The sequence below is a fragment of the Haliotis rufescens genome, unplaced genomic scaffold (genome assembly GCF_023055435.1).
Source record: "Haliotis rufescens isolate VD_foot unplaced genomic scaffold, xgHalRufe1.0.p SCAF_20, whole genome shotgun sequence".
NCBI lineage: Eukaryota > Metazoa > Mollusca > Gastropoda > Lepetellida > Haliotidae > Haliotis > Haliotis rufescens.
This window is the reverse complement of record NW_025963891.1, coordinates 12403613-12462517: the sequence shown is the minus strand read 5'-3', so window position 1 is coordinate 12462517 and position 58905 is coordinate 12403613. Positions and strand designations below refer to the sequence as shown.

The 58905-nt window shown below is 40.7% G+C and overlaps 1 protein-coding gene and 1 long non-coding RNA gene across 2 annotated transcripts; both read right to left on the bottom strand.

The window, feature by feature from the left end:
- Positions 1 to 13539: 13539 nt before the first annotated feature.
- LOC124131655 lies at positions 13540 to 18812 on the bottom strand. The gene is made up of 2 exons (XR_006860689.2): positions 14915 to 18812; positions 13540 to 14671 (listed from the first exon to the last, which is right to left on the bottom strand). It is a non-coding gene; the product is annotated as an uncharacterized LOC124131655 (long non-coding RNA).
- Positions 18813 to 24988: 6176 nt separating this feature from the next.
- LOC124131647 lies at positions 24989 to 57151 on the bottom strand. Its single transcript, XM_046495072.2, has 3 exons — positions 56517 to 57151; positions 28064 to 28240; positions 24989 to 27392 (listed from the first exon to the last, which is right to left on the bottom strand). The coding sequence occupies exons 1-3, from the start codon at positions 56713 to 56715 to the stop codon at positions 26629 to 26631; spliced, it is 1140 nt and encodes a 379-aa protein (XP_046351028.1). The 5' UTR covers positions 56716 to 57151; the 3' UTR covers positions 24989 to 26628.
- Positions 57152 to 58905: the final 1754 nt, after the last annotated feature.

Sequence of the window (58905 nt, the reverse complement as noted above, 5' to 3'; positions counted from 1 at the left end):
GGCTCCATATATGCATATATGATGATATTCGTTGCCTAACCTGTATATACTTTCTGTTAGACAATGTATTCTAAGTTTCTGTAGGAGATAAACAGTATTTTGTCCTAACACCGCTGTTTGTGGGTTCCTGAGGTCACGTGACTTTCCACCATTTCCCGTACACGCTTTGGGCGTAGTACTAGATCTAGTAGACATTGAAGCTTGTAGAATCAAAATATAAACTACTTCCCTGGTTGTTGCATACATGTTTTTAGTTATCACCTCAATATCATCAGGTATATCAATTTAACTAGTCACAGTCATTGTAATGGAATCTGTCCCAGGGGTATGGGAGACAACTCTGATTGTCTTGTTTAAATAGTGATTTGCAGGGCGCTTCAATTGTTCTCTAATTTCTTGATATCCATAATTGATCATAGTACATTTTGGTAGAGTATTATTCTGCAGGAAATTTCCACGTAAAACATTTGCTATTTCAAGTAGAGTTTCTGTTTGCAAGTACATGCTGCTTGAAGTATAGTTGCTATTCTTGTACTGTAAATAATGAATAATATATTTTAATGATAGGAAGTATGGTTCTCATGTTTATTGAAAGTTAATATTGATCCTGTTAACCATTCTGTTGATCAATATCTATTGTAAAAGAGATTCATGTCATCAAGACTAGTGTTGACATAAACTAAGTAGGTACATAGATACTTTATTGTAACTATGGCAGCCTGCAATAGTCAATGAGCACCATGCCGAGTTGTAAACTTGATGACAATACAAGTTTTGTCAGCCATGTTCTTATGAATACAAAGATACTGACCCAAATTCCTTCATTGTTTGCAGTCAATCTGAGTGATTGTGAGCTGGGTAACATTTGTAAAGCGTGCCAGGATCAGAAGATTTATGAGTTACAAGCCAAAGTTGCAGCACTTAAGATGAACAATACTACTCATTCAAGAATGGCACAGAGAAGACTCAGGAGGATGTGTGACAGTTGTACTAGTAAGAGTAGAAACTATTGTGATCATTGTTTCACTTGTGGTTCAAGTGAACATTTCCAGATTAGCTGCATGAAACATAGACAGTATCAGTCTTTGTGAAACGGAGGCGAGTAAGTGATGAACGGGGCCCCTTTGGGCATTGTGTTCAGTGCAGGAAGTAACTTGAAGGACCTAGTCATCAGAAATGTTCTAAGTGCCATTCTGGTCCCTATTGTACTTACAGTTGTCAGGCTGTTCATTGGGACAAACATAGGAAAACGTGTTGTGCCATCAGTGAACTTGAAGGTAGAGTAAATAAGATAGACCTTGGTAATACATTGTGTACAGCTTCACTAACTCCTAATCAGAAACAAGAACTAGTATGTCTAGTTAGAAAGCAGTGTAAAGTGCTCTGTTCATTAAATGGTGACAAAACAGAGGTTTTATGGGACACAGGTGCACAAGTGTCAATAGTTTCAGAGAAGTTTCAAATCCAGCATTCCAGACAGAAATCAAGGACATTCATGAACTCTTAGATGAAGGCCTCACCATAAAGGCTGCCCATGGTGAAAGTATGCCTTTCCTTGGATGGACAAAAGTGCAATGTCAGTTGTTAAGGGGTAACTCTAACAGTTGTTTAAATGTGCCATTTTTAGTTACTAATCTGCCAGATTTTGATTGTCCAATTATTGGTTCCAATGTGATAGCACAATACCTTAATGATACTTGCAGTGACACAGATAGTGCTCATGTAATCCAGTTTGGTCTTCCTTTCTCTAGCCAAATCTAAACTTAATGCTGTTGTAAATCTCTTGAAAGAGGAGAAATCTGATATTTCGTTTGAATTGGTTCACCACAGTTAAAGCTGGACAGTGTATGCGTGTGAAATGCCAGGTCAAATCAAACCTCAAAGAACCTATCACAGCCATGTTCGAGCCATGTGGAGATGACAACATGCATGAAGACTTGACAGTATCAGGATCCCTTCTTCGCATCAAGGCAGGTATCAAGACAAGCATCCCAGTTACACTGTCAAACCATTCTAATTGAGACATACAGGTAACAAGCAGGACACTTCTTGGAATAATACAGCAAGTACAGTAAGTCCCACCTCTGAGACCATCAGACAACCTTGAATATCCACAACCGGAATCCTAATCTCCTGATCATCCCACAAAACAGACCAAGGATGGAGAACTCTGCTATCCACCAGTGGACCTTGACAATACAGATAACAGAAGAGCAGAAAAAACATTTACGCCAAATCTTGTACGAAGAATGTCATGTGTTTGGTTGGAATGATGATGATATTGGCACTATTCCTGAACATTCAACCAACTGACAGCATACCAGTACAGAAAACTGTGCGTGTAAAAAAACACAACTCATCTCTGAGACTATGTGTGGACTTCAGAGGATAAAAACATAAATGTGTTTCCGACAGATATCCAATAATTTGTGTAGAAGATGCACTGAACAGTCTAGGTGGAAACAGATGGTTTACTCTCCTTGATCAAGGTAAAGCCTATCACCAAGGATTCGTTAGAGAGGAGTGTCGGCCCTACACAGCATTCACTAGTCCTTGTGGGCTATATGAATGGACACGCATACCGTTCGGACTCAGTGGGGTGCTCCAGGTACGTTTCAGAGGCTCATGGACCAGTGTTTGCATGGACTTAGAGACAACATATGCATACGATATCTAGATGACATCATTTACTACAGCAAAGATTTCTCACGGTACATTGAAGATGTGAGGACTGTGTTACATATCTTACATGTGCACGGTGTGAAACTCAAACCTTGGAAATGTAAGCTTTTCCAGAAGCAAGTACGGTACTTCGGGCATTTGGTATCTGAACAAGGTGTGCAAATTGACCCAGAAGACCAAGCAGCAGTGGTCAAGCTGAAAACAGGTCACCCATCAACAGTTGGTGAAGTACGCACGTTGGTGGGATTCATAGGCTATTACCGTAAGTACATTCCAGACTTTGATAGAAGAGCTCATTGCCAATTTGAACTGTTAAGAAAAGAGGAATCACAGCCAAGACAACCTTCAAGGAACAAGAACAGCAACAGGAAAGGATGTGCACAGGTGTCATCGATTTACAAGGTTGAATGGACAGGTAGACATCAAGTTGCTGTAAATGACCTTATTGATGAACTGTTGAGTGACAGTCAAGTGTTATCCCGAGTGGGATCAAGAATACATCCTTCATGTCAGGAAGGCCTGGATGCTATTATATACCAACAGAAGGCAGATGGACAGTTAGGTGTTATCGCATATGGCTCAAGATTATTATCTCTCACACTGAGGGAAATTAGAGTTCTTAGCTCTTAAATGGGCCATCACTGAGAAATTCTGGGATTATCTCTACTATGCACTAAACTTCACTGTCTACAGCGACAACAATCCCCTAACATATGTACTCTCAACAGCCAAACTTGATGGAACAAGACGTAGATGGGTAGCTGAACAAGCAGACTACAATTTCACTATAAAGTACAAGCCTGGGAAACAACAGCGACGCTGATGGCCTAAGTAGGATGCCACTAGACTTTCATGAATATATGTCACATTGCACAGAAGTAAGTCAAGACATTATAGGAGCTTCCATTCAGACAGTTCAAGCAAGAGATTCTAATGAGATAGTATGGATATCTGCAATCACAGACAATTGCAGTAGCCTGACAGAAATTGATCTACCAACTGACAAGTCTAGATCCTTCCAGCGTTTCACTCCAAGAGACATTCGACAAGCTCAGAAAAACGATTGAGCTATCTACCCGATCCTACAACTACTGCGACGGAAAGAGAGTAAGAGAAAGGTGCATGATTTGGTATTTGACAAAAAGAAACCTGGCCTGAGCTAAACTGTTTATTCAGAGAATTCAGCAAATTGTTCTTTATCAGGGAAGGTATACTGTGTCGCAAACATTTCATCTTTGGTCTACAAGAAAGAATTCAGATAGTGTTGCCAAAAGTGTAAAGATCAGTGGTGTTGAAAGAACTCCATAGTGACATGGGTCATCTAGGGACAGAAAGAGTGACTGATCTTGACACAGAGAGATTTTTTCTCGCCATTCATGCAGCGTGATGTGGAAACATGTGACTAAGGAGTGCAGTTGCTTAAAAGACAAACCACAGGCTAATATGCAAAGGGCCCCATTGGTACCAATCAAGACTGTATGTCCATTTGAAATGGTATCCATTAATTTTGTACATCTTGACAAGTTCTGGTGGATTTGAATACTTATTGGAAATATCTGACCATTTTACAAGATTTGTTCAAGCTTACCCTACACGGAATATATTTTGGAAAATTGCAGCTGAGACTTTGACTTTGTACTACATTTTGGCTTTCAAGAGAAACTGCAACATGACCAAGGCAAAGAATTTGAAAATAATTGTTTCATCATCTTCAGAAATACTGTAGAATGGCCCGGTCACGCTCCACTCCATATCATCCTCAGGGAAATGGTCAAGTTGAGAGACTGAACAGAACATTGTTAGGAATGCTTTGGACACTACCTCAGGAAATGAAGAGCAACTGGAAAGATCATGTGAATAAAGTAGTACATTCTAACAACTGCACCCGCCACCATTCCACTGGCTACTCACGATTCTGTCTCCTATTTGGCAGATCACCTAGATTGCCTGTAGACCTTATGTTTGGTCTGGATAGAGGGGAAAGAAAGTGTGATCCAAGAAAGTATGTGGAAATCATGTATGCAGGAGGCTTATGAGATAGCAAACAAGAATGCAGTGAAGTCAGCTGTCAAAGGAAAGTATCACTACTTTTCACAGACCAGTGATTTACCCTGTGTGGTACAAAACAGTAGCACAAAGTGTGATCTTAATTTTGTAGGGACAGAGCTCTCTTATCATCAATTACTTACTGTTTCAAATACTTGCAGGTAAAATTGAATATATAGGATTTGTGGTGCATTAGATGGTGTTAATATCTAGTAGAAATGTGTGTAATCCTAGTAATCTAATGAGCATTTGTATGTATGTGTTAAGACACCTTTACCTCTATAATAGTTATAAACTATATACTGAGGATATCTTTTATTGCCTATTGGCCATGTGGCAATGTCAGTGTATCTATCAGATTGAGTCTCTTATGACGTTACTAGTACTACTGTAGAACTTAAAATAGGTGTTTTTTCCATACACATGTTGAGAGCTAATGAATTCATTCCTACTCCAAATGTAAATATAACAGTGTAGCATGTTGAATTTCATGTATGAACATCAATGGTAGAATAGGAATTTGAGGTCAGTTTTTATATGGGGGGAGGGAGTTCAACTGTTGTATAAAGTACTTTTGCCCTGTTGGAAATGTATTTGCTCAATGCCCTAACCCACATTCAAACTAATACTGGTGTCTCATTGCTGGAAATCTGGCCGAGAGTAAATCTTTAAGCATGTATCATGACCAAATGTGTTTACCTCATTGGCTGATGCAGCTTTGTCAGCCATGTTCTTACGAATACAAAGATACTGACCCAATTTATGGTCAAAATAAGGCCGCTGTATAAGTAATAATATCAAAGGTAACCTAGATTTGAAAATACTATATTTGTAAACGCTGGTAAATAATAAGATTGAGTATTTTGCTTATTTCATGTTCGCGCTACCCGCACACATGGTAGAGAAGGTTGTTCATGGTAAATTAACTAGTTTGTGGCTCCACATGTGCATATATTAAGATATTCGTTGCCTAGCCTGTATTTACTTTCTGTTAGGCAATATATTCTAAGTCAGTGCAGTATGCAGTATTTTGTTCAAACACCGTTCGTGGGTGACTGAGGTCATGTGACCCTCCACCATTTCACGTACACACTTTGGGTGTATTACTAGATCTAGTAGGTATTGAAGCTTGTAGAATCAAAATTTAAACTACTTCTTAGGTAGTTGTACACATTCTTAGTTTTCCCCTCCATATCAGGTATATCAATTTAACTTGTCACAGTCATTGTATGGGGTATGGCAGACAATTCTGATTGTCGTGTTTGAACAGTGATTTGCAGGGCACTTCAATTGTACTGAAGTGAGCTATCATCTCACCACCAAAACACAGCATTCTCATTAAAGGTTAAATGTATTTACAACAAAATGCAAAGCATTGTGTATTATCCTAATAATCTCAACAGGTTAAAAATATCAACATGTTTAAATATACAGCACATATTGCGCAGTAAAGCAAATATGGATACGTGTCTTTCCCACATTTAGAACCTAAATACTTTCAGCTGTTAAAACACTCCTTAACATGTATTGACCCTAAACGCATCAAAATTATGGGACAAGGAGCGTGTTTGTGTTTGTGCTTAGGATCTAAACACATTTTGTACACAGTGTGATCCAGAAGATATAACAGCAGAACTATGGGCTTTATGACATCTGTTACATTGAGCAACGTACTCGTCGGGCGACGGCATATATACAAAGGGAAACCGCTCCCAACTAGAGTATGAGCTAAGATTAGATGCCCCTGAGTTATCAAAAAGCTCACGGTTATTCCTTTAACCTGCTGACACCTTCTGTTTTCATCATTCCCAAATTAACTAAAAGGACTTACCGTGTACTTAGGTATTAAAGTGGTTTCACACTTATTCCAGAGTTGACACTGATCATTAGCAGGGTTAGAAACTAACAGTTTTTGTCCACTAGTTCTTATAATGATAACATATAGCAAAACCCTTAAAATGGGCCAATTTCTACTAGTCCTTAGGATACCTTTACCATTGGGCAGTTTGGTAAGGACTACAAGACTAGTGCCAATTTCTAACGCTGATTAGATTTGGTTCCATAGTTACATGGATCGCTATCGCGAGTGATAACATTTCTGATGTGAAATCTTTGGTCTGTTCTTGTTTTCAAAGGGTCAATCGCACAATTAACTAAATGAAAATAATTATTTGTTTGAAAATGCAGTCCTCTTGGAAGATGACAAAATCAACCTCCGAGCTATCTTAGATTTACAACATTCTTACGATGACTTTGGGCTACGATATTTTCAAAAATAGGCTACAGCAGTCTTCAATTTCCCGTCCGTTTTACTGAGTCAATACTGACTAAGACTTTATGTAAATAAAATGACAACAATACAAAAAATTCTATAACAACTGTAAACCACCATCAAGGTTATAAAATAATAACAAATAAAATAAACAAATAATTTGATGTGTCCATGATTATTTAGTTTCAAGAAAAGTCTGTCCATTTTTTCATCCTGAAAGCTCATGGGTGGCTGGAGCAGCGAGAGCGGCGAAAGAATCCTCGAATAAGATATAAAGTAATGTTCATGGGCGGCTTGAGCGTCGGAAGAAGTTCCGCACACCTCTTATGATTTGGCTGATCAGTGACACCTTTTTCGATTTGCGACTTCTTTTCACCCAGTGAATATCAAAAACAATGTCACTTGATAAAGATGTGGAGGAGGGGATTGAAATCACGCTGCAGCTGCTATGGGTCCAGGGGTCATCATCATCACCATATGTCACTGTAGCAATGCTTCCATCCTGGAGCATTGAGTCCTGAAGGTGAAATGAAAACATTGCATTTACTCAACTCTTACAATAACTATTAGCAAAAAGTACAACTAAAAAGAAATACGCATGTTTCCATTCATTATTCAAGAAAAGTTAATTGGTGGCTGGAGCGTCAAAGTTTGTCTTGTCCATATGAAGGAAATTCTTTAGTGATCTGCGATCTTTGTCAATCTCATTTAAATCAGACCTTAGTTCTCGCTACCGCTAAACGAAGATCTGAAGACATCCCATTAGGGGTCACGTCAGAACGACCTTTCATTCGACCAATCTGAGCGTCGCTTACCAGATTAGTGACAGTCAGAATGTGATTTCTAATCATGCAACCTCGAAAACTTTTACACGGGGCATTCCAAACAATAGTTATGTGTTTAACGACTGAATCCATACCATCCAGACCATCTATTAGCCATTCCAGAATATTCTTTTGTTCAGGTTTCAAATGTGTAATCGAGAAATTGTCAAAATATGTTTCAAAGCGTAGTTGCCAATTTGAAATTTGTGCCATTAGTGAGAAAGCTGCCTTTTGATTGGTCATTCCATTAGTCGGTCAACGTTCGCGCAAAGTTGGTCTGACATGACCCGTGACCCGTAATGAGATGTCTTCAGGTCTTTGTTCAGCGGGAGCGAGAACTAAGATCTGATTTCAATGAGATTGGGATCTTCGAGTTCCAAGCTCTCGAAGCAGTGTACCCACCAGCCGTGTTTCGTCTAAGAATCCAGTTGCGAACCCACACTGATTTAGGCTTTCTTTTCTTCTTTTTGAGTGACTGTGTTAGATAGACTGTTATTAACGCTAGCGTCTCTTCATCACTTGATGAATCCATGTTGCCGAGAAATGCATGAGAATCTCGTGAGATAAAAGTTGTATGCGACTCAAAAATCAACACAAAAAAACAAAGTTGTTACGATCTTCAGTTGTCACTACGAATCGTATGCTACAAGTTGTCACTGCAAAACGCACCGTGAGAACGCACCTTTACGGTAATCTGAAATGACCGTTTTAATCAGGCGGGTAACCTGTGCCTTCCTTTTTTCAAATTCGTCAAACATTACCACTTATACATAGTTTGATTAGCATTAATAACGTCCTTTGAAATGGTGTTAACCTGTTAGGATAATTGTATACATAACAGGCTACCACATCGCCATGGAAATCTATCGTCAAAATGTTCCTGACAGAAGGATTATAGAGTTCAATTTCGATTATACTTTGAACATTTCATGTCAAAAATCACATATAAATCTACCTGACTAAAAAGTGTTAGCTAATACAGTTCCTTTGGGTTTGTGTTTGGTGGTTTCCTGTCTTGAATACTACGTGACCCGCAGTGGCTAATGATGTAAACAGGGACGGAAATGGAAATCGGGAAAATATGACCAGATCGCAACGTCGGAATCTTTGAAATCAATGCACATGACAACAGATTACACACTATCACTAGAACATTTACAGAATGATGTTCAAATGTACCTACTTTCTTGGTTACTGTCAAAGATATAGTAAATCCAAAATCCCCCAAACCGCTGAACACGATCGACGACATTTTGAAATATTCAAAATTAAAGCTGTCGACAACATAAAAGACATTTTCGTATTATTTCTGCTTCATGTGCATTTTTTACTGTTCTGTGTTTGTATAATCGTTATTAGAAATAAATGAAAATAAAACAATGTTGATTAGGATTCATAAAGATACGAGACTTATAACGCTGCACATTAAGCTGACACGCCGTGATATAACTGGAATACAGTTAAAAGCGGCGTTAAACCCGACTCACTCACTCACTCACGACTTTCAACATGAAAGGTTGTTTTCAAATCATGAGAAGAGAGTTACCTCACAGAAATCTTCGCATGAAGCAACATATGTTTGTACACCAATTTATGACTCCTTGCGACCCAAAGAAAACACTGTCCACTCAGTCTGAATAAGGTCATTTTCAGAATAGAGAACTGTTCACAATTTGTTTGGTGTTGGCAGAACAACAGATATATAGTAATTAGATCATCATCTGACGCTGGCATAAACATTCACATTACAACATTTACATACAGTGCAAATTTACATTAACATTTGCACCTGGTCCAGACATGTAAATTTGCTCCTGGTGCTAATATACATATGTGAGTAAATGCGTTCACATGACAAGTATACTTACGTATGTATATTAACACACGTACAAATATACACACACGTATAGAGGTGCATGTGTTCGGGGTATATGTCGTTCATTCGTCTGTATGCAAATTTCGTCGACGTTCAAATGGACATGCCCGCCATCGCCCAGTAGGAGTGTTTTCAGTGAATTGTTTACCCATGAGCCATGAGGAATACCTTTGGTGCCAGAGACGTAAAAATATGCCATGCACACTGACAGGGGCATTTTCTTTGCAGATTACCTGAGATGATTTTAATTAAGCACGGCTTATAACTTTTATTATGAAATACGGTTTCGTTCATTTCTTTCTAAAAGTACATAATTTTAAATTTCATAGTTAAAGTTACACATTACAATTGATACAAGTATGTAGGCAATAAACCACAGATTTCAGAGATAAGATTTCATTCGTTTATTATAAATAGTTTTTTCATAAATATGCATTTACCGACATGATGCGCAAACGATAACGTTACAATTTCACTAATTTATGGACAAAATGGCGTCACACAAATTTGAACCACAGGACCATGTAACTACTACTAATAATAAACAACCTCACAAAAAACTCGTAGACGATGCCTCGTCTGCGAGGGTTGTTTTTGTTACTACTTGTTACATGGTCCTGTGTTTGAACAAATTTGTAACGATTTCACTGACTTATTCAAGGGAGATGTTTCATTTTCACCACGGTAATCGGGAAACAAACAAGCTTTCACATGTTTTTGCTTTTTACATTCATTGAGATTTTACAACCTGACGACGCACACTAAGTATCCAGTGCGCAATGTAAACAAAATAGCTCACAAGGACTTTTTGTAAAAGTTCGCATATTCAATATGTTTGCCAAGCTATTAGCCTTTGAAAATCACGTTAATACTTTACAATATGTACAGAGCCAGTTAGGGAAATAATAAACTTTAATAGAGCGAAATTTGAAAATTGTGGGTTTTACGTAGAAGGTAACACGGGTTTTCTCCCTTTACATGAAGAAATGCTAGCGTGCTTTCAAGCGTAATATGAGTCGTAAGGAATCAATATAATGTCAAAGTGGCAGATTTTGAATACTTAAGACAACCTTTTGTCGTTTAGATATTTAATTTAAACCTGTTGTTGGTGAAAATGGCTTTCCTCTGGCCATTTTAAGTCATTCATGTTTACGATGTTGTGAATTAATATATTTTCATGCACTCGACTTTCAAATTATATTCTGTTTATTCAGAGAAGATACAGTTTTGAAATGTTGAGTTGCTGAAAAGAACTGCATGGGTGTTACAGCTGGCTATCGTGAGTGAGTGAGTTGGGTTTAATGCCGCTTTGAACATCTTTGAAAGCCGATGTGCCCACGAACCCGGATACGGTGCAGACAAACCTGGGAACATTATCAGGGCGAACTGGGATTCGAACCTACAATCATAGGTTTCTGACCCGCCCAACGGATGCAACTCTGCACACCATATTGCTACATACGCCACGGCATTCGTGACTCATTCATGACAAAACTTGTGTCATTCCGGGACAAGACGTGCCCCTCTCGAAGGTTCCCTTATTGGCATATGAACTCGAGAACTACTTCAAACAAAAATAATATACGAGGGGCGTTCAATAAGTTTTGCAACTTCAATATAAGACCAAGTCGTAGAATATCTTTTGCACTTTTAATTTTCAATATAAAATCCATCCACCTCAAAACACTTATTCCATTTGTCCTTCAAGCTTTTAGTACCACTTTTCTAGAAATCCACAGATTGCTGCTCTAACCACGCCTGTGTGGCAGCCTTTATGTCCTCGTCATCCTGGAAGCGTCTTCCATGTTGAGCAGATTTCATTTGCCTGAACAGGAAAACGTCACTGGGGCTTAGTCAGGACCGTACAGTTAAATCACACCCGCTACAGCCCAGACTTAGCCCCCAGTGACTATTTCCTGTTCCGGCAAATGAAATCTGCCCTACGTGGAAGACGGTTTGACTATCTAGTTTCCCGTTCATTTAATTGACTAAGATTCTGTCAAAATTTCAAAATTTTATAACAACCTTCATAAAACAATCAATAAGAACATATTTTTAATACAAATGATAAAATAAACAAATACTTTAATGAGTCATATTTTTTAGTTTTTTTAGAAAAGTTCATGGGCGGCTGGAACAGTTGAAAAGTCCACGCACTCCTCTAATTATTCTGCTGAATAATGATGTCTTCTTAAGTTTTCGGTTTCTTTTGACCCAGTGTATGTCAAAAAGGTCTTCACTGGATAGTGAGGGGATGGAAATGACTCTGTGGCATCTATCGAGGTCCCCTTCCTCATCATCATCATCACAACTTGCCGTTGTAACAATGGCATGTTGGAGCATGGAGTCCTGAAGGAGAAATGAAAACATTCTATTTACTCGACTCTTGAAATAACTATTATCAAACAGTACAGCTAAAAGGAAATACACGTTTCCATTCACTATAACATTATTAGAGGGTTTGCTAAACACAAATATCTATGCTTTAAAATAGTTGACTTTCATTGTTTATTTCTTATCAAGAAGTAACTAGTATATACCTTGTATGTTTTAATGCGATTTCGGGGTCAAGGTCACTGTTGAGGACATGGTCCCATAAATCAATTAGATCGTCCCAGTCTGACGACTCTGTTGTGAACATGACTTCTTTCTTTGACAATGGCGTGACGTAGTCGATCAGATGACGATTACAATGACTTTACGCCTGACTGCAGCTGCCTTTGTGCAAGCAGTGTGGACGTTCGGGGAGACACCTAGAAATTATCTCTAGGTCCATTGTCTCATGTCGGAATGTTCAACCCTCTCGGTTATTTCTGTGAATTTTTACTGACAGCCTAGACTCACCCTAGGCACACACCCATAGCATCACCAAATATATCAATTTACAAAAAATAATAACTATAACTTTATCCACGGAGATATCCGAACGATATTGCGAATGCTTTGATAAACGGTGACATGTATCTGAATCACTGCCTATGCAAACCATCTTTCTTTCTTGTGATCGAATGTAAAACGAATGTGCAATTCTGCTCAAATTACAAGATTTTTGGCCATGATACCAGATGGAGTTATCCCCCCTTCAATTGTCTCGACGTCACTGACTCGTGAGGTGGATGTCACAGCAAAAAAGTTATCATGTTGCCGACGCTAAATAATTACAGCAATCCGTAGCAGAAAAATGAACAGTTCATAGCATCTTTAAATGGGTTAACTTGGAACTATTTTATAATTAAAGCAAAAACATGTTACAGATGAGTAAACGTCATTTTTAACAGGCATCTTTAAAATATATTTGATGTAGAACTTAACTTCTTTTGAGTAGTATATTCCGAAATATCTTGAGAAATAATGATAACATAAAGAGAACCACAATACTCCACGCCTTCAGTGGATGTCAGACCCGTTGATGAATTCTGAGATCGATGTATTGATTTAGATATGTTGAGCGTAAAATAGCTGCTTTTGTAATTTCGTGTAATTTCTGTGTGGGTTGTATTGAAAATAGTAGAAGTTAACTGAAATGGGATTTAAACCACGACTAATAAACGGGGGACATATGTGATTTTTCATCTAGTTACCGTATACGACGTAATAAGCGCCCACGGTGATATTTGCTAATATATTGGCTAGTGAACAATCTCCATTAGCACCCCTTCCGATCAATGTACACAAGACTTATTTTTTCGTGTATAATACGCACTCGTGTGTTATATGCACCCTAAATTATGGACCATTAAATCCTGGAAAAATATATTTGTCATATATAAACATTTCAGGTTGTGAGCATAAACCACAACATTTACGAACTTTCAACTCTTTTTTTTTTCTTCACCAAAATAATATTCCAATAAGAGCCCCCTATTTCTAATTTTGAGAGCGCCCTGGGCGTTTATTACGTCGAATACGGTAAGTGTAATCGTTGAGATACTTTGTACACTGTTCATCTGTGAGGGATATTACTTATTATGATTTTGACTTGAGGATATACTACATTTGGACAAATGGTATTTTTAAAGTAACGTTGTAGGCTCAATGACACCGAATATTATATTTATATTAAAGGATAAAGCGGTGGCAACAATTGGAATTAATATGTATGTTTTCTGGTACATCTTCGTCTAAAAACGACGTTACGTAACAACGGTAAAACCCACAATTGTCAAATTTCACACTATAACAGTACAACCCTTTCCCTAACTGTCTATGTAAATATTATAAAGCATTAACGTGATTACCAGTAGTTTATAGCTCAGCAAACGTTTTGAATATGCGACGTTTTGGTATAGATCCTTATAGCTTATTTTTTACTTAAGAAGTTTAAAATAAAAAATCGTTTTACAAATGTACATGTAACAAATCTGTAATTTTTGGTATATGTAATTTTCATATTGTTATTTACCATGTTTAATTCATTAGAACCTCCCATCAGTACAACATGAAATAAGTGCCATAATGAATGGTGTTCAAATACTTTTCATATGATATATCAGAATGGAGAAAGTAAAAAGGTAACATACCCATGAGAGTTTGCGAATGATCCATTCACAAGATCAAGAACCGGCCTGATCTTGTGGAGGGGGTCGTGATCTGGCTGCCCTCGGGGCACTGCAACAGAGTTGTCGTTGCAGTGGAGGAACCGCATGATTACTAAGAAGCGATTCCTCGGCATGATCCCCCAGAAGGAAGGTGTTGACGCCAGCCAGTTCTTGTCCCCCTCATTCAAGTAGGAAGCGATGGTTGGCTTCTTGACGACACCCATGGCCAACAAGAGTCCAAGAAATGCCTGCATTTCTACCCGGTCTACGGGTCTCCACGCCCGAGCCCTGCTCTGTGGTGATAGAGTGCGGCCCTGCAGGTACTGCTCAGCATACCTGTTTGTCTCCCTGACCAGCAGGTCGAACAAATCAACACCTCAATCCCCTCCTCTGAGTTGCTGGTCAAAATAGCATATGGGAGGGGCATGGTAATCTGAAACATATATCATAATTTATGACCACATGAATTATTATAAATCACGCTGACATATATCATTGTATTTGATACATGTACATGTAATGATAATCTTTATCATACAACTTATATCCACATTTATACCTAAACGAGACACCAAATATGAAACAATTCCTTACTTAGTTTTGGATGACAGGCGTTGTCTATGTTGATTATGAATTCATGCACTTAATGATATTTGTATTTATCAATTCTTGTTACCTGGAGGGTTGACATGGCCGCACTCCTCGGCAAAGTCAATGCTGTTGCCGAGGTCAAAGCTGTCCGTGTCCAGCACAGGCAGCCAGGGGCCACAGACCATTGGTTTGGCACCTGCCTCTTCTTCCCTCTCTTCCGGGTTATTTTCCTCGTGATCTGAAATTTGAAATAATGCTTCTTATTAATAATGTCCTTTTCAATCACATATAAAAGTGCTAAGGGAAAGGATTCCTTGTTAAAAGATAGATATGTGTAGTGTGTCCATGCATTCAAATAACAAAGGAGCATGGAAAAAGCATGTATGAATCATTCCACTTCACAGACCATATCCTGGACAGAGTATAACTGTATTATCAAAATTCAAATATCATGAAATTTAAAAGCTTTTCAAATAATTTTGAATAATGACATGGTTGAAAATTAAAGCATAAGAATTAAGAGGTTGCAGATAAATTAATGCAATCACAATAGTGAGGACATGGTTAGCTTTGTTTATTTGTTTGCCTCTTTAGTATTTTTTTATGTGATGCTTAACACCGAAATCAAAATGAAGGGTTGGGACTAAAATACTTTACAAGACAGGGTAAAATTCCATTGTACTGTTAAAACAATGGGAAGATTTGGAAATTTGTCTACGGATAAGTGAGCTGGTATTAATTTCCATGTCATTTTCCTGATTATATATTTGCAAAACAGTCTAATAGTTAAGGTATCATAAGGACTAGTAGACATTTGCCAATTTTATAGGGTTTTGTTATACTCATCATTATAATATATGGACTAGTGGACTAAAATGTTAGTTTCTATCGCTGAATTTGCAAATTTTCATGGATGTTTCTTATCATAATTGGAACTAAGCAACTGCTGACTCATGTTTTATTAGTGATCAAGGGGAGATAATGTGATTTGTTTATGTCCTATAATAACTCCCTTGGATACATACTTTTTGCAAATTGCTTCATGGAAGTTTGTCATTTCTCCAATGTATTTTATGTTTGTTATCAATCTTAAATTTTAATAAAGATAAAATATATCATATATATATATATATATATATATATACATATAGACCTATAGACATATATTTAGTTTATTGAAGGAACTGTTTCAGACCCTGTAGATCTAGTGAATATTTTACAACACAGTATCAATATTCATGTGGCAACTTTATTTTCGTCAAGACTAATATTTTGCTTGTAATTAATATGTATAACCTGTGACCTTTTTAGTTGGGTACAGATTAAACATGTTGAAAGACTTATTCTTCATTACTACTATATAAAGATAAGATTAGGATATATGTGCTCCACATGAATGTATTAATGAAAACTGAAGGGCTTCCTTGAGTAGTCACAGGGAAACAATTGTGTACTCATGATGCAAACATTTCCAGGGTGAGAATTAAAATCAAAAGCTTTACAATGATGCTAAATTTTCAACAAAAAATTGGCCATAGCTTCCGCGTCTCCGGGCTGCCTGCCCGGTGAGGGAACATTTGTTCAGTGCACTGACCCCCAAACCCATTGGCGCAAGGACAACAGTCACTTGGTGCAATGCAGCACCCCTTTCCCCTTAGTAAGTTATAGTAAATGTTAATCTACATCATTTAGATATATTTATAACATTTAACATTTAGAATTATGAAACATATTCATTTATTTTTAAAATTTCAAAATAAGTTAGACATTTTAGATTTTTTAGGAATGACTCATTATACTCATTTAAAATATGGCTTCATGTCCAAAGTGTGAACTAGTGTGTCCTTCAAGATAATTTTAATTTTTAACAAAGACATTTTTCCATTAATATTACTGAGCTTTACCAAAAGCATGTGTAGGCCACATGTAGACATGTTAAAACTTCACTACCATGAGAGCCTTTCTTTCAAATCAATTCTAAGTTTCATATTTCATGAAATACTCAACAAGGTAGTTTGCTGTTTCTACTATGACTATCATGGTATGGTAGATATTTTTAACATTTGAAACATCACAACTATCACGAGTAGATCTAGATCTAGCCTACAATTTCGAAAATTGCAAAAACATAACAAATTCTTATTCCCGCCATTGCTTTGACACTGACAGTACACCTACTCAATTTACTGAAAATGAATTAATGTTACTTACCGCTTATCTCTTCCTGGGAGTCGGAATCTAGAGAATCGACGGATATGTCCGACTCGAAGTCCGACTCCCCCAAATCATCGTCGTCGCCAACTCCCACCGCTGACATGATTCTTTTTTGGTGGACAGCTTCGATCGCAATGTTGTCGTCTGTCACATGGGGCTATTTTTATCCCTATGAATATTCATGCTCTCGGCGGGAGGCGAACGTTTTTATATATTTGATTTGTGTTCATCGCGCTGATTCGATAAACAAAGCACGAAGATAAAGATTAAAGCATATAATGTATAAATATTTACATTGGATGTCATATTTAATTAACACTGTTGGTGATTTCAACATCGAACTTTGTTTTGTTTTAATCGGGCACCTGTAACCTCTGTGACGTGGCATGTCAAAGATCGCGGGTCACGGTATTTCGTTCCAGACGAACAATCGGAAATTTGCCGCTCTTGCCAAACCCGTTATGGTGGATGATTGAAACCAAACTGTCGATAACCGTAACAGCTTCATTTGTATTCGTGAAATAAAAAAAAAATAGTCTTGCAATAATAATAATAAGGTATTTATCAATAACAAACCGTATGAATACAAAATTTACAAACTGAAATTAAACGATAGATCTTTAATAATTTAGTAATGAATTCTACTGTCAAAGAGCTAGCTATTTATATTTAGACATACGAACTCGTTCAGACCGAGGCAATAAATAGCTTCATCGGGGACCGGTATTCAAGTAATTTTAACTGACATTTACACGTTCAAACTTCAACATCATATAGTTCTTGTTTATATACTTATATAACCAATAAATTATAAATATATTCGACACTGCATAATATCCTATATGCCGTTGCTACCAACCTACTTTTCAACGTCTTTCAATAAATTGGCACGCCTCATTAAACATACGAAAACGTGACTTACATATAATCAGTCACAAAACATGAACAACACAGACCCAAAAGGGTGTGTCAACGTTTACCATGTGCGTTTTCGTTTCTTCTGGGAGACATGCTTTCGACTTTTTTTCTCTCATGAAAAGTACCGCTAAGCGACCTTCAACTTCGGTCGCCATTTTGTTTAAGTTTCGGCTAAAAAGTTGCGGTACCTTTTCTGTGTTTTTGCAGAATTTGAGGTTTAGAAAGCATGAATGGAATTTCTAAGTATACGCATGAATATGAGAAGTGGCACATTTTCACACAGACTGTTTTTTACAGATGTCAGTAGGTATGTATAACTGTATGAATGTTTTTGAATACGCTTTGATATGAATGTGATGAACGAGGCCTTGAACAAATACTGTAAAAAAAATATACACTCCATTCACCATCGATAAACTGGACATTTAGTTGGTTTCATTAGCTAATTAATACATATATGCGTAGATATTTGACCATTTTCAATCTTTTAACCAAAATATTTATGAAGGTTTCAAACATTCCTTCGCATGTGGATTTTCAATCAGTCGGTGCAAATTGTTCGAAATGAAAAATTATTTCAATGGCGGCAAATTTGAACGAAAGTGTAAACAAGGGGAATTTGACTAACTCCATATGCGTTATTTATTGACAGTAGAGTTGTGAAAATGAAACAGATGTGTTGGAAATTTACTGCTTTTTGCGATGTTGCAATTGCTATGGGCTTGGGGTAATCAAAAAATATTTTATTTCAATTCTTTTAACATGATGTTTCAGAAGGACATATATGTCCCTCTGGCACAGCACCTGCGTTTTGTGTAGGGACATATATGCCCAAATGGCATCCAGAGGGTTAACACTAACTGTGTATGAAATTGACGAGTATGTGACCTCATGAGACAGTCAGACAAAAAGCATCTGTACAGAAAAATGGTCATGTTTCTTACGACCTGGATGCCATAAGTCCCTCCTCTACAACCCTCACTTTGAAGTTGAATAAAATTCAAAATACATCACACACACATCATCACACACACAAATACACTTCACAGTTTTGAATAAGGTGGGAAATTCCCTGTTCTGTGATACACTGGAATTTTAGGCCAAGCAAAAGTACTCAAAATGACCCCTGAAAATGAGGTACATCGTTAAATGGCGACATTTTTTACACATTACTAAAACACCACTCACGGCGTTATTTTTACAGCATGTTTTGAAATCTAAATTTCGGATATTTACTCGGAGAAATGAATTTCAAAAATACCATATTAGTGATCCCGGGTATCTGACTTTTATCAGATCACCAATGATCATTCCAAAACGTCTGCGATAACCCTAGAATAGTTTCGAATGTTTTGGAAAATACGCAAACACGAACGCCGAAGTGAACTTTCCGCCATATTGAATAGTGTTCACAAAATCACGTTTCAGGTACACCGGTTTTTAGTCGCCTGTAACGTCAGGTATATTTCGAACTTAGCTGCAATACATACATCCTTGAATTCCTCATACATTTTAGAATCAAATGACCAATGGTCTTTGTCATCAAGACAAAGTGGCTAGATGAAATCAAGCAAGTTAGGTTTGAAAATGAACGCTGTGCTCGAAAAACTGCACTTGTTTGAAATGATAAACAAAGTAGCATTTTCTCCTATTTTGAGCAATCCATTCGTCTATTCGTTCAAGATATTGGCTCAACAATTTCAGAATATGCATGGGAAGGGAATCGTAGGAAGAATTAGGGATTTTAAAAAAAGATACATTGCAATGATTTGATATTTTCAACAGAAATTGTCAAAATTACCGTCCTGTGTGACGCCATGACTGACGCAAAATCACGCTCAACGACAACGGCATTTATCAGAATTTCTGACTATTTCCGTTGGTTTCAATGAAGAATCTAACAATAAATAAGAGTACATAGATTGTCAGAATGTTTCTGATTACTTACATGCCACATTTATGTATATACGATCCCTGAATCAACAAAAGTCCCCTCGTAAAATCCCGCGTACTGTTGACAGCGAACACGCCCTTTTGTAAAAGTCGGTCACCGATAGTGATGTCATACGTCAACATTGTTGTATATATTTGGTAATTTCTTTAAGGTGAAGGTCCTTGAGTGAGAGTGCACACGATCATTGTATCATGCTGTTTAAAGTTTCATTTATGATGTCGATTTTGCATTTCCTTTATACATTTTGTCACACAATTAATTTCACTTTGGATATTTGTCAATGTTCAAAATGATATACGTAAATATAGGCCACAACGTATGAACGAACCTTTGATCATCTCCTGTTTGTTTGAACATGGTTTACATAACAATTGATAGATTTATAGTGTCAAATACGATATTTCTTTCCTTTGGACAAGTGTTACTAGATGAAGTGTAAATGTAACTGCAGCATGTACATATTTCTTGGGATGTGTAATAGTCAATATTATATGTTCATATAATCAATGTCCATCAATAGCCGTTTCATTTTATTTTATAACTAAAACTGAATATATTACTTTAACAAAATGGATAATATTTTATGCTTTGGACAAGGTGTTATATTAGTCAGAGCATAAATATAATGCATATATATACATAACTGGCAAATATTTTTTATGAAAGTATTTCAATAATTGTTTTGGCCATGATTTTTCCTCAAACTTTGCAATACAGATGTTCATTCTAGCAATGTTTTGTTTTGTTTGTTTGTTTGTTGTTTAACGCCTCACTCAGCAATATTCCAGCTATATGACGGCAGTCTGTTAATAATCGAGTCTGGACCAGACAATCCATTGATTGACATCATGAGCATCGATCCACGCAATGGGGATCGATGACATGCATGAACCAAGTCAGCGAGCCTGACTACCCGATCCCTTTAGTCGCCTCTTACAAGTATAGTCACCTTTTACGGCAAGCATGGGTTGCTGAAGACCTATTCTAGCCCGGATCTTCACGGATACATTCAGCAATGAAGTTCACTGGAACGCTGTCTTAAATCCTTAAAAATACACCCAAGGTCAGTTTATTGTGTTTGATACTGTATATATATAAACTTCTTGACATGCATACAGGAAAAAAAGAGGTGTTTTCTATTCTCCGGTTTATTCTCACAGTAAGTACACAGAAATGAGAAACACATTTTAAAAAAATACGGATGGCCTAAATGTCATAGCCGGCCGAATTCAGCCAATCAATTAATATATTAAAGTCGTTTCTCAGCCACCCTAAGATTAGAACTATTATAATCTGACAAATGATACGGAAAGTAATCTGGCGTTTATGCAAGTAAGGGGACATAACTTGTGCTGTCTTAATTTGCATTGCGTGTATCTTATGAAGATGCCGACCACAACACGGAAAGTTCCTGCCTGTGACGAAAACAACATTCACTCACTCACTCACTGATGTAAACATAGATATTTTATGTGTGTTTGTTTAACTCCACCCATCACTTTCGATGAAATATGGAACACATATCTGGAGGAAATAATTTATGATGTGTACAATTCACATTGAAACACGTAATCTAATGATCGCCCTGTAGCCCCTAGTTGTGATATAAAGACATTAGTTCTTCCAGTAAGCGCAGTTAGTGTGTGCTGTGTGAATGAATGTTATGTTACGCCACACTCAGCAATATTCAAGTTGTATTACGGCGGTCTGTAAATAATCGAGTTTGGACCAGACAATCCATTGATAATAATGAGCAACGATCATGATACGCAAATCACCGGGCCTGACCATCCGATCCATTTAGTCGCTTCTTAGACCAACATAGGCGTGTAATTTAGATGAGCTGATCAATGACATATATTGTGTGTCAATTCAACAGTATCCAAATCAAGGTGAATCCGATCGACGCCGTCAAACAAATAGCATGACGTTTGGATGATTGTTGGCCTCCCCTACACATGGATCTGTTTTCAGTGAGTGAGTTGTGTTAAACGCCGCTTTTAACAGTATTCCAGTTATATCACGGCGTGTCAGTATAATGTGGGAGGAAAGCCCCAAGTGATGCAGGTCCTAGACGTTTACCGCTTCGGTGACACCCACGAGCAGGGGTATGGTGCTGACAAACTTAGAAACATTATCGGGGCGAACCCGGAATCGAATTCACATTCATAGGTTTCTGGCGTGCCCAAGGGAAGCAACTCTGCACAGCAAATTGCGGCGCCTAAGACGACTGGGCCACCCGTGCCCCCGGATCTGTTTTCACTATCCATTAAGGAAATGTGTACAGTTTGAATCAAATGGAATTTGATGTTCCCATACTTCGCTATAATGTATTGACATTGAAAGGGCCATGCTATATAAGTTTCGAAAAGTTTAAAGGCTTTAGATTAAAGTGAGGAAGTAAAGTTTAACGCCGCTTTTAACAGTATTCCAGTTATATCACGGCGTGTCAGTATAATGTGGGAGGAAAGCCCGAAGTGATGCAGATCTTAGATGTTTGCCACTTTGGTGAAACCCACGAGCACAGGTATGGCACTGACAACCTAGAAATATAACAGGGGCGAACCGGGATCAGCATCAACCCGGACTAGTACAAGCAGCCACACACACACATGCACGTCTCTATATGAGTGCAATAATATTGGACGCGAAGTTTTACTCCATTTCACCTCACCTCACCTTACTATAGCTTTTAGATGAACTTTCCAAATTTGGCATAAAATTTGGTCTGGTTGTACATGATTATATTTTGTCAACTAAGATATTTAACTAATTGCTTTTGTGTCCATTTATAGTTGTAAAATGTTCATTGCTTGTACTGCTCTACATCTTCCCGAGGCTAACCGACTTTCAAAAGTCCAGTTCCCACTTTTATAGTGAGTTAACTCCCTTGCCTCGGGAAGATGACTGATACACAAATCATCCTGTACTTTTTAAAAGGAAAGGATCTATTAAGCCCCTAGAGCTCTTTTTCCCAATCCTCTCGATTATCAATCAAATAAGTTTAGAACAATTGTTATGGTATTTGTTACACTGACTTCAACTACAATTCACTCTGGCAGAAACTATGAAAGTCAACAGCATGTTTCTCACGTCCTGCATTAATAGTGAATGAAGCGTCTCAAATATGTCATAATAGAAACGTGTACGACCACAGTAATTCGCGTTAGGTTGATTCATTCGCAGTCACACAGCTGTCATGGATACATACGCGCGGACAGACCATCTATTCACATCACGTACTTTTGTATATAGACATCACATATTCATTATATACCAGACACCGTATCACACATGGGTACCCACTGAACCCAACTCAACATATTGAAAGATTGCATGGCTGACAAAACGTTTCAAATAATAAACAAATGTTGGATTAACCCCTTGAGTTGCCGGTAGCTCTAGACGTGTCTCCGCTCGGTAAATATATTTGCTGTATGTTCGTTTCTTTCTCACTATAGCTGGATTTTTGTTATCTCTGATCGCAGGTCATATCTGGGCTAGTCGCAAGGCCCACGTCTACATTACTTGGGCACTATAGCTGTTTTTTTGTTATCTCTGATCGCAGGTCATATCTGGGCTAGTCGCAAGGCCCACGTCTACATTACTTGGGCACTATAGCTGGGTTTTTGTTATCTCTGATCGCAGGTCATATCTGGGCTAGTCGCAAGGCCCACGTCTACATTACTTGGGCACTATAGCTGGGTTTTTGTTATCTCTGATCGCAGGCCATATCTGGGCTAGTCGCAAGGCCCATGTCTACATTAATCGGGCATGTCTAGATGTCTTCAGTATCAGGATGCCTGAAAAGCCTCTACTCCTTTCTACTATGTATTTTAAAACTATTTGATAAAAGAAATCTTAAATATTTTCATTTCAACGAGTTTATGTTTTTCTAATAACTTACTTAGCGGAACACAAACAACGGGGCGGGTGTCTGTGTACATATGGGGTTAATCTACATGGGGCCGGCCACATCTCGTTCCCCTTGAATAAATGGTGTATTGACTGTATAGACAAGCTTTCTGAACCCTTTAAGTTTTCAAAATATACCGTCGACACACTGAAGAGTGAGAGGATGTTTCGTGACTAATATCAATACTCCAGCACGGCGAGGCACACCAAGAAACGGCAAATAAAATAGAAAGATCACAGGAGTTGACTTGGCGCCAAAAACGTAGCTTGCGGAGAGTACCTTATGGATATATTCTGTTGATATGTGGCCTGCAAACTCCTGACAACTTTTCTTCCGGCCTACTTTAGGTTCTACACAAAATTTAAGGACTTATTGCAGTATGACGGAACTGCAAACTCCCCACAGCAATCGCTGTTCCTTTTGTATACTAGACGTTTTATTAAGTTTTGAAATCTCTTCCATTCTTTGCCATGCGTCACGTTAAAGATCGCCTGTGTGGTCTAGAGGACGGAGCGTCTGCCCGGAGAGCGGAAGGTAGGTGGTTCGATTCCCCGCCTACGTGATACGAAAATACGTTAAAACATGGCATTTGTTGTTACCCTGACTGACGTTTGAAATCAAGAGGATAAAACAAGGATAAATCGTCTTTGAGTCAATATACTGTGTCGGAGTGTGGTGTTCATGTTAAACCAAGGCGTTTCCGCTCTCAGGGCAGACGCTCTATCCACTTGACCACGGAGGCGAACCGTGACGATCCAGGGAAGAATAGGTCTTCAGCAACCCATGCATGGCGTAAAAGGCGACTGTGGTTGTTGACCACAGGCTCGCTGACTTGGTTGAAGCATGTCATCGTATCCCAACTGTGTGGATCGATGTTCATGATGTCAATCACTGGATTGTCTGTTCAGACTCGATTATTTACAGACCGCCGTCATATTGCTGAGTGCGGCGATAAACAAACAAACAAACATTAACGGGATATGATATGTAGATCCAGGGCACCGAGCCTGGCCCCTGATTCTCTTTTGAAAAAGCCCTTACGCTAAGTAAGGCATACTGGGGATCTATTCTTCCGGGGACTCCTACGGGCCAACGCCTAAACCACTCTGCTACTTCACCAACCTTCCTTTGTCGTAAACTACAACAACACACATACATCTATATAAAATATGACTTTATTAAAAAAAGATGAAAGGTATATTCAATATTTAAGTATATATAAAAGACAATATCGTTTTATTCTATTTATCTGACAAGTACAAATGACAAACAACAAGAACATATTCTACAACATGGACACTCTGATCTCTACGACATATATACATAGGACATATTTGGTTTCAGTCTAGGCCTCGTATAGTATATAGTATATATACCACAATATAATGTACACCTCATACGATAAATACTGGAAGTGAATAGAATGTGAATATATTGTAGTGTTCGTTCTTCAAAACAGAACTTCACTTTGCATGTATGGTGTTTTGTGTATTGTGACATCCCTTGTCCATGAGAGTTCGTGTATGTTTTAGATGGAACCTCGGCCTGCAGGGAATTCACTGGGTACACGCGCCACCAATCTAGCTAAACAACAGTGTGAACATAGCTTGGAATCCATTTGTTATCCAAAGACTATGACGCCTACATCTACAGTGAACAAAAACGTTGGGGATCAGGAATATTTTCTGGGATATTTTCTGTAGCACAGACTGAGCAGACAATTTCATAGAAAAATATCCCTTTATTGTTTTTCAGTATACATGTATATGAAACACTGAATGGGGAGACGCAAACGTATCGGAAAATGAGATAGCAACATTGATCAAATCCAAATCATAGAACCTCCTCGACTTTATCGTGCCTCTCTCGTTCGATTTGTCAAGAATATATAATACACGGAACAAACGAGAGTTGAAGCATGCTGCTACACATGGTCATCGCCGTGATGATTACACATACTCGTTTCGAAAACGTAATTAATGACAACTGAAAACAATTTGCTAAAGTTACATTTAAATATTCTGTGAATGTCGAGTATGGTTTGGTTTACTAGCGTCTTGGTTATATTCCTCATGCATAAGATGATTGACTACAGAGGCTGATGAAGGGGTCGACACAAGGAAACACAACGAGGTCCATTGTACTGTAAACCAGTGTGCAAATTAACGATTAATTCACCATGAAAACCGTGGGCAACACATCAATAACTAGCATGGATCTACAATAGAAAAAACAAACATGAAAAGGTGCCATACAGGATTTCAGCATGGAAGCGCCATTACATTCAGCAACAACATTTTAGAATCTTCTTTCAGTTCCCTATCCACCCTTTGACTACAGCTCGATCCGCTTCCTGTAGAGTCTCCGTCTGTTGGTGTCTTAGAGGAGGGCCAGCGAGTACGGGGACGCTGACGCTGACGTTACAAACATATATAAACCTTACAAAAATTGGTAAAAAAACCCGCATTAAAGAAATGACGAAAACGTGGTAACGTCCCTTTCATTACAATTATGTATATACCTTACAAATAATATTGGTCCGAAAACGGGGTCCGGAATGTTACCGGATCCGCATTAACGAGGTTTCACTGTAAATGTTGTATTTCCTACCAGCATTAGTGCTTTAGTTGTGGTTCTGTCAACATCAACGTTCTCCATCCCATTATGTAACTTAAAATCTCTCTCAGTTACGTTCTTGTGTCTGATTTTATCCCACGAAAATGGATATTTTGAATGATATGTCCAGGAGACATGCCACCGTGCCATCCGTTCACTGCTACCCGCATGTTTGAGGTCGTCAGTACTGGTGCGGTCTGTATACGTATGCATTGGGATTGGACGGCAGGACTCGGCTTCCTCCAATCGGTGGCCGACCAATTCTTGAAGACTCATAGTAGTCGTCGTGACCGCGGTTTGTGGAATGGCTGTAGTCAGCTAGCGCCATCGGGCGGCCGTATCGGGAATCATCACGATCACCCCTGTTTACCTCCCCTTTCAAGTACGAAAATCCAGTTCCGGTGTAAATCGTGTGTCCCAGTTCCCTGTCTCGGTTGTCCTTGAATTGACTAGACGCAGGCTTGTAGAGGACAGCTGGTTCGGGCTCTGGTTGGTACCCTCTGTTCTCGTAATGACCGTTGTGCCTGGTTTCGTAGGGGTTCCGTGCTTCAGGGTAATATTGGCTGTTGTTTCTCCGGTCATCGAAATCCTCATAGCCTCTGATCATACCCCCATTGTGTATGGGTCGGTTGTCTTCGTTGTATCTCGACCTGTCGTCCATATACGGTGTCTGGTTGTAGTAGCGGTGGCCACCGGTGCCATTCTGCACGTGGGGGTGAAGGTTCATCTTAGATACATCACGTGATACGGGAAGAGACGCCCCGTCTACGTGTTCCGGTTTACACTTTAGTTTGATGAAGAGGCAGACTATGATGAGAATGAGGCAGGCAAGGAAACTCATCAACGCCGACCAAGGAATACTACTAGAGTCGAAAGATTCAACGAACAGGAAGAAATTGTAGTATTTGACGCCAAACAGTATTGCGCTGGCTAAGAGATCCAGAACTGTAACAGAAAGAATATACGTTAAAGTGATAGTTGGACATCATACATTCTAAACGCAACAACATTCTTGTCGCCATCTTTAACCAACGAATGGCGATGGCCTGGTTCCAGCAAGAGGGAAACCAACTTGTACCAATCAGCGCTCAGTTTACATAGGACAAAATAGCAAGGTTTCCCGCTCAGCATCGTGTGGCATAGCACTATTTGTTTGTTGTTTAACGCCGCACTCAGCAATATTCCAGTTATATAACGGCGGTCTGTAAATAATCGAGTCTGGATCAGACAATCCAGTGACTGACATCATGAACGTCCATCCACGCAATTGTGACACGAAGACATGCATGAACCAAATCAGCGAGCCTGACCACCCGATCCCGTTAGTCGCCTCTTACGACAGGCAGGGGCGGTCGGGTAGCCTAGTTGTTAGAGCGTTCGCTCGTCACGCCGAAAACCCGGGTTTAATTCCCGACATGGGTACAATGTGTGAAGCCCATTTCTGGTGTCCCCCGCCGTGATATTGCAGGAATATTGCTCAAACCGGCGTAAAACCATACTTACTCACTCACTCGTTCTTACGCCTTTTACAGCAAGCATGGGTTGCTGAAGACCAATTCTAACCCGGATTTTCACGGGGGCCAACATACTTGTACAAACGGTGAACGCGTACTCACTTGTAAAGATGCACAGGATGAAGGAGGCGAGGTTGGCGGTCTTCATGCTGCCCCACCTGCCGCTGTAGCCGATCTTGTAGACGATGAGGAAGACGGTAAGGGCCAGGATGCCGGCCAGGCCGACCGACTGCAGCACCCGCAGCACCAGGAACTCCACGTGACTGTCCTGGATTCCGTCTGCAACAACACCAACAACACATGTTATATATGTCGAACTGTATCATCTAAAATATACTACTCAACGTTAGTTCGGAACATGCCATTTACGCCACTATACACAGAATGCATTTGTCTGTTATTTTCTGCTTAACTCCGCACGTACGACGCACGTGAGTAGAATAGGTCTTCAGCAACCCATGCTTGCCGTAAAAGGCGACTATGCTTGTCGTAAAAGGCGACTTACGGGATCGGATGGTCAGGCTCGCTGACTTGGTTGATACATGTCATCGATTCCAATTGCGTGGATCGATGCTCATGATATTAATCACTGGACTGTCTGGTCCAAACTCGATTATTTACAGCTGGTATATTGTTGAGCGCGTCGTTAAACAACAAACAACCAACCAAACCAACGTACATGAACGATCATATTCAAAACTGACAAAAGCTTCATGCTACTGCTTGAATACTGATAGTTTCACACCTAGGAAACTTATGACCGATTCTCCGAATGATACAACTATATTCTACCGTTCTTTCCTGGAGATATATCCTGTCTTGAGTATCAAATATGTATGTATCACGATAATGCAACCAAACCTCTAGCAATACCTGTGTCACCATCCATATGGGCTCTGGTGTCCGGGTCCGTTAACTACGGATGGCTCTGGTTACCGGTTCGATGCGACAGAGATAGAACGACCGACACGTATACAACTTTAAAAAGGTCAGACTTGTGTATTATTTAAGTGATATGTCTGGAACGCCTAGCGTCTGTCATAGCGATGAATTACTTTGCATTTAGCATGTTTTTTCTTCAAATGTGTAGAATCTCGCTTAGGAATTTACCCATAAATTTATTATGGTCCAAATATTCCCCTAAATGTTGGACACAAAGTTCACCGGAACTACACAAAGATTATTATTTTTCTCAAGATTTTAAAACTTGGAAGAGCATGTCGTTCAGATATTCAGCTTACTACTACTACCGTTTTCCGTATGAGAGAGTAAATAGTCATTATCATTTATCATTACTCAGTCTCTGTATGTGTGTTAGTGTTAGAGTGTGTGTGTGTGTGGGGGGGGGGGGGGGGTAGTTAACGATTGCCCCAAGCCTCTAAGCTTCATGCATGATCCTAACCGCATAGTCTAAATCTTGACTGGAAATTGGCGCCAGGCTATATAGAGAGGATGGTGCCCCTTTACATGATGTAATACAGAGTACGGAGATTCGTTAAGGTGAAACGGGCGGTGGGGTACTTAGTGGTAAAGGCGTTCGCTCTCCAAATCGAAGGTTCCGGAAATATTACTGGAATTGCTAAAAACTTATTCATTTACTCACTCACTCGCTCAATAACGTAAAGGTGAAATGAAATGTGAAGACTGAAACGGCATATAACGGCCAATGTCACTTTTCATTTATTGACGTTATAGGCGAGTCATGTACATCTACATTTAATATCTGACTGAGCCCTGGAGCACAGGCTATGTTGCAGCTCACTGCACACCGGGGGCTAATGAGCCCAGTACCCCGTGGCACGGGATGGTGCCCCGCAACGTGACAGCTGGAGCAATCGCGCAGATCAGCACTGAGAAAGAGACATTACCCCCTTTCACCGTTACCATATTTTTTCAGACTCTCCTTTGTTAACTAATATGTATACAAGGGATTAAAGTTACAACATTCCACATAAACATCCAAATCATTGTTATAGCGACTTTATTATAGCAAACAGATATAATCTCTCCTTGGTTTTAATCCGGCAACATTCCGACGACGAAGCTAATCCTGTGCGGCCAGTCAAGCTGCGGAGATGGCTAACTCGCACATAGCTTATTTTGCGGTTCTGTGGAGCAAGCAGAGGCTTAGACATTATGTCATTTGTCAGGTAGGACATGACAACTATGTTTTTAATGTGTAACGATCCGATTACCTTATCAAATACATGGTACATGCTTATCTACACCGTACGCGCTTACCCACAACACAGACTGTAATAGGAAAATCATATTAAAAACTAAAGGAGCCATGCATTCAATAGAAAGGACCAGTCTTCTGAGGCACAGCCATTCGAGTGTGCAGTGTTGAGTCCCTTGGACACGTCCATGTAACACGAGACCTATTTCAATGAACATTGGTCAATTATTTTCCCCCTCAATATCAAATGGTCGACCCCTTCAGGCCTCATCAAAAGTTACATTTTTAACATATGCCATGATATGGGCTTTGACAAGGACCCTTAATTTCGAATTCTGTGAGTGAGTGAGTGAGTTGGGTTTAACGCCGCTTTTAACAGTATTACAGTAATATAGAAACATAATCGGGGCGAACCGGGATTCGAATCCACAATCATTGGTTTCTGGTGTGCCCAAGGGACGCAACTCTGTACAGTGAATCGCGGCGCCTTAGACGACTGGGCCACCCGTGCCCCCTCGAATTCTGTATTTAATCATATCGATGTAATCTGTGTGAAGTACCGACCCCATACTGTCAGGCACAAAGGCAGGTTATTGTCAGCAGATGGTGTACAGTTGTGGTCTTCAATTACTAATAAGAACAGTTAACACGGCTGTGATTTATGTTCAGTCTGTCATCCTGCACTTTTCACCTCCACAGATCATATCGGAAACCGATGAATAATTTATCATCACTCCACGGAATAACGAATAACATGTTTTATGAAGAATTCGCCTTTTCCCGAGATTTTTCATCTGTACTGTTTGTTGTTTTACGCCGCACTCAGCAATATTCCAGCTATATCACGGCGGTCTGTAAATAATCGAGTCTGGACCACACTATCCAGTGATTTATCATGAGCATCGATCCAAGCAATGAGATACGATGACATGTGTCTGCCAAGTCAGCGAGCCTGACCTCCCGATCCCGTTATTCGCCTCACTGTACTGACAGAGTTGTATTTGCGCCGTTTTTAGTAACACTATTATTTCAGCCTTATCACGATGGGGGACGAAATAAATGTAATGTAGGTCTTGAATTTATAGTCTTAGGCGTGACGAGCTAACCACTTAACCAGTGATGAAGATAAACTGATTCAATATTTACCTACATCAGAGATGTGACAATTCAAGGCATACTGTGTGTGCAATGAATAACCCTTGTTTCAACACAGCGTGTCCTAAACTGAACAGCATCGATTTGGGAGGATTTTCACACACATATAGCCATTGGTAAACCAACTCACTCCATAAGCTCGTATTTACAACATATTTATAGCACACTGTTTACAAAGTTCAAACCATCAACAATTATATCGTAATGGCGTTTCGTCTTACGTCAACACCGCCATAACAGAACATGTGACAGGATGGCCGCCATGTTTGACCGGAAGTGGCAGCGATCAGACACGGCAAGTATGTGTGGCAACACCTGAAGGCTGGACGACAAGAAGTGGGAATGATTTAAAGAACGCAAGACAGGTGTGCAACACAAACGGTCAAACAGATAGACAAACAGACGGACACAATGTAATCAATGACGAAGCCATCTTGTCAACAAAGGGAGCCACCAATAGCACAATTGTTAATTGTAGTTGAGCGTATTTGTTGACATGTGTCGCTTCGAGTCAACCTTATTTTAGTGGCGACACGTCTTCATATTCTTAGTTTATTTGGGATTTGACAACATTTGAATATTTTCTTATTTCTTATAAAATCAAGTGTTTGCCAGGAAATGAGAATCTAGTGATTCGGACAGAGTTGATTAAGGGCTGGGGTCCTTTATAACGATCTCTGTCAACAATGAGGTGTTGAAACAGCCACTCTAACGTCTGACAGATTTAGGTCGGCAAAACACTTCCTGCTTTGAATTGTACTTTATGTATAAGAAATACCGATATGTCGATACGCTATTCACAAAAAAATGAAAAACCAAAAGGATCCTAATCTGTACGAATATGATCAATAAATTAACGAATAAAAAAAACAATGATGATATTATTGCAATATTTGTACCACTAAAGCAAAAATACAGGATTATTATTGAAACCGTTACCTCACAATACAATGTGGAGTTCCTTGCATTATTCAACATGTCCTAACACGCCCGACCTGTTCTTGGTTGGTTGTTCGGGTCGTTAGGGAGTTAAGGGTAGTTTGTTTGTTTGTAATTTTACGCCGCACTCAGCAATATTCCAGCTATATCACGGCGATCTGTAAATCATCGAATCTGGACCAGACAATCCAGTGATGGACATCATGAGCATCGATCCACGCAAATGGGATCAATGACATGCAGTCAGCGAGCCTTACCATCCGATCCCTTTAGTCGCCTCTTAAGACAGGCAAAGTCGCCTTGAAATTACAGCAAACATGGGTTGCTAAAGACCTATTCTAACCCGCATCTGCACGGGTGAGTTAAGGATAGTAGCTCTGCCCGTTTCCAATAATACGCGATCTGAATGGACAGTCACACACACATCAAACAAGGTGTATTTTGGAAAAGGACGAGTAGTAAAGTTAATGGTTGTCCGTATTTTCTTCGTTATGTCTACTATTAAATGATGGCGTATGGCAGTATCGATGTACTTGTCATCGATTGGTCAGTGCTATCTTGCTTGCCTGCTTGTTTGATCTTTAAGCATTATTCGAGCTGTATGACGGTGGTCTATAAATAATCGAGTCTGGCCCAGATAATCCAGTGATTGACATCAAAAGCATCAATCCACACAATTGGGATACGATGACATGCATGAACCAAGTCAGCGCCAATTACAATGTATATTACATCAGCAGTTCAATCATGATTACATCCCCTGTACATATACCATAATTACGACAACCTTGATGTACCAGTAAATCAGAACAACTGGGACTGCAGCATTGATGCGGGAGCTCCAACATAGGTCGCCGCCAAATATATCAGTAAAACTGGGACGACACCATTGATGCGAGAGCTCTAATGTGGGTCAGTAGATGTAGGTGTACCTGGGGCTATATGGGCCTCAAAGAAAACGGATTGAATTGACCGAGACATTCATAAGTGGTACAGGCCAATACAGAAGTGTGTGTGTGTGTGTAAGCATAACATGGCGTGTTCATTATGCAGCGTCAGTGTACATACCGTGATTTGTGTATAGCTGTATGGGGGTTTGTGTGTGTGACGTGAATGTGGAAACTATAGAGACGGTCCTCGAATGGCACGCATATGAACATACATTACACACAGGCGTATATATGCAAGGGCCAAAGCTTACACAAAGCCGAATTTGAAAGCGTATCAGAACTACATATAAATGGTAGAATAGGTCTTAAGCAACCCACGCTTGCCTCCCAACGCTGCACACGATTCCTCCAAATCCCCTACCACAATTCCTCCAACACTGCACACTATTCCCCCAACACTGCACACAATTCCCCCAGACCCGTGAAGATCAGGGGTAGAATAGGGCTTCAGCAACACACGCTTGCCTCCAAAGCTGCACACAATTCCTCCAAAACCCCTACCACAACTCCTCCAACACCGCACACTACTCCCCCAGACCCGTGAAGATCCGGGGTAGAGTAGGTCTTCAGCAACCCATGCTTGCCGTAAGAGGCGACTATGCTTGTCGTAAGAGGCGACTATGCTTGTCGTAAGAGGCGACTAACGGAATTGGGTGGTAAGGCATGTTGATGCATGTCATCGTATCCCAACTGCGTGGATTGATGTTCAGGATGTCAATCACTGGATTTTCTGGTCCAGACTAGATTATTAACAGACCGCCGTCATATGGCTAGAATATTGCCGAGAGCGTCGTTAAACAACAAACAAACAAACGTATAAATTATTCAAATTATTCTACTTTTGGTGCTAATTCAGAAGAAAAAAACTTGAAAAAAAAACCTTTTAAAAACTACACACTAACATGGTTTAAAGGAATATGTAAAGAAAGGGACTTTTGGGACAGGTGCACTCAACATTTGCAACTTGAACCAGGTGATTTATTTCGTTGCATGAGCAAAGACAGCTAGGGTGTCGGTGACGTCTGAACCATCACAGTTGGAAAAAAGGTGTGTATTTCACCTTTAATGGGGTCGGGGACAGCATGACACTCATCCATCATAACAACAAATCCAGTACATGGCATGGAAGACAACAGACTGTAGCGCTCGGGCCACGTCTCCGTCAAAAGGTTCACATGCGCCTTTTGTCCCGTTCTCTATTTAACTCTGTAAGCTATAGTACATTGACATTTGTTAGGTATATAAAATGGTTCATAAATTTTTGCCACACAAATATAAGATAGAGAATGTATGGATGTTAACTTCTTCATTATGAGGAACAGCGTTACTGAGTATATATTTACTCCTTCATCATTCAGGTGGGAAAGAATCATCCTAGTCACCTCTGTGTTTGAAACATGCACTACCCAACATTTGCTAAGACCAAGGTAGCCATCCTAAGTGAGGTGTGGTCCTTAGCGAATGTTGAGTAGTATATAAATGAATCTGTTGATTTTGAACCAATAAAAGACATATATTTTTCATCAAAACGTCTTCGTTGGTGGTATGGACCTCACAGAAAGCCATTTACAATTCCATCATTAAATCTTAACGTTCCATGTGGTAGAAATATAGGTCATGCGAATTGGAAAAGGGACACCCGTCGGTTGACGACCAGAGCGGCGCTGTAACTGTAACCTACAGGGTGGTACGTATCTGCCACAAGTCTCAGCTCTCATACCACAGGAGTAGCTTTACCTGTATATAGCGCGTTGGTGCATTATCTTTGTCTATGTACATTAGTGAGTGAGTTGGGTTTAACGCCGCTTTTAACAGTATTCAAGTTATTTCGCTGCTTGTCAGCTTAATGTGGGAGGAAAGCTGGAAGTGATGCAGGTCTCAAACGTTTACCACTTCGGTGAAACCAACGAGCACGGGTATGGTGCTGACAAACCTAGAAACATAATCGGGGCAACCGGGATTCGAACCCACAATCATAGGTTTCTGGCGTGCCCAAGGGACGCAACTCTGCACAGCGAATCGCGGCGACTCAGACGACTGGGCCACTCGTGCCCCCATCTGTGCACAGCAAGTCAGGACTGGAGGTCACCTGATGAATGAGTACTGAATGGACACTGACGATTAAACGCGCATAATGGCATTATGCTTAATGTTTGCAATGTCACATGACGCTGGTATTGTAGCGAACAACTAAACTGAGAACACAAACACTCTCAGTGTACATATGCACATGCTTCAAACTGTTGAAATGATTTGGGTCTGCCCCAAAAATACATTGTTGCAAGAAGCAGTTCAAAATAATAAATATTTAGGTTCATAGTTTCAATGAAAATACATCTGGTTTTTCCGCCGAAGCTGAAACAATATCTAGTCTTCATATAAAAAAGCCCAACTAGAAGTTGGCTGTTTGTTGCTTATATGATAGTTGTAGATTGTACTCCATATATATTGAAATCCATGATCAAATCTGAGATTCCTTTGTCAACTTATTTCCGAAACGTGTCTGATCTCAGTCGTTTAGGCAAGGGTGTGTTAAATAATTTGAATGCAGTTGACACACAAAGCAAGGAAACTATGCAATCCACGTAATAAGGACAACTGATTCGTCGCCTGGAGCCGTCAAATAACGCTGCGTAATCTAAATGGAAAGTCCAACACTAACACCCTACCGAAATACGCTCGTACCTTAATAATGCAAACATTCTTAATATGGGTTGCTTAACCAGTGTACGATGATGTTCGGAAGGGGTGCGGTTCAGTAACAAGCACGCTAGATTTAATTTTGTACACTCCTCTACTTTGTGAATGTTCTGTCAGTTTCCTGAAACCTATTCCCTCATTGTGGATGGGTGGTGGTAGCGCGCGCACATCATACTCACTCCATCCTCGGCCGCGGACTGGTTTTGTTCTCAACTTAGTAAATACCATTTCCATAAATGAGTGAGTGTTTGTTGTTCAACGCTGCACTCAGAAATATTCCAACCATATGACGGCGAGCTGGAAATAATCGAGTCTGGATCATGAGCATCGATCGACACAATTGGGATATAGTGACATGCATCAACCAACTCAACGAGTCTGGCCACCCTTATAATATACGACAAGCACAGCCGCTTCTTATGGCAAGCATGGGTTGCGCCAGGTAGTGGGTGATAGCATGAGCAACGAGCCACATCGTCGGCGTGCGAAGACACAAAATCAGCCAAGTCACACGTTCCACCTACCCTAGCTTAACTCCAAGGCCATACTGGATGATAAGCGCATGGATGTAGAGTTAATTAATCTATCCTTATAATCGGGAGAATGCCAGTCGTATATAGAGACAACGTGTTCTTATTAATTACATAAATGATAATCTAGGAATTACGATTTTAACTAATAATCATTTCCTTAGAGACGTGTGCAAGTCTTTTCCCACCTGAACCTCATCGGTCAACTACAAGAATAGGGTGCTGGAAGTATGACCCACGGGGTTTCACGTGGTAGGCTGGTTTTCAGTCCCGTGCGTACGTTTTGCATGCTAGACGTGTGACGCCGGGTAACGTTCTTTAACAGCATATTCACTGTTGCGTTAAGGTATGTTTTTTTTTCAAAAACAGATTTTACAAGTCAGATGTTGCTAGTTGTTCTCTTTTATTGTCCTGTTTATACATGTATTCACTTAACTGTGAGCTTGTCAGTGGGAGTATGGGCTGAATGAATGTTCCACCCTTGACAGGCGCCCTTGTACTGCAGTATTAGAATATATCTCCACTCGATCCCGAGTGATCGTACCAACACAATCATGACAGCTTGAAGCCTCGGAGACATAGTCACTTGCTTCAATGATACCATCTCGCCACAATGACTTTCCAAATTGAATACATAATTTCCCAGAAGCAAAATAACCCAGGTTCATTTTCGTATAAAAATCTGTTATCTGAACAATCTAGGAATGTAGTTGTTACTCTCGCCTGAGCGACCATGACATACATTCATCCATTAACTCTTGGGGCCGGTGATGGGAGTCACCTGTGGCTGGCCATGCGAGTAATACCCCCGCCTTTACCGACCTCTAAACAATGACAATGCAGATTTTACTGTTTTTCTTCTCATAGGTTGGAAATAAACCATTCCTTTACCGGCTAAAGCTGTGATGCTCAGTTGATTCTTTTCAGTATAGAACAGCCTCTCCGATGGCGGTGACGTGTGAGGTGAGGTGAAATTTGGGTTTAACGTCGCGTCCAAGATTATTGCACTAATATAGCGACGTGCATGTACGTGTGTGTGTTTGTGTGGCTGCTTGTACTAGTCCGGACTGATGCCGATTTATAGTGCTAGCTCACTGAGATACCATGCCGCAGTTTAACATGAATACCCCACTCAGACACAGTATACTGACTCCGAGCCGACCAGTCCTTGTTTTAGCCCCTTTATGCCGAGCGTTAGACAGGGTAACAACAAATACCATCTTTTAACGTCTTTTGGTATGACGCGGCCGGGGATCGAACACCGGACCTTCCGCTCTCCGGAGGCGGTCCCGGTGACGTGTACTAATGCAGGGCGTTGTTTTGTCCGATGAGTTTAGGGTATGTCACTTGGTGATGTTTACAGTTAGATTATTAGATTTATACAGGTATGATGAACTTTTCAACGATTTATAGAATGTTTAACACGCCCTGTTCACATCTTTAATTCACATGTCATTCAAGTGTTTTACCTAAATGTTTAAGGCTACAAACACTCCCAGATCATGTTCATTCACGTGGGAAAATTACACCATAGCCACACCTGTGTTTGAAACATGTACTTCTCAACTTTAGCTAGGATAAAAATAGTCATCTTCAGCCAGGTGTGATCCTAATAATTTGTTTAGTAAAACTTAACCTGTTGATTTTGAACTAATAAACAACATATATCAGTTTTGCCTCTAAACCTCTTCGTAGGTGGTGTGTACCTCACAGAAAGTCATTTACATTTTCATCATTAAAACTTATCGTTCAATGTGGTAGAAATATCGGTCACCCGTGTTGGAAAAGGGACATCCATCGTTTGATGGCCAGAGCCGCGCTATCACTGGCGGATCCAGAAGTGGGGTCCGACGGATCCAGGCGGTCCGGACCTCCTTCCACCCTTTTGAAAACCAAATGTAGTTTGTTGTAGGCAGTAAAATTATTTCAGAGGGCTTTTTGATATGTTTGACCCCTCCCATTTAAAAATGTTGGGTCGGCCCTTGGTTGTAACTGTAAGCTACCATGTGGTACGTATCTGCCACGTGTCTCCGACCTCAAAATGTTATTCGGCATTACCACAGGTGTGGCTTTACCTGTATATAGCGCGTTGATGCATTATCATTATCTATGGAATGTGAGGACTGGAGGTAACAGTACATACATCATGAAGTCAACGCTCGCGTGTATGACAGTACTGTTTACAATGAGAATCAATGAGTCAGTTGGGGTTTAGCGCTACTTTAAACATATATATTTCAGCCATGGTTGTAGCTTTCGTATGTGGGAGGCAAGTCATGAGACACAAAGCTTAGGCGTTTACCTCTTTGACAAAACCACAACTAAGGAGCGTTAGGAGATTCGAAACACAACCAGTGAATGCTGACACCAAGGGGCACAACTCTGCAACTCTCCTAAACGGTCTTATACCACTAGGCCACCTATCTACCTGGCCACATTTAACCGTCCTGTGAAACAAAACCTTACAATTTTTATTCTTATGATTAATCAATGTGTAATAAATGCAAAATTAATGTTAACAAATTACTTCAAAGAAGACAACATGTCACAATCGTCTTCATTACTCACAGTTTTAATGTATTCACTCGTCGAAATCATAAATTAAAACTGTAGTCCTCGACTTGTGTGAAATTAAGGTTTAAATTGTGAGACAGAGGACAATTTATAACTTCTTCGACAAATGTTCATTGAGTTGTGACATCCGGGTTTATCAAGCTGGTAAATGACCATTGTGTATATATTTTTTAGGAGACAAACCTAAGATGATTCCGAAGAACGAACATATACTTATTTAATGGAACCTTATCACTTCACTTATCCAGTGACCCGTGAAGATTCCGGGGTAGAATAGGTCTTCAGCAACCCATACTTGCCGTAAAAGGCGACTAACGGGATCGGGTGGTCAGGCTCGCTGACGTGGTTGATACATGTCATCGATCCCAATTGCGTGGATCGGTGTCAATCACTGGATTGTCTGGTCCAGAATCGATTATTTTACAGACCGCAGTCATATGGCTGGAATATTGCTGAGTGCGGCGTTAAACAACAAACCAACTAACCAACCAAATCACGTATGGAGTCACCGGTATGATTACCTAGGTCCGTGGTACTAGTTCACTAATAAATACGCCTTGGTGTATCAGGCAGTGAAGACTATCCCGACATTAGGTGGGTATAGTCTAGAATAGCGGGGATGTGAGACAGGTCCAACCAACTTCTAACCAACTAAAGCGAACCAGATCCTAGGATTACACATGTTACTTAACACCAAAGGCAAACCACTCTGGCAAAGGCAAATAGAATGAAAGCATTCGTAAACTTGTGTCATTCGTGATGTGAAGCTACCAGACACTCTATCGCGAAAACCTGATCTGCAAGTAACCTGTCCGCGGCCCGACCCCAGGTTAACTGACCAGGCCTCAGGGCACCATGACTGTAAGCCATTGTCAGACCACGAACGCGTTTCATTTTCTCCATTGATATATGTGTTTGTTTGTTGGTTGTTCAACGCCGCACTCAGCTAAATGAATCAATATTCCAGCTAAATGACGGCGGTCTGTAAATAATCGAGTCTGGACAGACAATCCATTGATTGACATCATGAGCATCGATCGACGCAACTGGGGTACGATGACATGCATCAACCAAGTCAGCGAGCCGATCCTGTCAGTCTTACGACGAGCATAGTCGCCTTTTACAGCAAGTATTGGTTGCTAGAGACCTATTCTGTACCCGGATCTTCACAGGACCCACTGATAAAAGTAATTTTGGACCTGTCGTGATGATAGCCACGACTGTATACAGATGAGTGAGTGAGTGAGTATGGTTTTACGCCGCTTCTAGCAATATTCCAGCAATATCACGGCGGGGGACACCAGAAATGGGCTTCACACATTGTACCCATGTCGGGAATCGAACCCGGGTCTTCGGCGTGACGAGCGAACGCTTTAACCACTAGGCTACCCGACCGCCCCGTATACAGATGAAGTGGAAAGCATGACACTTCGGTAATGGCAGCTTTTTGTTCAGTATCTACCCGACGGGCGCTCGTGTGTTAAGCGTTTGCTCATCGTCCCAGGCACGTGGGTTAAGAGTGAGTGGGCTAGGTTTAACCTCGCTTTGAACAATATTCCAGTTATATCACGGCGTGCCAGCTTGATATAGGCTTTATAAAAAAGTAGGTACTAGTTTTCAATGTGTACTCAAGTGTGACAATGTCAACACTTTTTGGTGACCCCGCTGGGATAGCTTAAGCATATTTCTAAAAACAGAGAAGGATCAAACTCAATCATCTTTCCCATCAATGTCAACTTGATGAACGAGCAAGAAGTTGCTCTTAAACGATACCAACATCATAAAAAGCCATGTGATTCCGTTCTCCCATCTTTTAACGTCCACAAAAGCGTTGCGTTCACTCGTGTTATCACGATCGGAGTGACCCCCGCGCCTCGAAAGAGCAATCACCCCTCCCATGACCCCCACACGTACTAGTCAACATTCAATACAACGCCCACAGTATCACCCCGTCCGTGACCCCTCTATGTCACACCCGACGTCAACAAGGGTAGCTCGACGATGGGTACCCGCCCTAACCCTATCTCTGACTCCGACAGCTAACGCCCAACGTCTATTGTTATCGTTTCTAGGTGTTTAGTTTTGACACCGCGAACAACTTTCGCCAACCCAGCCTGGATCAGAGACTGTAACATCAATGTGCGGGGGGGGGGGGGGGGGGGGTATAGACATGCTTGGGACTACATAACACGTGTCTTCACCAAATGTCACGACAATACACAACTACTCGACACTCAAAACTATTTTGATGAGATTGAAATTTAAACATATTTTGTTAACTTAAATGACTCCAGGAAACACCAGCGGGATGGCATTTTACAATTCAAGTTTATTATATAACGCGTCGTTAATCAAGTTAAATATAGTTTTGCAATGATTAACGACACGATACTAGAATCGCATCAACTTGTATCGCATGCAAAGAAACTCCAGGGAAATCGTCTCAGTATAACCTTAGGGTACCTTAAACAGTTTCACAGTTTCGAAATTTGAACATAAGTGGGTGTCTACTAAATGAAACCCGAACCACGAGAGATAACGAGCCCTGCTTGTGGCCGTTCCCGTGTGTCCGCTGGATCTCGTCATCTGACCCTTGGTCACCGAGTCCGGCGAGATTAAACATCCCTGATGTTTGTCCCGGCAAGTCAAACCAGCCCGACAGGTTGATATCACAAAGCGTTAAGCCGGCATAAATTAGAAAACGGTGGGATTTGCTTGAACTTTTACCTCCCAAGATAAAAGTAGCATCTGTCAAAGAACTGTAGGTGATGAAACGAGGTTCCTATACTGACCCACCTGACCGTGTAGTTACGAGCGTGACTCCGGCGTCCAGCATGTCAACATTAACACAGGTGCCATTGCTCATTGTTGACGTCAATGTAGGTTAATACTTACACCTCACTGCGTCTTTAAGAAACACTAATGTAAACAGGACTCCCACCAGAGTTAATTATGCTTCAAATACTTTCATTTGCAGTTACAATGGTTATTGTATTAGCAGAGACAGAAACCTGGACTTCAATCAAAATGAAACTAAGTTATTTTACTTCTATGCTTCAGGCAAATGTCAGCACTGTTGGAAGGCCGTCAGTACGTGTGCGGGATGGTCAATATTAGCGCTAATATCCCGGGGGGGGGGGGGGGGGGGGGGGGGGGGGGGGGGCGTTATGCATACCAACTGGAGAACCACAGCTTAATACAGCTTAGAACAGAATTCCAGTTGTATCACGATGTGTCATTTTAATAACGGAAAAAGCCTAAAGTGATGCGGGTCTCAGGCGTTTACGTCGGTAATCTACGAACACGGGAACGGTTCCTGCAAACCTAGATACAATCAAGTCGGATCTTGAAAGGAACCCACGATCCTGCTTCAACACGGCCAATTGCGGGGACCTAGACGACTGGGCCACCCTGCTTTCCTTTGCTAACACGAAAGCCAATGAAATTATTTCTTGCTGAATAGATGGACTAAACTGATCTCATTTGAGAACTATCGCCTTGCAGTTCAAGTGCCATCGATGGCCAACATTTGAGCTGGTATTGAAATATCGTTCATATTTGCCCATTCAACAAGCAAGTTATGCCGTCATCAATTGCCTATGGAGGGTATGTACGGCGAACGTACTAAGCTTTTAGATTGGGTTGTCAATGGAGGGGTGTGTGCCTCGCAGCGAACCCTTACAGTGACATAAAACGTACAACTTTCATGAGAAGGTAGGAAAGGTTTGTAACTATTCATTCAAAACGCACTGAACGAACTGTACATGTATTCAAATTACCCCTTTAGTCAAGTATCTCGTATCACCTTCAGCCACTATCCCTAAAAACACCCACCCAAACACATCTACGCAATCGTCACGTGATAGTCTCACAAAACTACCTAAAATAACATTCTCCGCTGACCCTGTACAACAATTATGAACATGAAAAAATACCCATTGTTACACACAATATAGTGGCAAGTTGACATTTCAGTTTAACAAACAGGTTGCAAATGTGCTCCTTGTTAAAGTAAATACATATAATAGTCATGTCAAGCGCAGTTGGCGACGACATAACCATTGTTGCTGCAGTCAAACCACGACTCGGTCGGTAGTAGCACCTCTCTCTATACGCAGCAGGCAGGTGCCCGTCCCACAGCTACACATTCTACGGTAGCCGCCCCCGACATGTATCAGTTTATGAGCAAGCCTCATTTCCCTAGGGTGTAGTATAATCAATCAGAGCGCACGTTTCACTGACTTTGATGTAAACGTATTTTATTCACCTTTCTTTAACAAATGGAATGCAATTCGCATCTTAAATATCGTCACGCGGTTACCCGACAATGGCATACATGTGCATAGTTTATAATGGATATATTTCAATAATGACAGTACAATTACGACATAATATATCACCACCAGTCGTTTGCTCTTTGTGTCACTCCGAAATCCGGTTTGGCATCACGCGATGATATGACCATTATGGCGTACATAAGTGAATTTCCTTGACCTCTGACCTCAAGCACAAGATATAATGTTGTGCTGTGCAAGATAAACATGCAAACCAAGTGAAACTGCACCGCAGTCGTGATAACATGCATCGCGTCTTCCGCGTTCCATGCCAATAAATAAGTGTATTGTGTCAAGACTAGTCGCTAAATGCTCACAGGGCGTGGGGGAAGTCTAAATAATCTCAAGTATTATATATGGGACCCATATATACACATTTTGTAAAGCAAGAGTCATATATCTGTAAATAATGATGAACACGTGCGTTTTTAATAGGAGGCATTCATAACGTAGATTTCGAGTCACGTGTCATTGTCCCAAGAGCCACTGCCGTGATCCTGTCACCTGCACTAAACACACTCGTGTTAAATAACAGACTGTGATTTTAGCCAGAGATCAGTCCCATCATTAGATGCATTTTTTGGAAAGGTAGATGCAGTCTGTGATCACAGGTTATACAAGTGCGTTTGTAGTGTTTCTGTTGTTGAGCACATATCACGACGTGAGAATGTGACACTGTTCTTCGTTTGCACTTGTATACACGATCACCTATACAACTTCCAGATGTAGACATGTTTAGTTTGCTACAATAATGAACCGTGAATGCATAATAAATGGCATAGAAAAATCAAAGAATAAAATCAAAATTACGCATTGAAACCGATTGTATTTGTGTTGTTATTGTATTTCCGTATTGACTTCACTGGTAATAATATATGGCGTAGTGTTCCTGATTTATCGCCTGTTTTATGTATGAGGGAAAGGTCGTCTCTGTGCTGATAAGAAAGTTGAGACGTAAGGGTTATCAAAGCAACGTTAGCACTTCGACCCCTACACGAGTGCCACATACATCACTCTTGAGCTGTTAAAAAAATACAAGAGATAAAACAGTATTTCAAACGTTTGTTATCTGGACTCATTGCTGATCCGGGTAGAGAATAGGTCTTCAGCAGCCCATGCTTGCCGTAAGGTGACTGACAGTATCGGGTGGTCAGGCTCGCTGACTTGGTTGATACATGTCATCGTATCCCAATTGCGAGGATCGATGCTCATAATGCAAATCACTGGATTGTCAGATCCAGACTCGATTATTTACAGACCGCCGTCATATAGCTGGACCATTGTTGAGTGTGGCGTTAAACAACAAACAAACAAAGTTAGGTAACTCTGTCGACTTCAATTCACACATATCAAAGACTCTTTGATGTTTACACAGCAATATTAGAGCTCAATGACGTCAAGTTGTAAACAACTGACCAGACAATCCAGTGATTGATATTGACAACGATCCACGCCGTCGGTGTTAGTCGACAGCAGCTAGCCTGACCACCTGATCCATAATGACAAGCATTGGTTGCTGGGGACCTACTGTTCTACTTTATGTGAACAGTACCGCAGAACGCAAGTGGTAACATAGACCAAACACAGGTCACGTTCCGTCAGCGTTAAGACTGACAAGTCAATATTATTCTCGTGCGATGACAAGTCAGACGGTATTATCGGTGTCGAAGCGATGACATTGCATCTGAAGGATTACATAAGTTGATCGTTATCTTGAGTCAAAATGGAATAGATATCTCTACAAGCGATCTTCCCAAAATCTAACATTCCAATGTGATGACCTTTCTGGTTAAACAGAAGTAGGTTTGGTTGTTTAGAAGTGAAATGATAAAACATATGAATTATGAAATAAAACAGTCCAGGTGTGCAACATTAATACAAGTATATTAATGGACAGACTTAGTTCAATATTGTTTCTGCTGACTTCATAACCACAGCTATTGACCGTATAAACAAAAAATTTTATCGACAGCTACGAGCAGCGGGTGTCTTAGAGTGAGTGAGTACGGTTTTACGCCGCTTCTAGCAATATTCCAGCAATATCACGGCGGGGGACACCAGAAATGGGCTCCACACATTGTGCCCATGTCGGGAATCGAACCCGGTTCTTCGGCGTGACGAGCGAACGCTTTAACCACTAGGCTACCCGACCGCCCCCGGGTGTCTTAGAGTTGGGTTTCACTTTGAACAGTACTTAAGTATCACAGTCTGTCAGTGTAATGTTGGAGGAATGCCCGACCTAATGCGGGTCTTAGACGTTTACAACTTCAGGCTCGCTGACTTGGTTGCTGAATGTCATCGTATCTCAATAGCTTGGATTCATGTTCATGATGTCACTCACTGGACTGTTTGGTCCAGACTCGATTATTTACAGACCGCCTTCATACAGCTGGAATATTGTGGAGTGCGGCATTAAACAACAAACAAAAACAAAAACAAAACAAAGATACTTCACTCCAGATATTCGTCCATACCTAGTGTGAGATTAGCTCCCGTAAAAATATGCATGAACTGCTTGCGGAGTCACGAATGCTTCCGGAACGTGTCGGAATGTTAAACTGAAACTGACTGTTGTGTCTCCATGGGAGATCTGCATAATGTAAGGTGCGGCTGAAAAGCAATATCACTGGTGTCGCAGTTTGGTTGGAATATCATTTGCTCTCTTTAATAAAACACTTCCCTAGAGGAAGTTTTAGAATGAGGCAAAAGATTAAATGTGGAGAAATACCATCAACGGTATGTATATACAACTTTAATATAATAACATGTTAGAACGAAACTAACCATAGTGTTAATCGATGATATTCAATTTGTTAATATTGATGACCTAAGTGTTAACCATGATAGTTTAATATAACCGTTGTCAATCTCGCTCTGTCAAATAGATTAATAAGAAATCAATATTCATCCTGCATAGGCTGGTACAAAGGCAGCACAGTGGCAATGTTTTGACAATTACGAGGTAGTAGAAAGTAATTACATTACCGCTAGGTAAGCGTGATACCAATGCATTCAGGCTTTTCACGCAGCTATCAGAAATTGGCTATGGCATCTGTAACATGACCGTGCACGTGAGGTTCGGTGCAGGGGGTGCAAGGTTAGAAACAGGAGCATGGTGAGCGAGTTGGGTTTAACGCCGCTTTTAATCCTGAAGGGAGGTCGGTCTCAGATGTTTACCACTATGGTGAAACACACGAGCACGGGTGTGGTGCTGACAAACCTGGAAATAATCAGGGTGAACCGGGATTCGAACCCACTATCATACTTGGACCCCAGTGCCCGCCATTAGAAACATGAAATAAAGTCGCGTCCAAGATCTTTGTACTTAGCGACGTGTATATGTATGTATGTGTGTGTGTGTGTGTGTGTGTGTGTGTGTGTGTGTGCGTGTGCGTGTGCGTGCGTGCGCGCGAGTGATTGTACTTGTCCGGATATATGCCGATTTTATAGTGCCAGCAAACTGAGATATCATGCCACAGTTTAACATGAATACCCCACTCAGACAGTATACTCACTCCGAGCCGACCAGTCCTTGTTCAGCCCCTTAATGCCGACCGCCAGACAGGTTAACAACAAGTACAATCTTTTAACGTCTATTGGTGTGACGCGGCCGGGGTTCGAACCCCGGACCTTCCGCTCTCAGGGCGGACGCTCCACCACGGAGGCGGCCACTTCGTTAATAAAACGACACAGTGAAAAATTAAAAGAGTTCAAAAAGTCAATAATATCGTCATTAATTTGTTGCCAACATAAAAAAAACGTCTGCTGAAGATAACATATTTTATACTCACAAAAAACAACACACAAAAAACCCGTCCTAAACAGACTCCCGTTGAACCTTATCATGGGTAGTATAACAATATTGACATTCCTTTATCCAGTCAAAACATTGTTCTTGTGTCACCTCACAATACGCTTGTTAGCCGTATGTGTTGGTTTAACGTTACAGGCCGATTTGTCACGGGGGTGATCGTCATTCTGTTTTGTGTGACTTTATACCCAGAAATTACCTAGGATAATCCGGGGATATTGCTTCTGTGCCAAAATGTTTATACAGATAACAATGACCATTTAAAGCCGTCATTCCCAATAGACCTAATTTGTCCAGCAGGTGTGAATAGCGAATGGAGTGAGTCAAAGATCGCCTCTGGGTCCGACACAATAGCTCCACGTCGTGCCCCCAGCTAGGGCGTGGCTGTAACCTGTAGACTATTGTGTAAACATCAGTTAGCCCACATACCTAGTTGACTTGGAGTCCATTGTAGTTTCCCTGCGTGCAATTCACACGTCAGGTGGAGTGAAAATGAAAATGAAACTGGTTGAACATGTCTTAATCCACTACTGTAGTTCATAAACGGAATGTTCTTAATCCGTGGGAAAATATTTGAACATAAGCTGCTGGATTAATTGAAACAGCCTGACGGTGATTATGGGCATGTATACACGGGTAACCCGTGAAGATCCGCAGCCACTGACAATGGTATTTCTATAAACAAGTTTTATTGCTTTACATCCAGTTGATTCGGGTACTTTTATAACTATTTCATAGAGGCGGCTTTGGCTATACTCATAATTTGTAGAAAGCATTACCTTTTGCCTTTCACTGTTGATATTAAGTGTCTGTATATCACATCATAAACAGTAACTTGAACATTTCAAAGAGATTTGGGACAGATCGCAACCAGACTAGGATATATTGCCACTGACAGAGACGTGATTCATAACAGAAGTTATGATACTGTATGTACAAATCATCAATACTAGTATTTATTACACAATTACATTAAAATCGAATTATACAGTCATATTGATATTCTGGTATTACTAGTCTGTCTCAGAGTCTCTAAACCATATTATTTTCCATTACTGCATTTATATAGCGCTAAATGAAACAAGTCTAGATTTTCCACAGGCTCAAAATCGTCAATCTCACTGGGGCTCTTTTTCAGTTTAAATGTAGTTACTTGTTTCTATGAAGATGGTATAGTTTCAGAGACTAAGAGTCTTAGGTATTACTACCAGTATCAAGTGTGTTTGCGTGAGTTTGAGTCATAGGTAGTTCGTCAAGCGCAACACTGACCACAACGGTCTACCGTTAACACACACATACACACACACACACACACACACACACACACGCGCGCGCACGCACGGACACACGGACACACAAATACATACGCATTCACACACATACACATACATTCCCGCACTTGACCAAACACGCACATACACACAAGCACGTAAATACATACAGGCACACGCATATACACATATACACACGCACAGACACACACACGCGCACACACACACAAACGCACGCACGGACACACAAATACATTACGCATTCCCACACATACATTCCCGCACTTGACCAAACACGCACATACACACAAGCACGTAAATACATACAGGCACACGCATATACACATATACACACGCACACGCACACGCACACGCACACGCACACACTGTAGTGTCATGTATTCAAGTTCTTCTAACTTATAAATGCCAATAAAATCAATTCGGTATTATGCAACTATTCACCTGCATACCATCCTGTGATATCCAGCAGCATGAACACTGTCAACTTATTCTCGTCACATACAATAGCGGCCGTATCAACCTCATTACCTGGGAGTTATAGGCTTCGATATATGGCTGCCATCCATGTGTAGTTACATATCCCAGTATCACTGGTTGCGTCAGTTATTATTGCTCCATAAATAACAGCTGTCTGTGATGGTAATTTGTAATTACGGACTGTAATATATATAGTTATGAGCAAATTGTAAGTCATGATACGGTCTCCATAAGGATCAGGGGCGGTCGGGTAGCCGGGTGGTTAAAGCGTTCGCTCGTCACGCCGAAGACCAGGGTTCGATTCCCGACATGGGTACAATGTGTGAAGCCCATTTATGGTGTCCCCCGCCGTGATATTGCTGGAATATTGCTAAAAGCGGCGTAAAACCGTACTCACTCACTCACTCCATAAGGATCATGCGTGAAACTGAGATATTGTCTTTAAATGACTAGCCGGGCTGTCATTTCTGCCGAGTAAACTGCTCCTTTAAGGGTAGTCGTACTTCATTTACCCTAAAAACAGAACCAAGTTCGTGCCTTCCGTATTGTTACCCTGACCACTTCTTTTAAGACATCACGACATTCAATATCACCCCGGTCTACTTCACTAAAGGCTTATACTATCTTCCACCCATTACGGATTGTTATCGATTATAGCCATTTACCAGTACCGATCTTAACAAAAGCCATACAAGTCGATAAACCCGAATGTGTGTTGACATTAGGACACCGAGGAATAAATCAATAGCCACTCATAACGAGAGGAAGCTTTTCCCGAGAGAATAAATGTAAGATGAAGCCAGTATCCTAAAGGACACGAGGGAAGAAAGACCAGCTTATTCTGGACTATATATATGAATATTTCATTTTCAGCAACTTACAGCGACAGGTTTCTAAGATTAATATTTTCACAAATGGCCTCGAACAATATAGATGCTATCAATACTCCCCGTTGTAAAATGCAGCTAAGTATATCCGTTTCAGAAAACATAGCAACACTTGTGAATATATCCGTTTTCGGGTGGCATACAACATGTGTCAATACATGTTGACTAAATACACATCTAACTGTAAATGAATACACTGTTTAATAGTCGGTACTGAACAAAAACAAGAACTTCGTTTTCTGGATAATCTATATCATGTCTAGTTGTAAATCACGTGATATGTTTGTGTCCGATGCCAAATACACGATCTACAAGTTACATTTAAGACCTGTAAAGATCCGGGATAGAATAGGTCTTCAGCAACCCATGTTGCCATGAAAGGTGACTACGCTTTTCGTAAGAGGCGACTCACGGGATCGGGTGGTCAGGCTCGCTGACTTGAATGATATATGTCATCGTATCCTAATTGCGTGGATTGATGCTCATGATATCAATCACTGGATTGTCTGGTCCAGACTCGATTATCTACAGACCGCCGTCATATAGCTTGAATATTGGTGAGTGAGGCGTTAAACAACAAACCAACACACATTTGAGTAATACGTGTGCTACTCTTCTTTTTCATACGTTTGGTATACACGTGATTGTTTGCTTAAGTGTCACCGATTATGCTGGTAGAAACTGCAGTATTGATAAACATATTCGCATCTGTGCCAACAGAAACGAAATTCAAACAACTGCAAAATGGAAGCAACAATTTCACAAACCTATACTAATGAATTTAACGGTGTGGGTCTTTCAAATGTATAGTGATGACACCAGGTGTCCGCAACACGTATGAGCATGTCCTGCTGGCGGTTGGCGACAGTATCCGCCGGCGTGAAGGCCGAGCTTACTGCTGAGGTGTCGGTAGAAACATGTCCCTAAACTGCAACTTGAGCACCTATCTTTACAGACACCTAATATCATGGTGGTCATTAAACCAACAACAATAGTAGCCACTATGAAGATTTATTTGTTTGCTATGCACACAAATGAATAGGGTATATTGCAACGTTATCGCTTTGTAAAGGAGGATACGCCCGAAGGCCTTTCCAACATACCCACAGTGGCTTAGCCTACATTCCGCCCAGGTAGGGTTACCTACTGCTATATATAACCTATACAGGGTCGGTCTGTGCCGTGGGAAGGAGAATATAACATTCATAACCACCTGATGTTTCAGTGCTAAATAAGTTTCTCGGGAGAAACTGGAATTCTTGGTGTTTGAATAAGAGATGGGGGTGAAGTTGAGATTCGGGACTCATTGAACAAAATAGTAATCTGATTTATTCTTCTAAGATGATTTTGACACTATCCCCCAGATTTGCTATCTACACGTCCGTAGTGGAAGTCCTATGGGTTGTGAATCCGCGAGGGACATAGTGTTAAACGCAGTTTTTACAGCATGTCAATCTATCTTGGCCTTGACGGAAAGCCAAACGTTGTGGCAGATAAAAGATGCCAACCTCTTTGGTGAAATGAGTACGGACAGACCAAGGAAATAATTCGCGCGACTTGGGGATTCGACAGTGGAACATGTCAGCTTAAGGACACACGTATGCATATCGAGTAATGATACGAAGACCACTGGATATTTATTAATGTTATGAAATAATGCAATTCGTGAAATATAAGAACCGTAACATTAATACTGGGCTTTTCTTCAACTTCAGATGAGTCTACTTAAGGAAACTATAAAGTTACGACTGATCTCTACAGGGACATTCTTCTCTACAAGGGCACGCTTCACCACAAGGACATTCTTCTCTACAAGGGCATACTTCACCACAAGGGCATACTTCACCACAAGGACATTCTTCTCTACAAGGGCATACTTCACCACAAGGACATTCTTCTCTACAAGGGCATACTTCACCACAAAGACATTCTTCTGTACAAGGGCATACTTCACCACAAGGGCATACTTCACCACAAAGGCACACTTCACCACAGGGGCATACTTCTCCACAAGGGCACACTTCACCACAATGGCCAACGACACGTTCCGTTAAGGGCAAAACAACTAAAGACTACTTAAGTCTACTTAAGGAAACTATAAAGTTACGACTGATCTCTACAGGGACATTCTTCTCTACAAAGGCACGCTTCACCACAAGGACATTCTTCTCTACAAGGGCATACTTCACCACAAGGGCATACTTCACCACAAGGGCACGCTTCACCACAAGGACATTCTTCTCTACAAGGGCATACTTCACCACAAGGGCATACTTCACCACAAGGACATTCTTCTCTACAAGGGCATACTTCACCACAAGGACATTCTTCTCTACAAGGGCATACTTCACCACAAACACATTCTTCTGTACAAGGGCATACTTCACCACAAGGGCATACTTCACCACAAAGGCACACTTCACCACAGGGGCATACTTCTCTACAAGGGCACACTTCACCACAAAGGCCAACGACACGTTCCGTTAAGGGCAAAACAACTAAAGACTAAAATGAAAAGTAAACATCGTTTGTAAACGTGGCGAAACATCGGGATCTTAATTGAACATTAGTCTATGCTAGAAATTGAACTCTGGTCGCGACATATAATGGCATGAACCACTCGACCACCCTACGATTCAGGGTGGGATAACGTCCAGCTCACATTTGAACCGTGTGGCGACCAGAGAACCAACGTCATCGGAGAGTAATGAGAGATCAGCCCTATGAATATCTTCGCTGAGGGCATTTTGCTTCATCTGACACCAGGGATATGTTCCGGCAGAGATACGATCCGATGGCTTTAAGGAACTGAATATTGTAATATATTTGAGTTGTCTTCATTACTGAGACGGGACGGAACGTTCATCCAATAGCTTCGTCAGATTTCACGGCTGAAAGTTCAGAATGTGAACGGTTAGGTTTCACTATGTATAGGATGTGCGTGTGTGTGATCACGTAGTGTGATCACGTAGTGGGGGTTTGGCATGGGGCATAGGGGTAGGGTATAGGGGTCGGGTATAGGTGTTGTAAGGTGTTATGTATCTTGAAGTCACTGAGGCGAGGGCAGTAAAGTTGTCATTGAAGAATTTTTCTCCACAATTGCTATATCCAGTTTCAGTGGGTTTAAAGTGGCTTCAGGTCTAGTCAACAGTTAAACCCGCATTCCTCTAGTCAGCAGAAGCGCAAGAAAGATAGTGCCTCGGACATGTTATAGGTATCGTGAATCACAGAAAGTAATTGTTTTCATTCTTACAAATAATTTTTTGTTGAAACTGGAAAGAAAATACAATCAGAGCCGGAATCATTAGCAATTAGTAAGAAGTTTGTGATATCACAGAATGTAATTGTTTTCATTCTTACAAATATTTTTTTGTTGAAACTGGAAAAAAAATACGGCAAAACACACAAAACCAGAACTAGATGAACTAGTTAACTTGACGTTTGATGCAAGTTGGTAGAAAACAAGCTGTTCAAGGTTTTATCCGTGTCTAACCCTGCCATTACTACAGCAACGTCTATTCCTTATGAACAGACCCGTAAAGATACGGTGAGTGAGTGAGTGAGTGAGTTGGGTTTAACGCCGCTTTTAACAGTATTCCAGTTATATCACGGCGTGTCAGCTTAATGTGGGAGGAAAGCCCGAAATGATGCAGGTCTATGACGTTTACCACTTCGGTGAAACCCACGAGCACGGATATAGTGCTGACAAACCTAGAATCATAATCGGGGCGAACCGGGACTCGAACCCACAATCATAGGTTTCTGGCGTGCCCAAGGGACGCAACTCTGCACAGCGAATCGCGGCGCCTTAGACGACTGGGCCACCCGTGCCCCCCGTGCAGATACGGGGTAGAATAGGTTTTTAGCAACGCATGCTTGCCATGAAAGGCGACTATGCTTGTCGTAAGAGGAGACTAACGGGATCGGGTGGTCAGGCTCGCTGACTTGGTTGATGCATGTCATCGTATCCCAGTTGCGTGGATCGATGCCCATGATGTCAATCACTGGATCGTCTGGTCCAGATTCGATTATTTACACACTGCCGTCATGTAGAGTTGGAAAATTGCCGAGTGAGGCGTTGACATATACAGCTATACAGCTATGACAAACTTTATTTTCAACGAGGTCACATTTCTTTCATCAAGCCGGCACGCCTCTGTATATAGAGTCTTATAACAGATCTGCATTCACTGGGCATAAAGAAACGGTATGCGAATATTAGGTATGTATGCATAGACCTTTTCAGTAGAAGCCATAGCCATGAAGCGTTGTTGCTACGGCCGCCTTCACGACACAGCTCATAACTGAAATGAATATGGCAGTAATTCTGCAAATACAGAATCGAGTTGAGACTTTTTTTTATGGAGATGCAATTTGTGTAACCCAAAATGTTGATCACATATCAGTATATTATAAACATGCAGGTTGGGTTCTATACTCCCTAGGGAGCTGAGAATGGAAATCGAGCGCACACTGATCCACTGGCCGGGGTTAATGTAGCGTTTTGAACATGCTTTAGAGTGTGGAGAGTGTGGAGAGATTTAGGGCATTATAAATAATTAAATATGCACACTATACTTTTATTAATTGAAAGTCGACCATCGATCTCTACCTGTTGTTTGTTGGATCAGCAACATGTCCATGACAAACTGTCCAACATAATACTTCGAACTTGTGATATCCTTCCGTGTATGTCTTCACACTCTTCTCACCGGCTATCTACACCTTGAACGTATGTGTCACTGCATGTCGCATTTAATCTATAAAGGTTTTTTTTACAGTAAAATAACTTGTCTCACAACAGGAGCAACGTCATTCTAACAAAATAAGAACGAACGATCGTTTCAAAATCTTAAAGGTAACCCCAATCTGATTTCAAGTGATTTATTTATCTGAGAGTACCATACAACCTCAATCAAGTATTTTTTACTTTAAAATTTGACAAGATGATGGAGGAAATAGTGTTTCATGTTCGACAGTGATTTTCAGAGAGCAAATTGGCCCTTTCCAGATAGCCCAAGTCGGTTCGCCAAATGTTAAAGATATCCCAAGAACTTGTTGAATTTCGGGCCCTTTCAGCTTTAGGTGGCGTCCTTATGTTACTATTAGGGCTAGGTTTCAAGATGCATCGCTGTTTGTAATTAAAATTTAATCAATACACGTTTGATCGTTTCAATTTAGGCACCCTTTATATTTCATCATCCTATTATCTGAAGCCAATAATTGAGATGTGTGCTGTCTGCGAATGTCTAGTCCGCTTATAATAGACAAATTGTCAATTGCAAATGACGTTTTCATATTAACTGGGACAATCGCACTAGTCCGTGAGGGGTTGTCGTTAAAACGGCCTCAAAAGTAAAAACGACCAAAACAAAAGTCAAAATGGTCACAAACCCAGAGTCAAAATGGCCAAATACCGTTCACACATAAGTACACTTCAGATATGTCCTGGGGGCATGGGTGGCCCAGTCGTCTAAGGCGCCGCAATTCGCTGTGCAGAGTTGCGTCCCCTGAGCACGCCAGAAACTTATGATTGTGGGTTCGAATCCCGGTTCGTCCCGATTATGTTTCTAGGTTTGTCCGCACCGTGCTCGTGGGTTTCACCGAAGTGGTAAACGTCTGAGACCTGCATCACTTCGGGCTTTCCTCCCACATTAAGCTGACACGATGCGATATAACTGGAATACTGTTAAAAGCGGCGTTAAACCCAACTCACTCACTCACCCACGACTTTCAACATGAAAAGGTTGATTTCAATATAACTTTTAATATTACTGGAATACTGTTAAAAGCGGCGTTAAACACAAAAAACCCACTCAGATATGTCCTGAATTATCAATCACAACATCTGTCTGTCAACATGGCTCATAATCTTTATATAGAATAAGGCACTGCAAGAACGTGTTGACATGTATACCCAGTTGGTTGGTAGTCACGACTATTCACAACACGATCATTACTCGTATGTTTGTCTATAAAAACAGTTTTCAAACTTGTTTACCATAACATGTAAACGTGTATTTTTAAAACATACGGCCTACCCGCTCCAGTGATTCCCAAATCAAAGCCTTTTGAGTGAATTGAACTGGCTAAAGAAATCGTGAGAAATTGCAGTTAGAGGATGGATCACAAAACCTTTCCTGAATAAGTGTGTACAACAACTGAAATTCAGTCTGAATCTATATACACTTGATAATATAACTTAATAACATGGAATATGTTTAGAGCTATGTCAATGTACAACAGCTGCTAAATATTTAAAGAAGCCACTATTCCTGCAGTATTCAGAGCCGGAATCATTAGTAAGAAGTTTGTGATATAGCTAACGTGGTTTGTGTCAGGATGCAGATATGGACGGTTATCAATGCACGACTCCATACATAACCTGTGATGATTATACACCTTTCACGACGCGATATGCACAATATATGAAAATTACGTCCGAGTATACACGGATATAATCAGCTAGGTCAGTATAGACAGCAATATTGCCTTCTAAAGTATCAGTGATTGAGCGGTTACCTGTACAACGCCATTTAAACAAGCTGTTCGATTCACATCCGAACATAATATCAAATATTGATTGTACTTGTGTGGGACCGTTGTTTCCTCGACTAGAAGACATTTTTTCAGATACAAAACACGTTCACATACGTCCAACACCCATATAGAAAGGTTATTTATGAATTGACATATGCAGCATTGGTGACAGAGGCTGGTGACTTACCTAATGTCGCGTTGAGCTCGGCGTCCTTTATTGGGACGCATGGTTCTCCACAGCTAACGGTGTACCACAAAGCAACTCCTCTGAATCTAGTGCCCTCCTTGGCCCATGCCCACATGGGCGAGGCATATGCTCCGATTTGGAAGACTAGGGCAATTAAATCCACCAAAATTGTCACTGTAATCCACGAATCTACATCCATTTTGTTGGTAGTGCTTTTGTCGCGTGCCCCAGTATCACAGTTACGGAGTATTCGTCACGAAAATGGCCACTTCAGTTGTGAAGGCTATCACATATTCATCATGTGCTGTGATATGACAGAATGGACCTTGAGAAAGGGACAGCGAGCGAAGTAACCTTCTCCGAAACGGCCCAGCCTTCTCCACTACCTGGTGTCGTCTGCGCTTAGCGCGAGGTCGTGTGGTAACTCAAGCAGAACCCGATCTGCGAGCAGACGACGCTACTCGTGCAATGTGAGGCTTGTCCCACCCGCTTCACTCCTTGGGCGGGGCTAATACTGCTTGCGTTTTCGTGGATCTTTCGTCACGTTTAAGGCACTATTCTAATCTACACGGCTACAACAATAGCTTAGCTTGCATCAGACCCCAACTGCTTAATGCAGTCACTGAACTGGGCCCGGTGTCTATAGGACGCCGCTGTCAATGTCGATTAACAATAAGCGGTTGCGCAACAACGAAAGCAATGTGTGACGCCGCCTCAAGAATTGAAAAACACAGAGCAGTCTAATTACAGACCGATGTAAAAACGTGCAGTTTATTGTTTTGTTGACCATGGAGAGTCGGAGTTAACCGCGCGGCAGTTTATTGTTGACATGTTTGTTTCGACTGGGGCGCAATGGGGCAAGCTGTTTCAAACACCAACAGAAACACTGGGTTTGCCCATGGGCGTGTAGCCGCGTCATAAAATCAGCCATTGTGTGAGTTGTTTGTCTGGCCACTTACCCAACCTTCGTTCAAGATGATCGCTGGTACAGTTTCAATATTATCTCAAGACCTTTGCAACCAGAACTCAATGTGTTCTTATAACGAGACTGTATAGGTAACACGTACAATGGAACACAGTGAATGTTATTTAACGTACGTAGAAAGAAATGAAAGTGAGTGGGTGACCTGGTCAAGATATGAAAATACTCAGTCACAAAACAGGATGGGTCAGATATAAAGATTAGAGTTTACATACATATACACTGCTGGCCTGTTTAGCCTGAATGCGAATGAGTCAAATGCCATGTGACGCAATCATTTAGCGATGGCGACATCAAGCGAGAATATATATAAAACAGTTAATTGAATATGATTTAAGATCAGTGTCAGACACATGAGTCATAACAGCGGTCCAGTCACCTGATATCCCATTGAGATATATGGAGTACCCACAGCCAGGATATATATGATTTACAAATATTTGAGACGTAACTGGGTTTGTGTGTTGAGATAATAAATTGTCATATATACTGTGTGTAATAAGTGACATAAGTTTGAATAAGAATTAGGTGCGAATTGCGGTTGCTATGGTAGTATCTAACGTAGTTGAGTGTTACTCATTCATAACACGACAGTTCTTCAGTTGCGACAGGTAGAGCTCAGTCAGGGTAGAGTGTACATTAAGGAATAAATATGTCTAATTTAATCCCTTTTATATCGATGCTCACGATCTGTTGATCTCACAACGCCCCGCCCTTCCCGGAGGCGCGTGCACTTGCCAAGCCCAACGCGCTGTTTGGATAATCGAAAATCATAACTTGGTATTTTATTATTAATAACTTGTTTTATGGATCCGACCTCTCTAAAAATAATAAGTTTAGTTTAAAAAGTTTAGATCCGTAAATGTTTACTCAGTAATCATAGCTTCACGAGTACTCCTAGGTCTGTGGTTTGCACCCATGTACACGCTATACATTGTATGTACTTATAAAATACGAAATAACAGCTCCGTCACATTAAATAACAGAAATGCCAAATGAAAAAAAGAGAATTTGATTTTTGTTCATATCCTTGTAACACTATATTCTTACAAAAACATAAAATGTATAATTGAAGCCATTTCTTTCATTTCGACCATCATCTTCCCGAGGCAAGGGAGTTAACTAACTATAAAAGTCCAAACTGAACTTTTACAGTGCCTTAATTCCCTTGCCTCGGGAAGATCTACAACCACCAAACAAAGGCTATTTACATAATTATTTTTTTATCCCACACACACCTTTAAGTGGACGGATGACCGGTACGCCCATGATGTGAATGAATGGAGGAGAAGTACAATTTTATATGTTTGGTGTGTGACTGATGTTGTGCATCTATATCAATATAGCATGTGTGCAGTGTCTTTTGGCAAGATTGTGATAATGTAATGTAAGATTGTGATATACACA

What these genes read in the sequence shown, in the direction of transcription:
- LOC124131647 (XM_046495072.2), bottom strand. Translation starts at nt 56,715, where the DNA reads ATGGATGTAGATTCGTGGATTACAGTGACAATTTTGGTGGATTTAATT. An exon ending in CGAGCTCAACGCGACATTAG is followed by an intron (nt 28,241 to 56,516) that starts GTAAGTCACCAG and finishes GTGTTGTTGCAG; the next exon opens with ACGGAATCCAGGACAGTCAC. An exon ending in CATCCTGTGCATCTTTACAA is followed by an intron (nt 27,393 to 28,063) that starts GTGAGTACGCGT and finishes TTTCTGTTACAG; the next exon opens with TTCTGGATCTCTTAGCCAGC.